The 72089-nt window shown below is 40.5% G+C and overlaps 1 protein-coding gene across 3 annotated transcripts; it reads right to left on the reverse strand.

The window, feature by feature from the left end:
- Positions 1–5004: 5004 nt before the first annotated feature.
- On the reverse strand, positions 5005–29432 carry zgc:136493 (uncharacterized protein LOC692276 homolog). Of its 3 annotated transcripts, none has more exons than XM_039736914.1 (6): positions 29268–29432; positions 27314–27689; positions 20165–20336; positions 13107–13285; positions 8446–8542; positions 5005–5257 (listed from the first exon to the last, which is right to left on the reverse strand). In XM_039736914.1, the coding sequence occupies exons 1-6, from the start codon at positions 29415–29417 to the stop codon at positions 5098–5100; spliced, it is 1134 nt and encodes a 377-aa protein (XP_039592848.1). In that variant the 5' UTR covers positions 29418–29432; the 3' UTR covers positions 5005–5097. The 3 variants fall into 3 exon arrangements, with proteins under 3 accessions (XP_039592848.1, XP_039592850.1, XP_039592851.1); XM_039736916.1 differs by lacking the exon at positions 29268–29432 and adding an exon at positions 28155–28371; XM_039736917.1 differs by lacking the exon at positions 20165–20336 and having other exon boundaries at positions 13107–13280.
- Positions 29433–72089: the final 42657 nt, after the last annotated feature.

The following is a 72089-nucleotide window of genomic DNA, read 5'->3' on the forward strand; positions in this document are numbered from 1 at the left end:
TCTGTTTTGTGTATTGTTTTGTGTTGACCCCTTTTTTTTTTGACACTCACTGAATGCCCAACCTACCTCTCTTTGAACTGCCTCTCCCAAGGTTTCTTCCATTTTTTGGGGGGAGTTTTTCCTTGTCTTCTTAGAGAGGCTGGGGGCTATCAAAAGGCAGGGCCTGTTAAAGCCCATTGCGGCACTCCTTGTGTGATTTTTGGGCTCTACAAAAATAAATTGTATTGTATGCTGCCATCCAGTGGATTGGGAACAAACATATTCTAGAAAAGGAGCCATCCAGCATTACTCCTTTGTTTTGTCCTCCCATCTGGGTAAGGGTCCCATACCCATCTCAGACAGGATGCCAGCCTGTTCATGTCCTTCTCAACAAGGAGGTAAGTAGGACCTTTAAACTACTGGACTGATGGAAAAGATGTGTCCAAAGACATTGAGATTTTGTAGAAAAGCAAATCAAGTTTTGTACTGTACATTAAGATATTATACTTGCTTTTTCAAGCATTAAAACTCACACTTTTTTTTAAATTGGTTGCTCATTAATTTCAGTATGATCCTTGAACCTCAGCGTTGGCTGCTTGTGTACTTATTAACTGGTAACAGCTTAAATAACCTGAACATTAAAAATGAAGAAAAATTAAACAGCAAGATAAAATCAAAGAAATCGTGCTCATCTATCGCACATAAATGTTTGCTTCATTCAGTACTCCATTAGCAAAACCGGTTAAGTAAGGAGATGGCAAGATGGTGCAGCTTTAGGGCACATTCAGGGACTAAGTTAGCAAATTGCTATTGAGGCCCCTGCAGGTGTCTGTAGCCCTTTTGGTTGAAGTGGACCAATAAAGTGTAATTGCTGATGCAGTACCTATGAGGTCAGTTATGTAACACCCCAACATCATGAAATGCCCACGTCAGTCACAAAATGCCCATTGCACCACCCTAATTTTAACCATACTGCAACTTGGCATACGATGGCTGTTTCATGATTGATATTGTGGGCATAATGTGACATACGTCATAGGTATTGCAGCTTCAGTTTGACCCATCTCAGCTGGAGTAGCAGTCTGGTATGCAGAAATGGGGCCACCAGAGGGAGCTCTAGGGAGACCACCCCGGGGTTTCTGCAGGACTACGTCCCAGAAGTGCTTGAAAAGAGACCTGAAGTGACCTCAGAGGTACTGTGGGCATCAGAGTTAACAGAGGCCAGTGGTCATTGCTCCAGCAGCTGGTAGAGCGTGGGCAACAGTTCAGCTGGCAGGAAGAGGACAAGTGCTGTGAGGAGGAGAAGGAATGTTAGGAGTAGTAGTTAAGAAGAGGAGCAAAGCATTTTTAGATTTATTCTCCCATTTTTGCACTTTGTGTCTGCAAAACTCTGGAGCCTTCTATATTAACATTTTTAGAAGTAATACATCCTTTCTATTCCTTATAATTTTGGCTTCATTAGTGTTATTTTGGGTTCAGGGACAAAGAAAATGCCCCTGAGGCCACAATAGATAGATAGATATGGAAGACACTATAAACAATTACAAGATATAATTAGCACCATTTGATTGATGGATTGATAGATATACTGCAGAAGGCTCTAAAGGATTAATATATATAAAAAAAGGTACCAAATGATAGATTGATATACTATTAGCTCTTAGGTGGTGAAGTGGTTGAGAGACAGTTAGCCAATTAGGGAACAGAGGATGATTAGGGGCCAGAATGACTAGGCCTTGGCGGGCCATTTAGTTAGGATACTGGGGTACTGTACATCCTACTCTTTACACAAGATGCCCAGGGTCTTTTATGGCCACAGAACGGCTGGACAAGATTTGACATCTTATTCAAAGGATGGCACCATTTCTACAGCACAGTGCGCACTGGGGTGCTGGCATCCACATTCAGACAACAGGGTAAGTACCCAGTGCTGGCCTCGCCAACACATCTTCCAGCAGCAAACCAAGCTTTTTGTTGGATGTTCTCCCATCCAAGTACTGGCCAGGCCCAAACATACTTAGTTTCTGAAGTGCATGTGGTGTGGCCGTTGGCTAGATATAGAAGGTTCTACCTGTATATGATTAATAAATATGAAAGGCACCATACGATAAGAGTAATAGTGTCAAACATGTGGGCTTAGGGCGTGCCTTACTGGTATAGGAATGGTCAAAAATATGGGGAAGAACTGAACTGTAATGCCTGCTCAATTCTCATTTCTGATTGCTCTAGAGTGGAGGACGACTGATCCAACGAACACTGACGTCACTTCTGCCGATCTTCCTGCCTCTGCCTCCTCCACTTTTGTAAAAAAACACTAGCGTTTTATTTCTTAAGGGTTTTCTTCTAGTATTGTATTTAGTATTTTACTGTGGTGTATTGTCTTTAATTCTGTTTAATGTGCCATATGTCCTGTATGTCTCTGTTCTTAGTGTTCTATACAGATATTATTTTTATTCAATGTTGCATATATCCTGCTGTTCTTTCTGAGACTCTGTGAAGCACATTGAGCATGGGAAAGGCACTATATAAATACAATTTTAGTATTATTACTATTATTGAACGTAAAAAATACTGAATTTATCCTTTAAGGACCAATGGAATAACTTATTAATTTTGTTTTTTTGATAGATGTATCAAATCCAACTTTTTTGAATAGATGCATAAAACAAACCAAACCCAGTCTGTAAACTTAAAAGTACAAAAAAGACCTGGCAGTAGGGAAAGCTGCCCAAAATGTAGGATTTGCTCTTGGCCATGGGAGGTATGATTGACTATCATATTACCGCCATCTAGTGGTTATCAAACTGTAAGACAGCTAAACTTGGTGCACTTTTTCTGGTTGCCAGCTGCAGTCCCCAAATTCCTGTGCTGTGTTTACACGCTATGGGAGGTTTTACCATCTGGTTGAATTTTTAGGAGAAAAGAGAGACCAATGATGATTTGGTAGCTGGTGTGCACTAAAAGCATTTCCTTTTGCTGTCAGTGTTGAAGGCCAGACCTTGGGCCATCTTCAATGGAATACTTCAGCCCATCTCGTAGCTGTGGCACATGGAGAGGACCGACCCTGGTACGCCTTTACCAAGTGAGAAAAAAATTTGTAAAGAGGCACACTGTTCTCTAGCGCTAGTAATTCAATAGTCACACAATACTTGATGTTGTGGTTTTAAACATCCATGTTGACTGATTACTGAAACAATGCTAGAGATTTGTGATTGGCATGTTTTAGTTAACGGGGGCTTATCTTTAGCCACTTGCAAAATCTGCTCCAAAGAGTGCATCCTCATACATGTAAGACTTCTGAAACTGTACGCTTCCTAGTTATTTAGTATTCAGCTCGCCGTTAGCGTGTGAAACGTCACGCACACTTGGGGATGCAGCAGCCTATCCAGCTTATTGAGCAGTAAGACAACTGTGTTATCAGCTTTCTAACGTCCTCCTCTTTCTCTCAGCTTCTGCTGTGTTTGACTTTTCCATTGCACTCGTACCCACTAAGTGAATCTACACTCACCTAAAGGATTATTAGGAACACCTGTTCAATTTCTCATTAATGCGATTATCTAATCAACCAATCACATGGCAGTTGCTTCAATGCATTTAGCGGTGTGGTCCTGGTCAAGACAATCTCCTGAACTCCAAACTGAATGTCAGAATGGCAAAGAAAGGTGATTTCAGCAATTTTGAGCGTGGCATGGTTGTTGGTGCCAGACGGGCCGGTCTGAGTATTTCACAATCTGCTCAGTTACTGGGATTTTCACAACGCACAACCATTTCTAGGGTTTACAAAGAATGGTGTGAAAAGGGAAAAACATCCAGTATGCGGCAGTCCTGTGGGCGAAAATGCCTTGTTGATGCTAGAGGTCAGAGGAGAATGGGCCGACTGATTCAAGCTGATAGAAGAGCAACTTTGACTGAAATAACCACTCATTACAACCGAGGTATGCAGCAAAGCATTTGTGAAGCCACAACACACACAACCTTGAGGCGGATGGGCTACAACAGCAGAAGACCCCACCGGGTACCACTCATCTCCACTACAAATAGGAAAAAGAGGCTACAATTTGCATGAGCTCACCAAAATTGGACAGTTGAAGACTGGAAAAATGTTACCTGGTCTGATGAGTCTCGATTTCTGTTGAGACATTCAAATGGTAGAGTCAGAATTTGGAGTAAACAGAATGAGAACATGGATCCATCATGCCTTGTTACCACTGTGCAGGCTGGTGGTGGTGGTGTAATGGTGTGGGGGATGTTTTCTTGGCACACTTTAGGCCCCTTAGTACCAATTGGGCATCGTTTAAATGCCACAGGCTACCTGAGCATTGTTTTTGACCATGTCCATCCCTTCATGACCACCATGTACCCATCCTCTGATGGCAACTTCCAGCAGGATAATGCACCATGTCACAAAGCTTGAATCATTTCAAATTCGTTTCTTGAACATGACAATGAGTTCACTGTACTAAAATGGCCCCCACAGTCACCAGATCTCAACCCAATAGAGCATCTTTGGGATGTGGTGGAACGGGAGCTTCGTGCCCTGGATGTGCATCCCACAAATCTCCATCAACTGCAAGATGCTATCCTATCAGTATGGGCCAACATTTGTAAAGAATGCTTTCAGCACCTTGTTGAATCAATGCCACGTAGAATTAAGGCAGTTCTGAAGGCGAAAGGGGGTCAAACACCGTATTAGTATGGTGGTCCTAATAATCCTTTAGGTGAGTGTAGGTTATGGCAACATTTATCTCTCCCCAGCAGTTTTCTCAGGGTGATACCCACCAAGCCACTCATGCTCCCCAAGAGGGAAGCTACAGCAGGGCATTAACTCAAGACCTTTGGATTACAGAATTGCCTTCCCAACCAGCAGTGAAAAACAAAAAGTCAGTTTGCCCAACAGACACATACAGTAGGTGAGGGGATCTCTCTGCCTCACCCCTTCCTGCCACAAGCGATTCCACACTAGTCCCAAACATTACTCAGAGAGCGAGGCTGTAGTGGGGCCAAAAAATGACTCATCACAACTTGTAACTTCAAAATGATTTATTGAAAATTTCAAAAATAATTACTAATTATCGAGTCACTGATGAAACATCATCAGACTTTTTTCCTCTTTTTGTTTTATTTTGATGCTTTCACCTCATCAAGTGGTGGCTGGCCATTCAATATCGCAAGGGCATTGGCGACCATTCTTTCCACCAAGGCTTGAGTTGTCTGGTAAGTATGGGTTCCCATATGAGGCACTATAAGGACATTGTCAAGCTTGAGCAGTGGGTGGTCTCTGTAATAAATAACACAGGGATTTTACAGCCATTAAGACAAGTAAGACTGTGTTTATGACGTCAAATATTTAAACCTTCTCAATCCAATCTAGGGTCATGGGACTGCTCAGCCCATCACAGCAGCACTGAACTACAAGAAACAAATGTCAAGCAAAATTTAGAAAAACACAGAAATGAAACCCTACCACTAATCTATATCCCTTTCCCTGATTTCATAAAAAAGTGCAAATGGAGAGCAGAGCAGCCATGTTTACTTGTAGAAAACAACAAGAAAAACTGACTGATCAAGGGGAAAGCCGTAAAATCAACCAAAAGTGGCTCAGCGGAGTGGTGGCTCTGAGGTTAGGGATCTGCACTGGCAATCGGAAAGGTTGCCGGTTTGAATCCCGTAAAATGCCAAAAAGGGGCTCTGATCTGTTGGACCCTTGAGTAAAGCCCTTAACCTGCAATTGCTGATCGCTTCGAGTAGTGAGAAAAGCGCCATATAAATGCAAAGAGTTATTATTATTATTAAAAGAAAATGATCTGAAACATCTGTACATATTATTACCCAACCTTCATATGTGTCGTTTGGAACTTTGGATTGAAAATGAAATAAGTATTCTTTTAAAGTGAGTGCTGTCTCCAACAAGGCTGATTAATTATTTTCTGTGCCATAATATCTGCAGGCTAAGACTTTCTGAGCTGGAGCCGCTGCTGTCAGTAACTGGTTAATTGCAGCAGAAGAAAAATATCTGTTCATGTATCTGAATGAATTAACCAGCATCCCCAATGGACGAATATAAAGGTGTCTGCACAAAAGTATAAACCCATGACAGGCTTCATGAGTGTGTCGGGGCAGCTTTATTAGCATTTCTGTGTGTGTCTGTACTGCAGGCAGATCTTTTCACAATTAGTTAATTAAGTATGATTTCTTCACATACCCCTTACAAACCATCCCTTTCCAACGCGTCTATTTAGCTCTTCTGAGAGCTTCTCTTTCAGTCATGTCTCATCTGTGCGACTTCCTCATGTGAAGATTTGCTTTGTTTTCAGTGTAGGCTGCTGCTTCTTGTCAGGCTGATGAGAAGAAAATGTCAAAGACTCTCAAAACACAATGTCATTTATAGTTTTCTAGGGTGATGGCTGTTGGTTTGTGATCATGCATAGAACATTATTTATTATTACCTCACTTATTTTAACTTCACCTGTTTGTTCTCTGGTACAAATCTTGTAATCGATATTTAACCCACTTCCTGTTGTCCAAATGACTTGAAATTTTGCACACTTACTCACTTCCGATGACGATATATGAATCAATAATCGGTTTCACTAACTGATCAATTAATCCATGTTAATTAAGAATTGCTTAATTAACATGGATTAATTGATCAATTAGTGAAACCGATTATTGATTTATGTATTGTCATCGGAAGTAACGGATAGAAATATTAAAGGAAGTGTTAAAATATTGATTACAAAATTATACTAAAACAAACCCAAGACTAAAAAGTCGAAAATAATATACATATATAAAAAAATACTTTTTAAAAACCACGCTTATATTATTTTACGAGTGATGTATGAGAGACTTATTTTTTACTTTTTAGTACACTTTTTAATTTAATATAAGCATGGTTTTTAAAAAGTATTTTTTATATATATGTATATATTATTAAACTATTCTTTTCAATTCCTCAAACACTAAGTGACTTCCCACTGCTCTTCTGAACCATTCAAAAAAATGTGCCTAACGGACCTTGCAGTCAAAATTTTTGACATAGTACAGGGGTGGGCCGCGGTGGTCCGGGAGGGCCGCAGTGGCTGCAGGTTTTTGTTCCAGCACCAGTTTCTTACTGAGAAGTCAATTATTGCTGATGACGCCCTTATTGCTCAAGTGACATTTTGATGCTTCATTTTAGTGGTCTCGCTTGTTAAGGTTTCCCACCCTTACTTGCTTATTTCAGTCTTAAGCTGCTGCCTTCACTGTTTTAATGGCTCCTTATTAGCAATAAGATGTAAAAGACAAAGCAGCCGGAAGTTCTCCAGTAACTTTTTTCCAAATACATCTGCGTGTGTTCATCATGGACTGTCTGATTTAATAAATCACGTAACAGAAAAATGTGACAGACTGAAAATGATCCTTCTTAAGCTTCAAATCATTTAGAAGACCTTACATTGCAGAGCAGCAAGCCATAAAATTAAATAAGGTCTGAGATTGGCAAGGATTGGTTTCTAATTAAGCAATTGGTTTGGAATGAAAACCTGTAGCCACTGCGGCTCTCCAGACCGACATTGCCCACCCCTGACATTGAACATTTAAAAAAAGGCTTTTCAAACTTTGACATACAGGAGTTGCACAAAAATGTGGCAGCACTTTGTATACTTAAACTGAAATTACCAGACAATGTCTGTGACTTTTTGTGGCTAGTTTGAAATGTGCTCCTGGCTAGTTCAGCTCCATGGAGGAAACCGTTACCTCGCACATGGCATCTGTTAATAATGTAATATTGGAAGTTAATAACGTAAGTTTTAGACCATACATTGTTGAACTTGCTTCGGCGCTCAAGAATTCAGTAATATGTATTCACACGTGTTTAAAAAAATGTATATGGCGGCAGTGCTCTTGTTAAAATCTCTGCCAGTGCATGCTAAACATTTGACGTGCAGGATTTCCTCTGGCACTCGCTGTTTCTCACTGGCATGGAACTGCTGATGTTAATGTGGAACTGGTTTAAAAATGAGGAATGCAGGAAATACAGTGAGTTAACCCTATGGTGATGTTAAAACATCCATCCATTATATAACCCGCTATGTCCTAACTACAGGGTCATGGGGGTCTGCTGGAGCCAAGCCCAGCCAACACAGGGCACAAGGCAGGAAACAAACCCTGGGCAGGGCGCCAGCCCACCACAGGGTGCACACACACATACATACTAGGGACAATGTAGGATCACCACTGCACCGAACCTGCATGTCTTTGGACTGTGGGAGGAAACCCACGCAGACACAGGGAGAACATGCAGACTCCATGCAGGGAGGACCTGGGAAACGAACCCTTAAGGGTCTCCTAACTGCGAGGCAGCAGCGCTAACACTGTGCCACCGTGCCACCTGATGTTTTCTATGCTAAATTACTGGTTCTAGAAACTGTGATGCACAACATTTTGGGTAACCCTTTCTCTTTTATAAGCAATGAAAGCACAAACCTTGGCAGGCGTTCGGGATATGTCACATCCAGAGCTGCTGCATGGATCAATCCTGTACCCAGAGCTTCAACAAGAGCATCCTGGTCTACCACGAGACCTTTATTAAAAAAAGCAATATATCAAAGCAGTTCATAAAGCACACACATTATATACACAATACACCGTAGATATTAGTACATACAGTATGTGCTTACTGTCGAAGTAAATGGTTCTGGGGACCGCTTGTGGCTCCAGGTTTTTAGTCCAGCCATCTTCTGTTTTTAATCTGATTGCTTGCCTCATTATGTAGGCTGTTATTTGTCACTTTCTATTTTGAGGTCAATGTACAGGTAAATATATAAATTACAAAACTCTTCAGTCTTAGCCACTGTAGCTTGTAACAACTTGAGTTCCCTCAGAGTTTGTTCTTCTTGCATGATCGCTCAGCCTTGTGGACAGCCTGCTCTAGCTGTACCGTACTCTTTCTGTTTCTTAATGACTGATTTGACTGCATATTCAGTGACTTGGATATTTTCTTGTCTTCTTCTCCGGACTCCTGGCTTTTAATCTCATTTTCATGGAGTTGCCTGGAGTGTTTGTTTGTCTTCATTGTGTCGGTTAGACCACCACACTGACTCACAACAAGACGGACCTTCTTCAGTAGATACAATCAACTGAAACCCCAGACAGGTGCTCTCCAGTGAACTAAATATGTGCTTTCCAAAGCCAATGGACTCCGCCAGTGTTGACTGCAGTGTGTCACAATAAAGACTGTGAATACTTATGTGGTTAATTATTTAGTGGTTTTTTTTTTATCTGTTATAAAAAAAAAATCTTGTGACACGATATGATCTTTGGAAGAGAGACAGAGAGACACTTTCACGTCCTGCGAGACGGACAAGTCACGTCATATTTACAACCTTTGGAAGCAAGTCCCGTGATACACATGCAGCGCAGGTCAGAGATAACAGAAGTAGGAAAATTTGAAAGTCTCAAAAAAATGAGAGTAAAGATCGCATTAGTGCAAACAAACAGAAAATATTACCTGGTGAAATAACGGAACAGCGAAAAAGAGGTCGCATAGTGTTTGAGGCTGTCTGGGGGACAAGAGGACAGCTGCTGTACAGGCTTTTAAACGTTCGAAGCGTTGCACGAAGTACAGATCACATGACACGGCAGCAGCAGCAGCAAGGCGATCGAGCAAAGAGGAGGTAAAAAACAAACCAACTGTTACTTGTTCCCCACTGTATCACCGTTTAAGAGGGGTTTCGGAGGAGCGGCCACATCTCCTTGGGGTGCGTTCAGCCCCCCACTTCACAACGGCACATAGCGCTGGCTAAAGGCGAGTGAAGCAAGCAGGGGGCAAAGCCCCTTAGTCTGCAATTAATTTAGTCCACTTTGTGGATATCTGTTTTCACTTTGATATTAAAGAGTCTTTTATCAGTTGGCAAAAGTTAAAAACTCCCAGGGGGGGAATTCTTTTTATTGGCACTGTGAACCACTCATGAATTTTTGTATTACCAGTGGAAAGATTTATTCTCTGTGAAGATATTATTTTCTATAAAAATAACAGAACAATGTGGCAAAAACAAATCTAAAAACATTTTCAGGTGCAGGTCAACGGTTTTGTTAATTTTACAGCGTCCACTGAATTAAATTCCTGCACTTTTTTCCACTGCGACTATCTAAGACTTAAACAAACAACCCACTAGTAGTGCTGTGTGGAAGATGGTTTTAAAGTGTGGAGGCCTGGCAGACATGTCAAGGTGATACTCTCTGCTCAGCAGACTCCTGTGAGTGAGGCCTGAGGGCCGCGTCTGTGATGCGAATGTGAGCAACGCCGGATCACCGCAAGGAACTCGCCCGTCACCAGTCTTTGTTCACACTGCACATCTCAGGCTGTTAATATAACATCAGATCATGTCACAGATGATTCTGCAGTAATGGAGTGTGCTGATGAAGGGGATGAGAAAGTATAGCAACCAGGTGGTAAACTTTGAGAATTGTACAAAACTCAACATCAGCAAAACTAAGGAACTGCTTATTGACACTTGCTGCACCAAGGAGCCTCTACACCCTTCACCATTCAGTGGAAATGTGGAGGTGGTGCACTGCTAGAAGTACTTGGGGGTCCAGGTCAATGATGAGATAGACTAGTCTAGTAACACAGAGGAACTCTAGAAGGAGCAGCAGAGCAGACTTTTATTTTTAATGTGGGTTGACACATCTTTCACATTGTGAAAGGCACTATATAGCGCCTGACCCGACACAGACAGGACACGAGAGCTACGTGTAAACTAAAAGGACTTTTATTTCTCTTCAGCTGGAGGGCACGTCTTCCCCGTAATCCCCCCAGCCACAACACAGTCCCAAGCACCAGTAACCACCAGTACAGCACAATCACTTTTCTCTTCCTTGGCACCACCACTCCTCCCTCGCAACCTTGTCCTCCTCCACCCGACTCTGGCCGATGAGTGGTGGTTGCTGGCTCCCTTTTATAGGTCACATGGAAGTGCTCCAGGTGTTTGATCACCAAGATCCGGCGGCACTTCCAGGTGTGATGAATCTGTTGCCCACCTGGGCTCAGGAGTCCCAAACACAGCACCCCCTGGTGGTACCTGTTGGGCTACCCCAAACTTCAATTCCCAGGGAGCCCTGTGGGAAACCGAGGCACTACACCAGCCCGGGGGGGGGCGGCCATCTAGCGTCCAGGGGGAGGTATTGCACTGTCCAGGGCTGCTCCCCCTGAATACAGTGTGCAGGGGCGTCCTGGCTGGGCATGGACACCAGGCGCCTGTCACAGCATCTTCTACGACTGTGTGATGGCCAGCACAATGTTCTACACAGTGACATACTGGGCCAGTAATATCACTTCAAGAGAGGCCCACTGAAATAAAAAGCTGATGAAGAAGGCACATTCCGCTATGGGACACCATCTGGACCCGCTGGAGGCAGTAGTGGAGGTGAGAATTAAGGCAAAACTGACAGCCATTATGAACAATGCTGCACATCCCCTCTATGACACACTAGCACTGAGGATGTTTAGCCAATGGATCTTTCAGCAGAAGTGTGTTATGAAACACTACTATGGCTGCCATTATAAGTAAATACCTGACTGTGACTGCTCTGTTATCACGAGCCAAGTCAGATGTTCTTTACTGTATGCTGTGGAGCCAACCTGGACACAGACAGGCGGACATGTTGTTTCTTCCCACCATACGTTTATTATTTACAATATTTACACAAATATCGTCACTCAGACCCAGTTCATTAGTGCACAAACCCCAACTCTCAGTCCTGGCCACACAAATGCCTTTCTTTGGGCCGCCTCCACTCTCCTCTCCTGCTTTGTCCTGCTTCCACCCGACTCTAGCCTCGAATGAAGGAAGACGGCCCCTTTTATTTACTCCCGGACGAGCTCCAGGTGGTTCCCGGCATTCCCCTCTTGGCCACGTCCCAGCGTGGCGGAAGTGCCGGCTGTTCTCCCGGCAGCTCTCCGGGTGTCCTCCTAAATCTTCCCCCCAGCACTTCCTGGTGTGGCGGAAGTGCTGAGGTCACTGGGGTGCCTCCTGGCAGTGACCACGGGCCCCTACAGGGTGGGGCTACCATGCCCTGAACCCGTGGCCCCCAAAGCAACCAGGAAGGCGGCCCCCACGTGATCCCAGATGGGCACACGCCCACTTCCGGTCCTCCAAGGCGTCCCGGTCGGGTCGTCGCCCCGGCATCCACGACAATGCATATGAGGGGGACTGTTTTGTGATAATATTTCTTGAGCTTTACTAAAAGCTATATTTCCTTTTTGGGACAAAAAGCTATCTATACCTATTTGTTCCACCATTTATATTTTACAAATACAGTATCTGTTTTAAAGAAGCATTGTAGAGGTCTCACCAGGCAAATTCATCTCTTATTCCCAGCAAAGGATATAAATAACTGACCAAATATATCCAAGATCTTTAGAGTTTGAATATTAAAATTCAGTTCATTAGTCCATTTGTGTTGTAAAACTGTTTTACTGAGCATAAAGGTTAACTTGAGAGCACCTGGGCTTAAAGAAGGAACCCTAGAAATGACAACTCACATCCACACTCAATCATGTAAGGCACCATTAACCTAAATTTGTGTTAGTTCTGCAACAGCATCTGGGTAGGAGAGAGGGACTGCAAGCTGTACTTGAAGTAGACATCAAAAGTGGCCTCAGAATTTTGGTAATAACGTAATAAAATTGTTCAGAGGAAAAACTTTCTCATACTTGATAGTTTCACTTACCTGTTGCAGGGCCGTTCTTAGCAGTTTGGGGGGCCTACGCGGTTCAGAAATGTACAGGCCCCAGATGGGGGCCTAATAAAACATCCGGAAAAGAACGATAAAATTTAGGATGAGGACGGTATCGTGACACACAATGTGAGGGACTGGCACAGACGGCTGCAGTGCCAGTGGCATGACAGGGGCCCCCAGGCACACAGCCCGACAACAAAAAAAAACAATTGTACGTCGGGGCCGGGCCAGGGGCCCCCTTATAGTCTGCGCAGTTCACGTATGCCTAAGATCATCCCTGCCTGTTGTAATCGAAGTTAGTGGCCAGATTTCTCACCAGATTCGCTCTTACTACTTAACTGTTATTTTAAACATAATTAACGCTGGTCATTATACTCCTTACCCAAAACGCTCTCAGTCCATACCTCTACTTATGTTGATGAGAGTGGCCGTTCTTTTCATTAAGCTTAGCTCTCGTTTTCCAATTAGACGGTGAGTCTGTGGAGACAAGTCCACAACCAGCATCACAAAGTCAGATTCACGCAGCAGGTCATCCATTGTTTCACAGTAATGGGCGCCCACGGCTTTTTCTTCTTCTTCTTTCCTGCCAAAATGAAGTATGCAGTAAATTATTTAAATATTTGCAGAGCTAGAATTTAAGATTTTTTTTTTTTTCCCAGATGATAAATGGACAGTGTGGTCATGAATCCAAAATAACGCAGAGTAAACCAAGAACTAGACAAAAAATGTTTATTATTAAAATAAAAGTTTTCTCTCATTAGGAAATCTGCCGTCAAGACGCTAGTCCTGGGTGGCAGGGGTTCGTTTGATGTGTGGCATCATTGGCGTAAAGTCTTATTCTGGCAAGACGTGTATTTGGTTACCCGCATTGGATATAAAAACCCTTGGAAAGTATCGTGATATTACAGTATACTGATATTCTGGTTACAATTTTTGTGGATGTCTTTTTCTACTACAAGTATGCTTAACAGTTTTCAGCTTTGTTATTTTTTATCTTTCTGCCATTCTGGTAATGACGCTTGCTTTGGATTCATTTCCTGGTCTGAAAACTCTCTTGATTTTGGCTCTGCTATGACAATGGGCACCATGTTGCTATATGTATAACCGCCGACTCCATTCTCACACATTCAATATCTAACCCTGGGTTGGCCTGCCCTTCTGCACTTTGGCCGTGTGTTGTCTGTATGGCTTTGTACCCATTAAGGGGTAAGGTGTGTGTACAGTTTTCATTAGTTTCTGCAATTCTGTGTGCCCTTTATTTTCCCTGTGTTCTGCTCACAAGCATTTGCAATTTATTTTCTTTACAGACGTCACTGTGTTCTAATTAGGGTGGTCACCGTATTCACTAAAAAGCTTTAATGGTGGGATAGGAGCTACAATGAAGGCTGGAGAAAAAATGACCAGGCTGTTGGCTGAACTCTATAAAAAGAAAGGACTGAAACCTTGGCGCTGTAAGTAAGGAAATCATTCTACCTTGAAGATGAGGACCAGGACACACACACACACACACACACACACACACGCACACACACACACACACACACACACACGCGTACAGCATTTAAAGTTTAGTTACATTCTTGCAATATTTGGTGTTCTCTGTGTACAGCCAAAAAGAAAAATTAAAATAGCATACTTTCCCATAATTCTGAAAGCAAGCGGAAGTGTGATTCGATCATAAAACTCACTTGTTCAAAATTTATGCTGTGAAGTATGCACTCGTACTTCTTATTAATAAATAATAAAAAAAAAACAACTGGAATATTTTACAATGGCCTGTTTTTCGGGAACACTTTTGAACTTCACGGCGATGCTGTTATACTGTATATCCATCCATCCATCCATTATCCAACACACTATATCCTAACTACAGGGTCACGGGGGTCTGCTGGAGCCAATAAGGCAGGAAACATACCCCAGGCAGGGCACCAGTCCACCACAGGACACACACACACACACTAAGGACAATTTAGAATCGCCTATGCATCTCACCTGCATGTCTTTGGACTGTGGGAGGAAACCCACGCAGACACGGGGAGAACATGCAAAGTCCACCCAGGGAGGACCGGGAAGCGAACCTGGGTCTCCTAACTGTGAGGCAGCAGCGCCACCCACTGTGCCACCATGCTGCCCATTACAGTGTATATTTAAATTTGAAATCAGCATATGAAGTTAGGAAAGGCGGTAAAATCTAATACAGTACTCAGTGGCCAACTCATTAGGTCCATTTGTTTCATATCGCGAGTAGTGTGCTCCTTCAGACAGACAGACAGACAATTCAGAGAGGGTTATTTGCTTTAGTTGTTGTTTAACCAAAATTTCAGAACAACCAGGACACAGCATACAAGGGACTTTGACCAAAGTATGATTATTCCTGGAAGAAATACTGGTTTCAGCATCTTGGAAACGTGTCCTACAGCAATTTTCACGCACTACAGTCTTCTGCACAAGAAACATCCACTAAGCAGTAGATTTCCTAATGAGAGGGGTCAGGTGAGAATGTCCAAACTCATTGAAGCCAAAATACTCCAAGAACAGCACTTTTGAAAACTGGGCATCTTGGACTGTACAACGCATTGGACCTTGAAACACAGAGCAGAAGACCACACTGAATTAGCTATGAACAGGGAAATGAAGCTGAAAGTGGGCACATGATTTGCTAGTAAAGTCCAGTTTTTAGCAACTGGGGCAAATTTCCAAACTAAAATCACAGAGGGTCTTAGAAACAGTTGTTCATGCCTTATTACATCTCGCCTAGACTGTTGTAGTTCCTTATTCAGGGGGTCCTCGGGTTACGACACAGCTCCGTTCCTACGACGGTGATGTAACCCGAATTTTGGTGGAAGTCGAAACACACCGTAGCCTAAGTCACTTACTTATCCTAACACATTTGTAAAATCATAGTCTAGAACAGGGGTCCTCAATCCCAGTCCTGGAGAGCCGCAGTGGCTGCAGGTTTTTGCTCCAACCCAGTTGCTTAATAAAAAGCACTTATTGCTAAAGTAACACTTCTGCTTCACTTTAGCGATTTTGAGCCCTTATTGCTTAATTTTGTCTTAAACAGCCATTTTAATTGCTCCTTATTATCAATAACATGCAAATGACAAGAGAGAGCAGCATTTCTCCATTTAGCTTATTTACATTTACACCTCTGTGTATTTATCTGCACTATTGGGTTTAATTAAATACTTGGAAGAAAAATGAAGAGAAAAAAGTGAAGGACTGAGAATTACTCGTCCATTTTAGCCTTCAAATCATTTGCATGATAGAAAGGGAAAGAAAATCTAGGATAGGAGAATGACCTGACATAGCAGAGTGAATTTAATTTCATAGCTTGTTAGTGCTTTATTGGCAAGAATTGCTTTCTAATTAAGCAACCAGGTCAGAACAAAAACCTGCAGCCACTGCGGCTCTCCAGGACTGGGATTGAGGACCCCTGATCTAGAACATAAAAACACAACTAAAAAAAGGAAAAGGACGTAAATATACTGTACTGTACACTGTACTATAGTAACAGAAAAAATGAGTGTAAAAGTAAATCCTTACCTTTATTCTTTCTCGTGTCTCGATTTTTTAAAGGTTTTTATGGGAGTGAGCGTTGTAAGCTCGAAACGCTGTATGTTGAGATGTTGTAACCCGAGGACCCCCTGTATGTGGGTCTGCCCAAATCTGCTCTGTCGCGCCTTCAGCTGCCTCAGAACGCTGCAGCGAGATTCTTAATTGGGTCGAGAAACAAAGGATCACATCATCTCCCCCATTTTAGCCCATCTCCCCACTGGCTACCGGTGAGGGTGTTGCATTGACTTTAAAATCTTGTGGTTTGTTTTGAAAGCCTCGCATGGTCTCGGCTCCAAAATATATCTGTGACCTCCGACACCCTTATGGGGCACCAAGAGCACTGAGGTCATCTGGACAGCCACTCCTTGTAGTCCCCAAGATCTCGGCTGAAGTCGAGGGGAGACCGAGCTTTCTCAGTTGTTGCTCCACGGCTTTGGAATGACTTGCCTTGCCACATCAGGTCTTCATCCTCTGTCGAGGTTTTTAAAAGTCGGCTTAACCCCTTGTTGCCTAAATACATTTACAATTATATAAAAAAAGAAATTGTGTTTTTGCTGTCAAGCAGATGCTAAATGAAGTGGAGATTGTTAATCTGAATATAGCACACAAGCAAACAATAAGCTTAGCGCAACTTACCTCAAATTTGGACAATTTCTCAAAATTAGCAGCCAAAATCCATGGGGGTGGCCACGCCAACACTCCGCTTCCATCAGGTGGATGTAGTTTCCATTAGGACTGCTAGACGGCATGACCAGTGCTTCCAATACGATCCTTGGTATGTATCGAATACGCATCGACTGGCATTGGCAGGATACATACGCCACCTCGCCCGCATTCAGGCTAGTAGTGGTTTGAGGCGATTTCATGACAATCATCTACAAGGGGTTAAGACCTGCTTGTTTTCTTCCGCCTTTCACTAATATATAAAGGGATTGTGGTGGATGTTATAATTGGGTGTCTCATTAATCTGCTTCTGCATGATTGTGTTTATTTTAATGCTTCTTTGTACAGCACTTAAGACGCAACCTGTACTGTTTTAAATGTGCTTTTACAAGTAAATAATCCAAAATCTAAATCTAAGACTGGAAAATGTTCTTTTGTAGCAAGCAGTGGGGTGACATCAAAATGTCCCATAAATAACAAGAATCGATGCCACCGTCCTGCATTATGTCGAAGGTCCAAGCGATTGACTGTAACATAACAGTGCAGGAACGTTCTCTTGATACACAATATACAGTGGAACCTCGGTTCACGAACGTCTCGGTACACGTACAACTCGGTTTACGGCCAAAAAGTTCGCCAAACGTTTGCCTCCGTTCACGACCACACACTCGGTATACGAACAAGCAAGTTTCCCTTTCGGTTTGTACATGTTCAGTCTCTCCCTGTGCAGTGAGCGAGCGAGAGAGACACACGCAGGCAGCGCGAGAGAGACAGCGACACACACACACACACAGGCAGCGCGAGAGAGACAGCGCACACACACACACACACACACAGGCAGCGCGAGAGAAACAGCGCGACACACACACACACACAGGCAGTGCGAGAGAGACAGCGCGACACACACAGGCAGCGCGAGAGAGAGCTGGACGCATTAAGGTAGGAAGGCAATTACAGAATGCACTGGGCTTGATTTTGTTTTCACTTCTGTTTCCTGCGATCGGTTTGTAGCGTGCGTTGTTGCAATGTTATTTTTCTTGGTGGTTTATTAAATTACGGATTTTTTCAAATGTTCATTTTTTTCTTTGTGCTTAAAACTCATTAAAAAAAGTGCTTTTAGCCTGCGGTTGGTAGCAAGAACTCTTGCAGTGTTAGTTTTCTCTGTTGTTCAAGGTTTTCTCAGTGTTATTCAATGTTTTTACATTTAGTTTACTATTACGCTCTGCATTCTATGGTTTAATTAACTATATTTGTGCTTAAAAACTAAAAAAAATATATATTTACATACAGTTCGTATGGTCTGGAACGGATTAATTGTATTTATATACAATCCTATGGGGGGAAATTACTTCGGTTCACAACCAAATCGGTTTACGACCAGAGTTTTGGAATGAATTATGGTCGTGAACCGAGGCTCTACTGTACCGAGATCTCAGTCCAATAGAGCAAATCTGTAATAAGGAGGAACGGAGAGCTTGCAGCTTGAATTTGTGGCCAAAAAAAATCAAGAGTCTTTTGGAGGAAAAACAGAGACCCACCAGGTACTGCAGAGGGGTACGTAAGAAATTAGACATTGACGGCAAAACTGAACGTTGCATGCAGCAAAATATCCGTTGTCATTTTGTTGTATGGGCGCTGTGGGATGCTTATCGGGGAAAGGCTTGTAGATCAATGCCAGCCTTTGGCTACATCCACACTACTACATTTTCTTTTAAAATGTAGACACTAGTCTCAGTTTTTGTCTTTCGTCCACATTTTTAACCCGTGAAAATGGAGACTTTTGATGAACGCTCTTCAAGGCCACATTTTTCTGAACAGTGCAGATGGGTTAAAATGGAAAGCTTTTAAAATGCAGACTCTAATCGCGCTCTGGTTGGTTTGTACTTAATATGTGGCCCTTCTCCAATTGGGATACCGGTCATTAGATTTTCTCAGCCACTTTGCTCGCCTCATACTTGTGCCTTACTCTCGGTAACAATTCCACCTCAATGCCAGGCGGCACAAAACAAACTTATTTTTGCTTTTCAACACGTGCAAACACAAGCTGAAGCTGCAAGTGAACATCTTGCATGGTGGACACTTCTTCCCGTTTCCGCTGATGTGCACATGTAGGCAAACGGCCCCCGTCAGACGAATTTTGGGTTGTTTTAGTGTGGAAGGTGAGACTTGCAGAAATATTGTGAAATGCTAATGCAAGCACATACCGTATTAGTTTAAAAATGAAAACACAGTGGTGTGGACGTAGCCTTATTTGATACTCCAAATGAGTCAGGCATAGACAAACGCCCCACTTCCCGGACACCCATTCGGTGCTAAATATGCTTAAGCGATTGACTCCGAGTGTGCTTTCATTTTTTTACTTTGAGTTCAACCTCCTTTAATAAATGGTACTCTCTACGACATTTTTAACGTGGATTTGCAATGCTGTTGAAAATTTGTACCATAACTTCTATTTATTGTGAAATTGATATAATTGGAGTATAATTTAAAATTATACAATACAATGCATTTTTATTTAGTATTGTAACCTTATTATTTGCTTTGTGTCATACCAGTAGCATTCAATTAATAAAGCAAACCCTGAGGGGTTTGGGGCGATATTATACTTTAAATTGGCATGAAATAAGAGAGTGTGCACACAATGGACTTGGCATCTTCTGTGGGGCAGTCTTGGAGAACTCCATCTTCCATTACCAGGTGTGAAGAACCGACAGACGCACAATGTCCAAAAAGCACACAAAGTGCACAAAGCACCACAGTAATGCTCACAGTCGATTCCTTTTCTCTCTCTCTGTTCTTCTCTGCCACCTCTACTCCTCTCCCACAAGCTCTGTCCTCGGCCTCCCGAATCCGGCTCCCCTCTTTTATACTGCACCAGGAAGTGCCTCCGGGTGCTCCTTGATGCTTTTCCGGTAGCATTTCTGGGTGCTGCATGGGAATCCCGCTCCTCCTCTGGCAGCAGAAAGTGCTGCAGACAAAGGCTCCGGAGCCGTCCAGGTGCCCCCTGTTTGTGGCCACCGGCCCTCTTACAGGGTTGAGCCTTTAAGCTCCATGCCTGTGGCCCCGATGCAGACCGTGCGGGGGGCGGTGGGGGGTAGGGCTGCCCTCTTGTGTCCCGGGGAGGTACTGCTTTTAGCATGTCCTCTTCTCAGGAGGGCATCCTGACCAGGCAAAGACCCCAGCTGGGAAAAAAAGTAAATAAAAAAAATGGACGGCTAGATTGAAAGATAAAATATCCTACCTCCGGTTTCGATTGTGATAAAGAATTTTCATGTCAAATCCTTTAGCTCTTTTGGCAACCTGGTAGCCAATTCTACCCATTCCGATGATACCAAGGGTCGCACCACTGATATCATATCCAATTTCACTCTGCAAATATTCTGTAATGTCTGGAGAAATTACAGTCTTGTAACCTGCAATGGAGATAAATGCGAATTTGACAGAGAATAGGACTTTCACTTTGTCACGGGAGTAGAAAAAATAAATAAAACAGCAATCTTCAAACATTTCCAGTCCCAGAAAGAACACATCACCTGGAAAGTTTTCAAAATTTTGCCTTTTTTTATTAAGAAACTAAAAATATTCTGTTCTGGATTTATTTTGATATTATATATAAAAAATGAAAACATAAAAACAAAAAACACTGATCAAGGCTGTTTGTGCTAATAAGCAAAGACTATTTTTTGTGAATTTGAGTATGCAATAAAGTTTAAAAAAAGAAAAAAAAAAACAAAACACATGTCAAATGCAGTTTAAAAAATAAGTAAAATAATCATCTCGAATACAGGTTCGCTTCCCGGGCCCTCCCTGCGTGGAGTTTGCATGTTCTCCCCGTATCTGCGTGGGTTTCCTCCCACAGTCCAAAGACATGAAGGTGAGGTGCATTGGCGATCCTTAATTGTCCCTGGTGTGTGCTTGGTGTGTGTGTGCCATGCGGTGGGCTGGCGCCCTGCCTGGGGTTTGTTTCCTGCCTTGCGCCCTGTGTTGGCTGAGATTGGCTCCAGCAGACCCCTGTGACCCTGTAGTTAGGATATAGCGGGTTGGATAATGGATGGATGGATCTCTAAAACAAATAATCTGCTGCAAAATTCAAAGCATATGCACACAAGCAGTAGACCGTTTCAGACTTCATAGTCCACACTGACTTACGTATTAAAATTATACATGGTAAAAAAGTTAAAAAACCTAGTGTTTTGTCAAAATAAGTTATCAAGAAGTGAACACGACAAAATGAATTATATAACCAAATGAATGAATGAAAAACAAGAAGGGTGGGACTTGCTTTCTGGAGGGCTACAATGCATGTTTGCTTTGTTTCATCCAACCTATAAATAAAAGCTGCCAGTTTTCCTTTTATATGGATATAAACAATTATGGTTGATAGTCCCCCATTTCTCTGTCCCTAATACATTAATAAGAAGCGAGTATTGTGTTAGGGGGGCACTGTGGCGCAGAGGTAGAGCTGCTCCCTCACAGTAAGGAGACCATGCCGGGTCCTTCCCGTGTCTGCGTGGGTTCCCTCCGGGTGCTCCGATTTCCTCCCACAGTCCAAAGACATGCATGTTTGGTTGAATCGGTGATCCTAAATTGTAGTGTGTGTGTGTGTGTGTGTGTGTGTATTCACCCTCTGATGGACTGGCGCCCTGTGCGGTTTTTGCTGCTGCCTTGTGCCCTGTGCTAGCTGGGATTGGCTCCAGCAGACCTCCACAACCCTGTTTGGGGCTAAGCAGGTTAGAAAATGGCTGACTGACTGACAGAACTGTATTTAGTGTTTTCAAAACACTTGATCAGAGTTCTTAAGTTTAAGGTAAGTAAGTTCCTTCTGACTAGTCGTAAATGCAAATAGTAATATACTGTACAGCCCCTTTGAACCATTTGATGTAAGAGACAGACATAGCCAAGTGTGTAAGCATATGTAGATAAAGTCATATAAATTATACTGTAAGTATATTCATATAAATATGTACAGTTAGGTCCATAAATATTTGGACAACATTTTTCTCATTTTGGTTCTGTACATCACCACAATGAATTTTAAATGAAACAACTCAGATGACGTTGAAGTGCAGACTTTCAGCTTTAATTCAGTGGGTTGAACAAAACGACTGCATAAAAATGTGAGGCAACTAAAGTATTTTTGAACACAATCCCTTCATTTCAGGGGCTCAAAAGTAATTGGACAAATTAAATAACTGGAAATCAAATGTTCATTTCTAATACTTGGTTGAAAACCCTTTGCTGGCAATGCCAGCCTGAAGTCTTGAACTCATAGACATCACCAGATGCTGGTTTCCTCCTTTTTAATGCTCTGCCAGGCCTTTACTTTCAGTTGCTGTTTGTGAGTTTGTGGGCCTTTCTGTCTGAAGTTTAGTCTTCAACAAGTGAAACGCCTGCTCAGTTGGGTGAAGATCAGCTGACTGACTTGGCCAGTCAAGAATTTTCCACTTCTTTGCTTTAATAAACTCCTGGGTTGCTTTGGCTGTATGTTTTGGGTCATTGTCCATCTGTATCATGAAACGCCGCCCAATCAGTTTGACGTCATTTAGCTGGATTTGAGCAGACAGTATGTCTCTGAACACCTCAGAATTCATTCGGCTGCTTCTGTCCTGTGTCACATCATCAATAAACACGAGTGTCCCAGTGCCACTGGCAGCCATCACACTGCCTGACTCCACCGTGTTTTACAGATGATGTGCTATGCTTTGGATAATGAGCTGTTCCATGTCTTCTCCATACTTTTTTCTTGCCTTCATCATTCTGGTAGAGGTTGATCTTGGTTTCATCTGTCCAAGGAATGTTTGTCCAGAACTCTGCTGGCTTTTTTAGATGTTCTTTAGCAAAGTCCAATCTAGCCTTTCTATTCTTGAGGCTTATGAGTGGCTGGCACCTTGCAGTGCACCCTCTGTATTTACTTTCATGCAGTCTTCTCTTTATGGTAGACTTGGATATCGATACGCCGACCAAGCCCTGGAGAGTGTTGGTCACTTGGTGGGCTGTTGTGAAGGGTTTCTCTTCACCATGGAAATGATTCTGCGATCATCCACCACTGTTGTCTTCCGTGGACGTCCAGGTCTTTTTGCGTTGCTGAGTTCACCAGTGCTTGCTTTCTTTCTCACGATGTACCAAACTGTAGATTTTGCCACTCGTAATATTGTAGCAATTTCTCTGTTTTCGCAGCTTAAGGATGGCTTCTGTCACCTGCATGGAGAGCTCCTTTGACCGCATGTTGTCTGTTAACAGCAAAATCTTCAACATGCAAGCACCACACCTCAAATCAACTCCAGGCCTTTTATCTGCTTAATTGATAAGACATAACGACGGACTTGAACACACCTGCCCATGAAATAGCCTTTGAGTCAATTGTCCAATTACTTTTGAGCCCCTGAAATGAAGGGATTGTGTTAAAAAATGCTTTAGTTGCCTCACATTTTTATGCAATCGTTTTGTTCAACCCACTGAATTAAAGCTGAAAGTCTGCACTTCAACTGCATCTGAGTTGTTTCATTTAAAATTCATTGTGGTGATGTACAGAACCAAAATTAGAAAAAAGTTGTCTCTGTCCAAGTATTTATGGACCTAACTGTGTATATGATGATATATATTATAATCTCAAGGACACTTTATATGCATATTTATACACTGCATATTCTGGTAAGTTCTAAAACTGTTCAGAAAATGATGATACAGCAAATAGGTTTAGCAAAACTAAAAATATTATCACATTGAGGCACCGGATCTGACAGAGAGCCATGTTGGGGTGATTAGGACAGAACTCACCGGCTAGGACACTCTCTTTTTTGCAAAAAATCTGTGGTTCTTAGCGAGTTGTCAGCTCCATGAGACGGGAAGTGAGACGGAGTTGTGACCTTGGACTCCACGAGCATGACTTGGCACAGAATAGGAGAGGTTCAGGTGAGCGAGACTCAATGCCGGAGCACCGTGAGACGGGGTGGGCTGAACTGAAACGAAGCCTGGCATGACACGGAGACTCGGGTTCGGCCGCTGTGTAACGAACAGTCCTTTTTAAGGCCCCTGCCCTGCTCTCCTCTTTTTTTGTGTTTCCTCACAAATCACCAGACAGTTGACAAGGAGAAATTCTTTTTTTTTTTTTTTATTTATTAATTTTATTATAATCAATACATAGTAATCAAGTTTTTACAAAAAAAAAGAATTATGCTAAGAACAGATCGATCCCCACCCTTGAGAGAGAGAGCAAGCCAAATGGTGTAAAATTTAAGGCTTTTAAAAATACCTAAATCAACAAATTCTCTGTGCTTTATAAACTCATTTCAAAATATTACTGATTAGATCCTGCCATGTTTTGAAAAAAGTCTGCACAGATCCTCTAACTGAGTATTTGATTTTTCCAATTTTAAATAATATAACACATCAGTTTCCCACTGACTTAAAAGAGGAGAGTTTGGGTTCTTCCAGTTTATCAGAATAAGTCTGCGTGCCAACAGTGTAGTGAATGCCATCACAGTTTGTTTGTCCTTCTCCACTTTAAGACCCTCTGGAAGAACCCCAAACACAGCTGTTAATGGGTTAGGAGGGATTGTGAGTCCAAGGCTGTCTGAGAGGTAATTAAAATTTTTTGTCCAGAATAATGTTAATTTGGTGCAGGCCCAGAACATGTGACCCAGTGAGGCTGGGGCTTGGTTGCAACGTTCGCAGGTTGGATCATGTCCTGGAAACATTTTGGAGAGTTTTAGTCGAGACAGATGTGCTCGATATATAATTTTGAGTTGTATAATTGTATGCTTTGCGCATATGGAGCTTGAGTGAATTCTCTGCATTGCTACTTTCCACTCCTTTTCTGATATATTAATTGAGAGGTCATTTTCCCAGTGTCCTCTTGGATCTTTGAAAAGAAGGGATTGTAAAAGGATTTTGCTGCTTTTCCACCTTGGAGTGACTTTATAGCATCCAGTAATTCTGATAATGACAGAGGTTTATCGAGTTCCTCCACACTAAAAGCGTCAATTTGTGGTATCTGTAATTTATCCAGAAATGCATTAGATTGTATATTGTCTTCTTTAAACTCAGTAGTATATAGGGATTTATAGTAGTCTCTAAAAGAGCACATTATATTTTTGTGTTCGATGATTTTATCTCCATTCGTGTTAGTAATTACCGAGATTGCGTTGCGCACTTCTTGCTTGTGAATTTGTTGCGCTAAAAGCTTATTAGCTTTCTCTCCATGTTCATAATAATGATGTCTGGATTTGTAAATTAGTTGTTCGGTTTCTTTAGTTGTCAAGAGGTTTAATTCTGAATGTAGAGCCTGCCTCCTCTTATGTAGAGTCTCGCTTGGTAGTCTGGCATGTTCTTCATCTATTTTAGTAATTTCACTTTTTATCTCTGCTACTTTCTTCGGATTTATTTCTGTGGGAAAGATATGAGATAATCTGTCCTCTTAAGAAGGCCTTAAGAGTTTCCCAGAGTATTCCTGCAGAGATCTCAGGGGATGTATTTGTCTCTAGAAAGAATTCGATTTGTTTGGATATAAATTCAGTACAATTCTCGTCAGCTAATAGAAGCGGATTGAGGCGCCATCTGCGGGGTGAGTGTATGGGGCTTAGTAATTTCAGCTCCAAGAGAAAGGAGAAATTCTTGCTCCCGGTTCACTTTGTAGATAGAAAATAAAGGCTATCAGGGCTCCAGAAAGTACGTAAGAAATATATTTAACTGAGACACCCCTGGAGCACGCCAAGCAATATGTGTTTTCTCGTCCTGTAATTGCAGATGTGCTAACAATTCTTTGTTTGGACAAAACATTTACAGATGTAAATATACAAAAGGCATATTTGGCATGTCACTAATAATGTGCAAGTTGTAAATAAGAATGTTTACTTAAAAAGATGAAGGAAATGAACTAAACATGAATATGGAAAGCATTCTTGCTGTTGAGACGCAAGGCCAGAGGCTGCTCATGAGAGAAGCATCAGCATAGAAAAAAGTGTCTGTGAGAAACACCTTTGTTATCTGGTGCTCATATGGCATCCCGTCAAGGGTAAGTTCAACACAGCAGCATCTTTTAAAATAATATTAATTTATTTAAGAGAGTTCTTGTGAGCCTAAGAGTCAAAAGCTGCCATTCATTAAACATTTTCTACAACACTGTTAGGATGCGTACCACACCAGCCAGAAACTGCGGCACTAGTCTAACTACGCTGACACAGCACGGCTTTCATGCAACAACTGCTGAACAGTTTATGTTATATTAACTTGAAAACGACGTGAAACACTTTAAAGACAATTCTCAAAATCTGGGATGGATTTAACGTCGTCAACCTCGTTAGGAGTGTACTGAAAAAAAAATGTGAAGGTTTCACACTTAATAAAAAATTTAATAAAAGGTGTCAATTTCCCCTTGGGATTAATAAAGTATTTATCTATCTATCTATCTAATATTTTCAATTTGAACTAATATAATTCTTTTTAGCTTATTGATCCCACAATTTTTAAGTTGAGGCAAATCATTTAGAGTTATTGGATGCTGCAGTGGGTTGGCACCCTGCCCAGGATTGTTTCCTGCCTCGTGCCCTGTGTTGGTTGGGATTGGCTCCAGCAGACCCCCGTGACCCTGTGTTCGGATTCAGCGGGTTAGAAAATGGATGGGTGGATGGATGGATGCAATTCAATTGTTTTTTTTACTGAAGTAAATCTATTTTTTAAGTTGTTCTTCTGTTTTTGTTAGTTGGAAAGCCATCAAACTGGAAAGTTCGACCGAAAGAAAATACAAACGGCCCCCAAACACAGCACATGAACAACCTAAAATATTAAGTTAAATGAAATAGGATTTTTACGTTTATTCCCTCCACCGTAACTTAATTTGGTACAAACATTTTTTTTTACTTTGATTGAGATCTGAAACCAAATATTTCAAGCTGCAACACTAAATGACTAATTTTAAGTTGCTTGAAAGAGAAAATTTACGTTGAATGAACACCATCAATGTTAGACTTTTTTCAGTGTAGCTGCGGCTCCTCAAGCGCAATCTGACAGACCCTCAGTGGGACTGCGGCCCCCAGTTTGAAAACCACTGCACTAGAGCACACTTTTTAAGTTTGTTATATAAATAGTTACCATAATATTGACAACGATATGAATGGTAACATCATGAATATGATTATGTTGTAGAATCCTGTTGAAGGTTTCCCTAAAACGCTGGAGAATTACAGCTAACGTCAGCTGTTCCTGGTAAAACTTCCAATATTTTTGCCTGCAGGTAAAACCTTTCAGTGTTTCATTTTCAACGTATCAAGGTTGTCAAAACAGAAACACCACTAGAAATAAAAACTGCATTAGTTGTGGTGCATTACATGTGATTTCTAGATATGTTGCTAATTCAAAACTACCCATAAACAGATACAGTAGATTTTGGTACCTTGTATGACCTTCCGTGCAGATGCCTGTAGCAAGGTCATGCCTAAGTCAGCTGTTGCATTGTTGACCACATTTGGGGTGTTGGTTACTTTTACCCCAAAACTGGATATCAACGGGATATCGAGATGATCCACTCCAACACCTCCATTTATTACAGCCTTCAAGTTGGGCAGGGCCTGCAGGAGGTCCCTGTTAACTTCAGGGACAGCGCACCACACAAACACAGCTTGCACTTTGTCTGCCCAGCGTTGCTTGTCTTTTATGAACTCATCATTAGAGATGATTGTGAAATGCTTCTCAATAATCGGTGCAAAGGCTGAGTGGATGCCAGACTTGTCCCCGGGCTTCAAAGCTAAAATGTGAGGTTTTTCCATTACCTGTAAACAAAAATGACACACAAATTACTACAACACACGTTAGTGAACACTATACAGTATGTGCAATATCAATCAGAAGGCATCTTCACTTTAGGCTTCAGTCTTCTCAAGATTCCCCAGTGCTGCCGCTATAGATACCTGACCTGAATTTGATTTAGCAGAGGTCTGACTTGTTCTGATGTCTGTTACCGCTGTACATCTCGAACAAAGCCGCTAGCACTGCGATCTACTTAAAAATATGCAAAGTTAGTCGTTACGCCTCCTCGACGCCCCCAGTGCAGGATTTACGTATAAGCTACACAAGCTATAGCTTAGGGCCCCCGCCTTCTTGGGGGCCCACAAAACAAATTGTCGGAGTGAGCAATTGTCATATATACTTATAAAGTGCCCCATGTCTCAAATAGCTTAGGGCCTTATCAAGTCTAAATCCGGCACTGGCACGCCCCCGCCTCTTTTGCTACTTACAGAGTATGGACGAGCTGCCGTCGCTAACCAGCGCTGGGATCTTCGTAGTAACGTGAAAGGAACTCGAATTAGGAGAGTCATGTGTTTTTCCCCTTTATATCGCCAAACTTTTAAAACGTCTCATTTGCAACGTGCTTGCTAAAGTCGAATTTTGATTGACAGTTATCCCGCCTCTTGATCCACCCATAACTTCTCCGCAAATCTGGCTGCCCGCTTGGCTGTCTCCGCCCACGTGATTCCAGAAACACTCCGTGCGCGTCTCCGACGCCTCGTACTGGAATACATTGCTACGTAATTTGATTCCCCTCAACTAGTGAGGGTTTACGCAAATTGAGCAGCCCCTAACCTTTACTTTTTCCCAACACAACTTTCTCTCACGGTTTTTCTCAGTTACTTATGCACATTTCTTGAAACACTTATCATTCGTTTTCATAGCTCCAGGTACATTTATTAAAACAGTGTATATGGTATGACACACCATGATAGTCCACCTGCCAAACCAACCACTGCCGGCGCGTGGAATAAATCCATCTGGGGTAAAGAGCATTTGTGCTCACCTTTAACCGTCATACCCCCGCATCCGAGATTTCCCCTTACTGGGCACGAGACGATACTCATAAATTCTCATATATCAATCATTTGCTATGCAGGAACAACGGATAATATACAGTATATAATAAATACATTCCGAAAAATATAAAACAATAAAAGATTAGCTTTAAAGCAATAAAATGCTAAATAAACAATTGAAATGTTTTAATTTAATTTGCTTGCCAAAACACCTTCGTTCGTTTCAGACTCCGTCCTGCAGGCTAAAAGGCGCAGTGTAAACTCAGGAGAATGTTAACAGACACCTTTAACTGATTTTAGAAATGAACATTTTACAGAATGGTACAATCAGAATATATACAATGTGATATACATGTGAACCGATCTGCCATGAACATGGGTTACAAATTATAGACTTCAACATGTAGAAAATAATCAAGCAATTATAATAAAATAATAATCCTCAGACTGACATAGAACAGGAGTCTAATTAAACAGGACTTCAACTGTATACTTTAAATGCACTACTAATTCAAAGTATACGCATCTCAGAAATGCACTTACGTTACAATTTGCCAAATCCCGTGCACAGTTTTTCAGCACCATCGATGACTTGTCGATTGTGCTCTTCACATTCTCTCTTGCGCCCAAGTACATTTCTCTGCAGCCCGGAGCTTCCACACTGGAGCTCCAAGTAGGTGGAGTTGATGCCATTGGGTGGTCCAGGGAGGTGGAGTTGACTCTAATGGGCACCAATAGAGTCTAGCTGAAGACCCGCCGGTTTACACTCCGGTTAAGCGGAGGCAGCGTTATCTAAATCAAATGCCAAGATCTCTCAAGTAAGTTTAACCGCACGTACTTGGAGCTCCAGGGTGGAAGCTCCGGGCAGCAGAGATACCCGGCTTCCTCAGTGCACCTAAGCATGCTAAAACAAGCTCTCCAAAACTAGAAAAACTGGCATCAGACATTCATAATATATAATAATAATAATAAATAATAACATTTCATTATTTGCAAGGGTAAATGTAAGAAATAATAGTTACGCTTTGATATCCTTGAATTGTTCATAATATTACACGGGTCAGTTTAGTTCAAAAGCCTACATATAATTTACATGGTTACAGTTTATAGGTCTGCAACGCTAAATATATGCATACAGCAGTGCTATCAGCATTATTGTAACCTACCTGGCATTTTGGTGCATTAATCTAAGAAACAGGAAACGAGCTAAATTAAGCTGGAGCTATAGCACCATCTGGATTTTGCACAGGTACATCTTAGCACCTCCAAAGATCTTCCCATTGTCATGTAATGTTGCCCTGTATCTGTGCAATTATTTTGAAAGGTTCCTTAGTGAAATATTTTGTGATATTTTTCAGAGAAATAAATAAAATTGGAAGCCATCATAAAAAAATCCCCTCCATTCCCACCAGGAGGCGCACTCTTGGAGTACAGTACTGTACTTTTAGCCACAGGCTCATTCCACCACGGTATGCTAAATTGGCAATTCAATGTTTCTACCCGATGTACTCATTAAATTTATTTTAAATTATTAATTTAATTATCCATTAATCGATTACCTCGCTGTCTTATTAGTTCTGTGAGTCTATCTTTGTTTTTTTTATAATTCTGCTACTGTATGAGTCTGAATTTTCTCCTTGTTGGGATGAATAAAGTTTTTCTAATATTTAAAAACAAACTCTCGTGAGATGATAGCGCTATCAATGCTTACTGGTGCTAGGATCTCGCGAGAGGATTTTTAGCGGGCTAGTGCCCCTTCCTTGAAGAGCGCGAGTCAGTCAATTTAACGTGAGGATGGAACGCCTTCGCGGCGAACGATCACAGCGCGGAATCGTGCTAAATCCTCCGAGGACGTTGGTAACACCAACCAATATCCACCACTTGAAGCCAAGCTGCAAAACCAAGACGGGGAATCGTTATCCGTTGCCTTCGGATCGAATTGTTATAGCTAGTTATGCTAACATTGTAGTGGTAACTGATGCTCCGTCCGGACCCGCCAGCTGTAGTTTGACCTCCATTAGCACAGGCACCTGTCCAGCTGACCCACGTCTGTCACCAGGGGAAGGACCTCGGCGCCCCTTAAAAAAACCCTGGACGAAAAACTGATCTCCAGGTACGTTTTTTTTTAGTCGCAAATCGAACAAAGACTACAACTGGACTGAGTATTTTAAGGAGAGCGTCTTTTTGTTTTGCTTGCCGACACTTTATTTTTACGACTGCATTTACATAGGATGGATTTCAGAACAGCAGGAAAGCGGCCGTCTCATTTTAAACAAAGAATGCTAATGCAGGGCATACGTATTTAATGGGTGGATGGGCCGAATTAAGGAAAGAAGAAGGTTCTGAAATGTAAAAGAGATTCGGGAATATACGTATGCGAGCAGTTGGGGTCGGTAACAAGCTCAGTCCAGTGTCGTCTTGTCAGTTGCAACGAAGGACGTTTTCTTAACCTTAATACACAATAATGTGGAAAGGCGTCTTTTAAAAGTTAATACATCACAGTCCGAACCTTCACTTATGCAAAACTGCATTGTGTGAATGAAATAAAGCAACATTAGTTAGGTGTTACCCTCGTTCAAAGCCTACGAGCTACAATCATTTAACGAGTTTGCCAGTATGTGTACATCTCTATAGACAACAGCAGAAAGACGTGCCTCGAACAATTATTTAATAACTTAATTGACGCATGAGCAACTTCTATTTTGATACGACTATTTTAGAGCTTATGCCGCACTTTATGAAGCGATTCTTTCGTGAGGATAACGAAGAAATCTTTTGTCGGCTCCTGTTATGCGCATGAGCAGGAAGGGATGAGGCGGAGACAAACTCGGAACCGCCCACTTTTGCCAACGCAAACGAGATTAAAGTTACACGGGCAGGGATGAAATCCTTTTTTTTTTTTTTAATCAAACTAATCATTAATTACAATAAAACAAATACAATACAGGCAAGAGCACACGTCACTGGTCATCTTCAGATAAAAATTTGCCAAGGGTACAGACTAGAATTAGGGACAGATTATTATAAGTAATTCAATGATTTAAATCGGGCTAAAGTCCATATTGCTTTCAAATTTTTACAATCTGAAATAGTTTGTAGATATTCCCCAACATCCATTTTAAAATGTTCAAATGTTGGAATTATTCCAGAGCACTTCATTTTCAGTATATATTAGCCTGCCAATATATTTACATTAAATCACAAATGACATTTTTTTGTTTTCAGTGGGGATGTAGTTTAACATAATATCTATTTCTTGAAAAGTAATATCCACATTAGGTAGTTTCTTTTTTTTTTAATGTGAGTTTGTAACTTTTTTTTTTTTTTACAACCGGACATAACCAAAACAAATGCTGAATATTGTTACAAAAAGTGCATTTATCATTAGTGTTAATTTTAAAGTGAAGTCTTTACAGGATAAATTCGGTGAATTATCTTGTATGTGGCCTCTTTAACTTTATTAGTTATACAGTACTTACTGGGTTTTGTCCATAGCTTTTCTCAAATCAATGTCCTTTCCAAATAAAGAATTTCAGTACAGTGGAACCTCGGGTCACGACCGTAATTTGTTCCAAAACTCTGGTCATAACCCGATTTGGTTGTGACCTGAAGTAATTTCCCTCATAGGATTGTATGTAAATACAATTAATCCGTTCTAGACCGTACAAACTGTATGTAAATATATTTTCTTTAAAGATTTTTAAGCACAAAAATAGTTAATTATATCATAGAATGCACAATGTAATAGTAAACTAAATGTAAAAACATTGAATAACACTGAGACAAACACCCAGGTTCCCTGCACTCGCTCTCTCCTGCACCGGCTTTCTCCTCCTGCTTCCTGCCTCTCCTGCAACCTCCTGTTCTTTCCTGTTTTCTTCTTTTTCCCTTTAGCTGAATCACGCTTCTATTTATGAAGAGGACGTGGTAGTCGTGGAAATTACGGATGCGGACCGCTTCTCACCTGTGCACTTAGGTGAGAAACGCCCACATCACAAACTCCTCAGGAACCTCTTCGGCCACACACCACCTCGCCCCCTCGCTAAGCTGCGAGTGCAGTGACTATTTATTAAAACTGGCCTTGTTTGACAGGAGCTGTGGACCTGCTATACCACAGGAGGAAGCTGGGTTGAGAGGAGGTTACAGTTTTGAGATAGAGTCCCTCTGCGTGATGCACCGAGGACAATGGACAGTACAGGGAGAGACTGAACACGTGCGGAAATCATCGGCGCATACGAACTGGAAGGGAAACTGGCTTGTTTGTCACCCGAGTGTGTGGTTGTGAACAGATGCAAAAGTTTGGCAAACGTTTTGGTCGTAACCCGATTTGTACATGGTCCGAGACGTTCGTGACCCGAGGTTCCACTGTATGCTGTAATAGTAGGGGTGTGTTCATCTTGCAATAGAGATTTTAAATTTTAAATCGATTATTATGTGTATAACTCAAAATATCTTTTCCCTGCAGTTTAATACAAGCCGTAAATTCTTTAAACGTTTCTATTAGACTTTTACTACAACCTCTTAAAATAGTCGGTATTTCTCTAGGAGCAGCCTTTATTACAATTGGCTGGTATGAAATCCTAACCTTGACCACGTCTGTCTGTGTGTCTCCCCACCCCCCGAGCTCCATCTCTACCCCGTCCCACATCAAGGACTACTTGGGCAGTCAAGTTTGTCAAGCAGTTGCCCAAAAGAGGGCCCAGGGCAAATGAACAGTGATAATGTTATCAAACTTTTACAAGTTATTGGCAAGTTTGACAAAAGCGTTGATAATCCTAGAAATGCTAAATATACCCAACTATGATGTAAGGCAGGGGTGCCCACACTTTTTCGGCTTGTGAGCTACTTTTAAAATGACCAGGTCGAAATGATCTACCTACATTAAAAATTATATACACTGAGTATACTTTATACATAAAATATATGTTGCCGAACCTTGCATAACTGAATAACCTTTATGGCATAATAACAATTCAATACATTTATGGTCGGTACAGTATTTGGATTAAATAATCTTCATGTGGGAAAAGGCTGACTCGCATAAATAAGTAGAGCTGAATAATGCAGTCAAGGAGCTTTTGAATTCAGCCGAGTGAAAACTGACGGCTGTCCGATTAACTGCGATTTTAGTTCCCTCTCCTTTGTCTTTCTCAGATCGCTTTTTGGAAGGACGTCAGTTTTGTAGTTTTTATGAACAGTTCGAAAGGGCCTTTCCACATTTTCCTTCTTTGGAATAGCAATTATAGATTGACAGATCAGACAAATGCACGTCAATATATGATAGACTAACGTTTAAAAAAATTTTTTTTGAATGCAATGCGATCTACCTGCACTACCATTGCGATCTACCGGTTGATCACGATCGACACATTGGGCACCTTAAATGTAAGGAATGAGTTAATCGAAATCATGATAAATATACTATGGGAGCAAATAAGAGTGAAATAGAAGAAGCTGAGCTATTCATGTGATTAGTAGATGAAAGTAAAGACAGTCACAAAAAAGATCAGGTGTCTGTGGTGTCCACTCTTTGCAGTGATGCTCTATGGGAGGAATTTCTGCATTGCACTCCAACTAATAGATTAGACGCTGATTCACTTTTAAGAACAATCGGAAGTACTTTTGAGTAAATGCAGCATTGATGCCAACACTTGCATTGCCCAGTGCTACGATGGAGGAGCTGTTCTGTCACAATGGGGTAGCAGAGAAATTCAGAAAAAGAAGCTCCACAGGCACAGTACATTCCCTGTCATGCACGCCATTGAACTCTTGTTTTGGTGGACTGTGTTAAAAATGTCTAACCGGCAGTTGAATTCTTTCAAGCGGCACAAGTACTGTACAGTTTTTTTTGTTTTTTTTTTTAATTCTAAGCTCTGTTCCTCGCAGTCTTTTTTTTTTTTGCTTAAAAAACAGAAAGAAATCAAATCAACACTAAAGAAACTTTCAGAAGCAAGGTGGGCTATTTAGCATTTGTGTTTATGGACAATTCAGAAAACGGTCCATGCAATTTGTGCCACTTGAAAAGACACATAATTTGTCATTCAGACATTGCTAAATAAATGTATGCAGTCAGAGACAGCCAATTTACTCGGTAGCTTTCTTTATTTGAGAATCCGTTTCGGGTCACAACTGATCTTGTTCATTCAGTAACACAGACAACTGAAGAGAAGCACTGTGAGGAATCGTGGATGGACACATTGGAGAGAGCACAGGTCCAGGTCGCAAAGAAAGTGGCATTTCAACTTGGCTGCAGCAGGACAGGAGGTATGCCCAAGCCATCACATCACCAGCAGCACTTTGTGGTTGATACTCAGACCACATATTGTCCGCCCTCACCAAAAGCACAGAGGATTTCTGTAATTATGGTTTCCACCCTGTAATTGACAGACTTGTCAGTGAACTATAAAGGTGCTTTTTACTAACATCATGTGCTGTTTTGAGAAGGCCATCTGCTGTAATCCCTGAACAAGCAATCACTGTCACTGATGGCTCATCACTGTGGAATTTCAGGTGAGAACCTATCTGCAGAAATTCACCAAATACACCAACTTTTAGTTTGTTTAAATAAAAAATAATAATCAGGGTCAGACTGGTAATACCACATTGGAATTCCTGGATATCCTAAAGCCACACAAAGATGCATTTATGGATGATTTGCATACGTCTGTGACACGTTCTGTCAGCTCAGCATCTTGTGAGCACAGCTTTCTGTGTTAAGGAAAAAACAATTTGAGAAGCTACAGCAGAGAGGATCATAATGGCAACCTTGGCACTGAACACAGTCATCTCTAGGAGAGTGAAGGCCCGTGATGTGCAAAACGTCCTTGATTGAACAGCAGGTGCATTGTCCTCTTGTAATCATCTGCCGGTGAGTAGATCTGGTCCAGTCGCTATGTTTTTACTTTGGTTGCTGCAAAATAGGTCATGCTGACGACATTTGTTGTATATTGATTTGCAACTGATGTGTTAGTTTGTTTTTTAAAGGCTGAAAGGGATGTTGATCGTGTGGCACCGTTTTCCTGGGTTGTGGTTGTTATTTGCAAGTCCATTGTATTGCTGTATGAGATGGTGGTACATAACCTACTACAATACGTCCGTGTGCATCATTTCTTTTGAAAATAGTTCAAATATTTTGCAGATGTCATGGCCAACAATTGGCAGCATATGGTCTGCTACAAACACTTCCTTAGCACCACCGTAAAAAAAAATATTGTGCAGCATCTCCCTCGATATAAAGGTTGTGACTTTGTCATCTTCTGTTCTTAATAATGGTTTGGAAAACATGCTGTCCAAGTTTAGTTTTTATACATGTTTATAAACTTGTATATTATTGTAAGTGAAAATGGTAATATCTTTTAGCAAATATCAGTGCACTTTCCTTCAAGTTTTACTTTGACAAGATCACCACGTGTTTTGACTACCATGGTTTATCCAATGATTGACGGACTTTTCATTTTAGCGTGCTGGTGACAAAAAATATTACATAAGTGTTGTATGGGTGGCATTCATTTTGCTGCAGCTTAGGAAATGCTTTGTGAACTGTACAAGGAGTTGTGAGAAGTGCAAGTCTGCCTTGAGAAACTGAGCCAAAGCTATTGAGAAAAACTGTAAAAATGGTGAGAAATATTTAGATTTTCTAGTTTCAAATTTGGTGTAGCGTAGTTTGCAGCACCTTGTTCAGGGTTGACCTGAAGAGCAGTTGATCACTTTTAGGGGACATTACGATAACTCCATGCCACTGCAGTTAATGAAGCATACAATTGGTATATTTTTGATGATTGGATGGACTTTTATTCACGTGATGGTTTACACCATGAGTGAATCCTAACATGTTTTGAAGTGTAAAACTATTCAGTTGAGAAGCAACAATCTGTTTTGATCACAAAGACAAATACACTTGGAAATTATTCAAAGTTCAAGTCATTTATTCATACAGTATGTGCCAAAGCATTTTCAATTTGTAAAAAGTGATGAGAAATGTGATTCTGTGGTGCTCAGGTGACTACGTGTATAGAAAATTGTATTCTTAAAATTGGTAATCTCAATGTATTAGAAAAGGATTATAAGCACATAAGAAAAGTAGACACTACGTTTTATTAAGTATTAAGATGTGAGAGTTAGGAGTTAAAAAGCTTATGCCTATATATTTTTATTACCCTGTATAAGCCACAGACCACTATTATCTCTCAAGTTAGTCTGAACGTGCAGGAGAGTTGAGTTGGGCCCCTCGATAAGGAGGGGAGTGTAAATAATGGGGGAGTGCTGGGAAAGAAGTGGGGTGCAGGTAGGGGCTGTCAGACTAATATGATGGACAGCGAAGAGTTTGACACCCACCCAGCCGAGAGATAATAGTAGATTAATTAGGGGCAATAAGAAGGCTAGAAGTCAGATGAGGAAGAGCAATGGCTTGAATGAGAAGAATTGTAATCAAAGAAAAAGGTACCCATTGTTGGAGGCTCATTGTTCCATCTTAAGTGAGTCTGTATGTCCACCATACAATAAAGCTTAATTCTGCTGTCTGCTGTGAAGTCTTTGAGTCCCTTCTTGGGGGCCGAGGGCACCCCTGCTGTGTCAGCCTGCCTCAAGATGTGCTGTTTTGACAATTTAAAGTGTCATTAGAGTATTAGTCCAAAGGAACTGAGAAAACCACCAGTAGTCCGTTGCACTGGAATATAAAGTATAAAAATCAGCAGTGATTACTATGTGGTATAGCCATAAAAGTTATATGAGAGTCTCATACTTTAACATTACAGCAACATCAGTACATATTAGAATTGTAAATTAAGCAAGGTTTCTCCCATTGACAATTAAATGTTACTGGAGTCTTTCTCATGGTTTCCTCACAAGGTTTCAGGTACTGAGATCATAGAAACAGGAGACACAAGTACATCAGGTGAGCTGATTTGTGTTGTCTACTGATAATGAAATTAGATTAGATCAGGTAAACTATTCATCCAGATGGGAAATTCAGATCCATTCAAAAACATAAAAAACAAGAATTCAGACTCGCAGGACAAATAATACAATCAACCAACCAACAAATAGATAGATGTATATTGTGTATTTATTTCAAAATAAACTTAGAAAAGATTGTCAAAGGTGCATCTTAGCACACGTGGTGGAATGACCCTGTGGCTGAAAGTGCCCCCAAGAGAGTGTCCCCTGGATGGGATTTTTCTTGCTGGCATCCCGTTTCACCACCATCCTTTTTTTCGACAGCAGGTTCCAGTGTATCCAGGGTTAAGCCTGTGATGGAGCAGGCTTTTCTGAGAAATTTGTTCAGGTCTTTGTGCTCATGTTGCTTCCCCAGGAGACCAGAGTGTAGAACGCCACACCGGCTACTATGGACTGGTAGAACATTCCCAGCAGCTTGCTGCATACATCAAAAGACTGGAGTTTCCTTTGGATGTCCAGTTTTCTCTGGCCCTTCTTGTTCAGCATCATATTGTGGTCAGACCAGTCCAGTTTGCTGTTCATGTGAACCCCCAAGTACTCCCTGGAAGGTGACTGCTCTCAGTGGCTCTTTTTCATGCAGGAAGTCCACCGCCATCTCTCTTGTCTTTCTGATGTTGAGTTGCAGGTTGATGTCCCGGCACCACAAGACAAAGTCCTCCACCACCTTCCTGAACTCTGACTCGTCTACATTATTAATATTGCCTGTAATGGAGGAGTCATTAGAAAATTTCTGTAGATTGGCAACGCTGGTGTTGTGCTGGAAATATGTTGTGTAGAGGGTCAACAGAAAGGGAGACAGGACAGTTCACTGAGGTGCTCCAGTATTACACACAACCATTTCTTGACGCACAGTCCCTCAGCCTCACATCAATATTGAGCTTTTTACCCAGTATATGAGGCAGGATGGTCTTAAAGGCACTGGAATAGTCAAAAAATGTGATCGTGACTGTGATGCCAGCTTTGTCAAAGTGGGAGCTGATCAGAACATCTACCATAGCTATGTGTGTCTGATAGGCAAACTGCAGAGGATCCAGATGTTTGAACTGCAGGGGATGTAGCTATTTTAGGACCAGCATCTCGGAGGTCCACCTGATGTACGTATGAAGTAAGACTAACTGGTGTTCTTTATATTAATACCTTTTTATTTATCACAGCCCTGGAGAATGGTGATGTGTTACATATTGGCTGGACATGCAGATAAGTACAGACATAGCCAAAAATATTAGTACTCTTGCATTTTATTTAAAGTAATGCATCATTCTTCCTGGAAAGTTGTCTTCTTCTTCTTTTGGCTGCTCCCATTAGGGGTTGCCACAGCGGATCATCATCTTCCATCTCTTTCTGCCCTCTGCATCTTATTCTGTGAACCCAGCCACAGGGGGTGCACAAACCAGTGTGTTTCTTTGTGCCGGTCCCAAGCCCGGATAAATGGGGAGGGTTACGTCAGGAAGGGCATCCGGTGTAAAATTTTGCCAAATCAATATGCGGACAACAATACAAATTACCATTTTTCCTGGAAAGTATTGAAATAAAAAGTTATTTTGTGGTCCATACATGCAAGTCTTTTGGATTGCAGTGGAACAAAGCAAAAACAGAGCTGTGGAAAGGACTTGATTCTTGTTCAGTTTTCAAAGACATTTCAGGGTGACAGAAATTCCAGAATATAAGAAGGTGAAAAAATGTTCAGAGCCTTGCATACAATTGGGAGTTTTTTAAAATCAATCATAAACGAACACGGACAGCCGGTGTAGCAATGCTAGAACTGTTGTGACGTGTTCAGATTTTCTTTTTATAGTTAGTAAACAAAGCTTGAAAATGTGGTTGATAATAAATGCAATGATTATGTCTCTGTTATATATGCTTCACTGACAGACTGAGGACATTGTTCCTCCCCCACACTATGCGACTCTTCAATTACACCCGGGGGGGTAAACGCGAACATTATTCAAAGTTATTGTCTGTTTTTACCTGCATTTTTATTACTCTTTAATTTAGTATTGTCTTTTTGTATCAGTATACTGCTGCTGGATTATGTGAATTTCCCCTTGGGATTAATAAAGTATCTATCTATCTATCTATCTATCTATCTATCTATCTATCTATCTATCTATCTATCTATCTATCTATCTATCTATCTATCTATCTATCTATCTATCTATCTGCTGTATGTTGTCTGGTATGGCAGTCATAAAACAGTGCTAATGTTTTTGATGCACCATCTGTTGGAATGACAAATGCAACGTGTATGTCTTTATTATATGCCGTTTGGTATGGGATTCGTTAAAGCAATAGTAATGTCTGCGATGTGCCATCTGTTGGAATGGTAAATGCGCCACATTTTATGACTACAAATGTTTGCAATGCACCATCTGTTGGAATGACAAATACAATGTATTATTTGGACTAAGGATGTTTTTAGTGCACCATTGTTTGGAAAGACAGAGACCTATCATCCAGACACAGAGGCACATATCCTATTATTAAGATGGATAAATGTGTTTTAATTAAGAAACTAAAAAGTGGGGGCATCACTATCTTCAGCACTTATTATGGGCTTAGCCCCACCCAACCCCCATTCCCCGCCATGTGGTTGACAAGCAGTAAGGACTTGTGAACATTGTGGTCTAGAAGCTTCAATGCATTGGGCAGGTGATGAGGAGAGCTCTCGTTGATCAGGGGATGGACACCTCTCGCCTAGCTGGTCTGGAATTCAAGTATGTAGCGGGCCCAGATGTGTTTAGCTTCAGGTGCATCTTATAAAAAATGTTTGTGATGCGCCATGTATTGGCATGACAGTGACATAACAACTGGACCAACATACTGCCAGACACACAGATAACACACAAACACTTATCCTTTAACTAAAGTGGATTATATAGCATACGGTTCTTAAATTTGGATCTTTTTATATATGTGGGTTTAGTGTTTACAGGTAATGATATATTAAGAATGACTTTCATGTTTAAGGTGCAACATGACCGCTATGAAGCAGCAAAAGAAAGGAATGGCATACAAAGGCACACAAGACATCTCAATACCAGATGAGAATGTGATAAATAGGGTCTGTTCTTGTTCGTTTGGTTTCTGTACAATTTTAATGATGTTAAAAAAACAAGCAAGTTCACTCTAGCTTACGTTTGTCAATGTTTCAAAATGTCTTTGTTTCAGTGGTCACAACACTGTATAGATTTTTGTGTGCTTTCATTCTCTGCTGTTCTTTTTTCTTTTCTCCCATTATGATCCAAAAACTTCTATTTGGTTTATGGGAGTACATTGCAAATCATCTTGAAAAGGGCTATTTATTTTTTGAACCTAATCCAACCGAGTTGCCCCTACTGGGTTCTAATCCAAAAAGAAGAATAATTATTGTGGCCATCTGGGATTCCACAGCTTGCCAAATGCTGATTAATAAAACAGGTCACGATCTGAAAGCCATTTTCTAATTCAGTTATTTCAAGCTTTCAATAAACTCAATAGAAATTCTGACACTATAACTGGCAGAGTGTCTGAACATTTTTTTACTTGACCTTCTCAGCAAAAAACTCTAAAAGTAACGTCTGTTTTTTGAAGTTTTAATTAGCAAGCTATAGTCAGTTTGAAAATGTTATTTTATATGGAAACTGGCTGTGCTACCTGTCTAGGAGTGGTTGAAATGTAAATAGTCAGTGCAGACCTCAGCATTAATGTTTGCAGTGCATACATCTCTGTTATATGCTACGAGCAAAATACCTGCGCTTCGCAGTGGCGAAGTACTGCCTGAAAATTTTTATTAAGAAGAAAATTAAACCTTTTTAAACTGAGAAAAAATATACCGATAATTATTTGTTAAGGATCTCTTTGTAAGTTGTCAGTTCGGCCCTCCAGTTGTAATCTGACCAAGCTGTGTGCTGAGCTTAATCTTGATCATGTAACGTACAGTTGGCCATGTGAACAGTAATCTTGTCTGAAATCTCACAGCTTGGATTACTGCTGTCGTAATCAGTTTGAGTTTCATGGTTTGTTTCAATGACGACAGTATTTGTAGGACTTGTGTTGAAGTGACATTCGGCATCTGTCAAGCGCTGTAAGTATACAACCGGTCTCATCGATAACTTCACATCCAGCTTTTGAGAGTTGAAACATTCATAAACATTAAAGTGTCCACTACTGAAATCGTCACCTGTCAATCTAAGATTTAAGAGGCATTGGCGGTTGTCCAAAGGTGTAAAATATTTAGCCATTTCGGTACACTTGAAAGCGGCAACCGAACAATTCAGCGGCAGCCATCAACTCGCATGCAGAACCATAGGTGAAGGGCTTAAGCATTTCACTCTTCTAGTGCTTCTGTGTAGTCTAATTATCTCCTGTACCGTCATCAGTCCACACCTTGAACCTGTCCCAGTCATTCAATACATAAGACACAATGTTCCTCCAGATATCAAGAGTGAGCCTGATATGGCCATGCAATATGTAACACAGAGAATGGAAAAGATAGGTGCCATCTCCGGGCATGGAAACCACTCGGCAAGTGACAGTTCTTTGATCGATGGTGATCACCTCGATAGACATGTTAACGGGGGTACGGTTGGAATGATAAAGGAAATGGGTACCTGAACAATGTAAAGTAAGTCCAAAATATCTACACAATAACTATAATTGTAATAAACGAACAATAAAACAGCGGAGAAGCTGTGGATTAAATAAAAAGGCTGTAGTTATCAGCGGGGAGACGTGAATCCCGTGGCGAAGCAAGGAAGGGAATGTAGAGACCGGAGCGACGGACGGCCTTATATAGGCAGGCAGCCAACAACGTGGGAGGCGTTGGGATGGGGGAACCAACGCCACCTGACACGGTGACCGAGCTGCAGGCTATGAACGTATATATGTACGTAAGTAGGATTCAGTTAGCGTTGGGAACCCACGTACCAAGTTTCTTGAAGATGGGCCCATAAGTAACAAAGACCGTTGAAAATTTCAATATGGCGGCCGACAGTGGCGTCATACCACCGAAATAAGTACGTACATTGGTTTTGGTTAGTGCAGGGAAGCTGCCTACTAAATTTCGTGAAGATGGGGCCATAAATAAGAAAGTTCAACATGGCGGACGTTGTCGACCATTATGACCATTACGTGTAGAATTTCTAAATGAAACCTGCTTAACTTTTGTAAGTAAGCTGTAAGGAATAAGCTTGCCAAATTTCAGCCTTCTACCTACACAGGAAGTTGGAGAATTAGTGATGACTGAGTGAGTGATGAGTCAGTCAGTCAGTCAGTGAGGGCTTTGCCTTTTATTAGTATACAGTAGATTTGATATGGGATTCATATGAGCAGTGTTAATGTTTGAGATGTGCCATCTCCTGGAGTGACAAATGCAATGCATATTATCACTATAAATGTATGTGATATGCTATCTGTTGGGATGACAAAGGCAGTGTGTATGTCTCTGTTATATGCCATTTAGTATGGGATTTGTAAAAGCAGTTTTAATGTTTGTGATGTGCCATATGTTGGAATGATGTACAATGCAGTTTTTGATTACAATTTGTAAGATTTTAATTTCACCAAGAGACGAATAAAGTATAATCTATCTATCTAAATGTGTGATGCACCATCTGCTGGAATGAAAGAGACACAGCAACCAGTTGGACATGTAGACAGACACACAGACACTTATCCTTTTATTAGGGTGGATTACCATCCTCAACTAGGTTGGTTTTTGTCTTGCACCAGATGTTGCTTGGGTATGCTCTGGACCCCATAAATGCCCTAAATTGGATTAAGCGTTGATGTTTGATGGATGAGGCAGACTTGACTGATGCTTCTTTAAGTTGGTTAAAAAATGAACATGTAAATGGATGAGCAGGTGGACTTTAGCACAACTGCTATGGTTTGTTTAAAAAAGTTCTCCTTTTCTCTTGATGTACGCGTTATTCATTTTGTTTACTGTTTTTACTTGTGTTCTGTTTTGTGTGTTGTATTTAGTCCATTTTTGACACTCCCTGCACACCCTACCTACCTGGAAGGGAGCCACTCTCTGAATCGCCTTTCATAAGATTTCATCCATTTTTCATTTTCCCCACAAGAGTCTTTGACAACTTTTTTTTCTGACAGCTGCGGGGCTGTCGAAAAACAAACAAAACTTTTAAAGTCCATTGGGGCATTCCTTATGTGATTTTGGGCTATTCAAGAAATACATTGTTGTTTTAGACAATGCAACCCATTTCTACCATTCATTTTAATTTCTTGTTTTTCTTTTAAGCAGTCAGAATTATTTGTTTTATGTGAATACTGTCTTTGTGTGTTATTTATTACCCCATTGCTATGCAGATTGGAGAAATGACAGGGGGAAATGGTGAGTTAACAGAAAACAGGTCAACAACGAGAAATCAGAAACACAATTGTCTGGCCAGAAACAAGGAACAAGAATTATGGTCAAAAATTGAGAGCAAAAAATGAGAACCAGGACTGACAAAGGACTTGAGTGACACTCCTAAGGACAGACATGTCCATGAGACACTCCCTAGGCTCTTGTGTCTGTGACCATATGTAATTATATAAAAAAAATAACGTTATTAAAACTTAACACAAACAGCCAAAACAACAACAAAATCAGGTTCCTTACAATAAAAAGGTAAAACAAAATAAATAACCAAAAAAAAAGAATAAACCATAATCATAATCAGAGTATAGATAGATATAGATGAATATGTAGCTCTCCCCCCTGCTCGCTTCGCTTGCCAACCCCCATTACGGGGCCTACATGCTCGTCATTTCTCTGATCTGCTGCTTATGACCAATCGTGTTGTGCTTTTGGAAAAACAGGATTATCAACTCTGTCTTTGATATCTCCGTCTTTCAAAAATATTATCGCTGACAGTTCGTCACATGTTGTTTTATTATATATGCGAGCGTGATCTTTCGGATTCATATAGAAATCCATGAAAACTTCTTTGTCCTTGTTTTTTAGATACATTTCGTGTACAGTGTGATACTTTTGGATGTATGGATTCGTATCCATTATTGGCAGTTAATACTCTTTCGATTCTAAGTTGCATCATTTCTTCGTGATCATAAATATAAACCTGACCGAATTGTGGTTTCTTTGAAATTAACTTTGTAGTCATATCACCTATGTCCATATATTCCATCACTTTTCTCTGTTCTGTTATTTCACCGAGTAATAATTTCCATTTGTTAGTGATCTTTACTAACAGTTTTTTGAGACTTTCAAATTTTCCTACTTTCATAATCTGTAACCTGCTCTGCATGTGTATTGTGCCAACATTTTTGAACCTCTTTAAGACGTTCTATATTGTCTTCTACTCTGTGTTTTCTTCTTCTACTGTTTGTCTTTTATTTCTGCCCCCGCTTGGACCTGTTAGGTTTTTAGTTCATCTCTTGGCACAGATTCTCCTCTTGCAGGACATGAAATTATCTCTCTGAAAATGTCTCATCTCATCCCAAGATTTTTTATATAATAGGGAGATACTATAGATAGATTATTATGAGTGTGGTTGTTATTATCTGTGTTACAACCAATGCATCAGATGTTTCTGACAAGGTGGTTGGGTCCTGTGATGGGCCGGCACCTCATCCAAAGTGGGTTCTTTCCTTGCTCCTGATGTTGCCACAGTTGTTAATGACAGAGTTTGAATTTCTGGATTTGGGTGCATTGTTAGCATTTTTTCCCTGTTTCTTCTTTAATATACGATACAAAACAGAACAATGTGATTAAAATATGTAAGAACATTTAATTAAACAATAAAACAGACACACACACACAGTGCTTTAATGTAATTTAACATGGTTGGCAGCTCTCTTCTAATTGAAAAGGAATCTCTAAGGCATTTCCCCATAATTGAAATCGTTATACCAAATAATATCCTACATTATGGTGCACCATTGTAACCCTTGAAACATTTACAATAATTAGATTATACTAAATTAAAATGTAGTTAAAATGACAAAAACAACACTATTATGAGCTATAGAACATTTCCTTTTCTTTTATTGTGTACCAGTCAACATATCTGCTCGTAATGATACTTTGCTAAAACAGATTAAGACTAGATAGTGTAAATTATACAACGACAAGCAGCAGTTAAAAATAGCATAATAGAAATTGTTAGCTGTCCTCTGAGGATTACTGACAATAGTTTTCACGGCACTCTCAATTTTTATTCATTTGGTTTTGTTTTCTTCCACAGCTGAGCCACTTTACTTGGCGAAAGCTGTCATCTTGAGGCTAGTATGGCAAACTAAAATGACCTGCCGTATTATTTACTGTGATGTGGCAGCGCCAAGCAAGAATTTGGCTGTAACTGCCGGTGGATAAACAGCATACCGTGACTCCGTCTGGCCATTTTAATAAATTACTAATCCAGAACAGCGTCACAGGGAGCCAATGTCTACCCTAGCGGCATGGGGGGCAGATTGAGAACAAACCCCTGGATGGGTCACCCCTGCATGCTGTAACTGAAAGTTCAAAACACAGATTTAGCAACTGGGTTATTATTCTACATTCTAGTCATATCAAAATCTTGTAATAAATACAGTTCTGTGGTTAATTAATATTAATGTTGAACTGCTTATCATTAAAATTAGCTACGACATGGTGGTATAGTGGGCATTGGTTATGAATCACGGATCCAGAAGCCCCCTGCTTGTTTGCTTACTGTGTGGAGTTTTCACATTCTGCCCATGTCTATGCAGATTTTTCCCTTGGAAATCCTTTTTCCTTCTGCACCCTCAAACACAGATAGGTCAGTTTAGTTGGCAACTCCACAGCAGAACCATGTGTTTGTGGTTGTGTGCGCCCTGCAGTGGAGCAGTGCCCGTTGCTGCCATGATAGGCTCTGTCCACTCTATGACCTACAATTAGAAAAAGAATAACTTTTGTATTTTTTCTGGTTAAAGTTGTTTTTTCCCAATCATGGTATAAACCGTAGATTCAGAAAGTATTCATACCCTTTCATTTTCTGCACACTTTATTTATTAATTAATAATAACAATATTAACTAATTACCTTTATATGGCACTTTTCTCACTACTCAAAGCACTTTACACTGTCAGAGGGGAGCCACTTCAACCATCACCAATGTGTAGCACCCATCTGGATGATGAGATGGCAGACATTATTGAGACAGTCCACATCTTAATGTGTTGTAGATTTTATTTTAAATGGATATATTTGACATTTTTGGCCATCAATCTACACTCAGAAATCCATAATGACAAAGTGAAAACATTTTTACAGAAAGGTTTGCATATTAATGAAGATTAAAAAACTGAAATCCTGCATTCTCATATACTTATTGTGGCCACTAGGGGGCATCCCAAAGTCTCATATACCAGGCACAACTCAGACAAATACAGTTTGAGGTAAAATAAAACAATGTTTAATGTACAATAATTGTCATATGAGGTTAAATCAGTCCAAGACAATAATAACATCTTTTCCACTGACTCTGACTCCCTGGTGTGGATGACATGGTGTCTTTTATACCTGACCTTGGAGTACTTTCAGGTTCGTACATTGGAAGCACTTCCGGGCCAAGCAGAAGTCCCTCAAAAGCAGGACCAGCAATCCCCTGCATCTCCCCCTGGTGGCACCCAAGTGCCCCAAAAGAGCTGGCTGTCAAGACTACATATCCTTCTAACATGCCCTGTGTGGTTACAAATGGGAGTTCCACTAGAGGGATGCTGCCACATAGTGCACAGTGAGAACACTTGGCCCTGGGAAGCAGCCTTCCTCTGTCCTTCCAATATGAACCAACCCTGCCAGGATGTCTGTCCATCTGCATCTTTCGTTACAGCTATCCAGTTGGGTAGGGAATTAACTTTGATTAATTACAAATATTTTTATATATATATATATATATATATATATATATATATATATATATATATATATATATATATATATATATATATATATATATATATATATATATATATATATATAAATATAAAAACATAAAAAGATTATTCCTGTTTCTTTTACTATTTGCTTATGTATCCCTGTATTTTCTGCACTCTCTTTTTCTGCATGCAACACAGGAGCCTCTGTGGATTATCTTTTAAGAGTATATTTTTCTTTGAAACATTTTTGTTTCAAAGTAAAGCTCTTCTGTGGTAGAACTCTCTTCCAAAAGCTCCAGACCCCTCTGACACCAGAGGGCAGTGTGGTCATGTCTTTGTAGCATTACTTTCTGGGTGGAAACTCTCCTGCCTACTGAGACGTAGAATCTGGCAGAGCGGAGTCTAATAACTCAGAGTAAGATTTTGTGATTCTAGTTACCAGGTAATTAAGTAAGCAAATCTCAATGATAAGACAGCAATGTAAACAAGTGTAAATGTGAAGCGCAGTTAACAAATGGGGCAGATTACTAAGTAGATGTGAGGATGCCAGCTTGAGCTCTCATCCATTTATTACTAGCAATTTTGTATTTTATTTGCCATTATAAATAATGAAGAATGTACTGTATGAATGTTATAGAGCACTTTAGTCTTAATTAAGACAAAGTGGCATGCAATGAATTCAATTCCTTTCAAGCACTCCAACAAATGATAGTTGCTTTAGTACTGTTTTGATGTAGTAAGCTTCGGTGCCATCTACCTAGGAGTGAATGTACAGGTTGATGGGAAACTTGCAAGGCCTCTAATGGGCCGATATTATCCCAGTCAGGGTGGAAAATTAATGGATGGACTCGGGGGAGATTGTCTGTCAAGAGTGGCTCCTTCCCCAGTGTAATAGATGGCAGTGCTCCTCTGGCAAAGCTACAGTATGGACACCTGCAGGAATCTATGGGATTTTTATTGCTAAAGGACAACCCTATCTGCATTCTTGGGTACTTACTGCCAGAGGGCGCTGCAGGGAGAAGAGTTCCCTGTTTTATGGGGCTTCTGCCATTCAGTGTTATGGCACTAGAAATATTGCAGTGTGACTGGCATTTGGCACCACTCAAGACTTTGTCTGGCCAGAATGTGAAGGGAATCCTGTGTGGAGTATTGTGGAGAGACTGAAAATTGGCATTAAGTTAGACTATCTCTGAATTGGGGCTATGTGTATGTGTCTGTGTGTGTGCTGATCTTAACATTAAGATGTGGGTGTAGACCCAACCAAAAAAAACTAACCTGGTAAGTCTCATAAATCACATAATACATCATCATATAATAAAAAAAATGTGGTTTTCAAAATTGTTAAATTGCTGGGTTATAGTGCCAGAATGCTGGGGAGGGCAGAGCTCAAAGGTTATGAGGTTAAATTTTTTCTTGGCTATCATTACATCAGCATGTGGTAAGTAATAGATAACAAATGTCATTTTGGGTAAATTACCCATGTCGTATATTTTTCTTTAGGATTCCTGTTGCTCATGCCTCATGTGACTGCACTGTGGCACTACTACCCATTGGCAGTACACCACCTGATCTGTGCCTTCAGTAGAGTTAGGCCGCTCAGCAAGCCTCTCCCACTGTGGAATCCATTCAGTAAGGAGGATTAGCAAGGTGATGCGCTGTAAAGCTCACCAGACAGTGTCTGCCAATATTTCAGTGCAGATTGTAAAAAAAATAGAGCAGCATTATTCCTTTTCCAACAGCCATACCACATTCACTTCAGAACAAGTAATCCCACTGAAGCGAAGCTTGTTCAGGCCCAGCCAGTTCACTGGTCAGTAGATCATCTAGGAACACTTGGGTGGTTGCTGGAAGAGGTGTTGGTGAGGCCAGCAGTAGGTGCTTACCCTGTGGTCTGTGTGTGGATCCCAATTCGCCAGTGCACTGATGGGGACACTGTGCTGTCAGAAATGGAGCCCCTGTGGTCCTGACTCTCTATAGTAATAAGAGATCCCTGGGCATCTTTCATAAAGTGTGTACCCATTGTTCATCACGGCCTGATTATTCTAACCATCTAATCATTCCTTGGCCCTTATTGGCTAACTATCTCTCCCACATCTTCTCCACATAATAACCAAGCTGTGTTAAGTGTACTGGTACATAATCGCTGTCATCTGTAGCAGAAATCGTTACCTTAAATATATGTATGTATAAATAATCAACTCGAAGAGCCAGGCAGAAAGTAACTTGTCCATTGCGTCTTTTATTTCTCATCAAGAAGTGGGATACGCTCTATCACAGCATCCTGCGATGGAATGGTCATAAAGTAAAGACCGGGAGCTGTATTTATATATAACTGAATGTACATAACAGTGCTGAATCAATGCTTACTCAGACTGGATCTCTAGCTTGTGTTCACTTTGATAGGTTAGAAGATGTAAGGTGTTTAAGCAGAGACCATTAACCAGCTTACATACCCCAAAATAAAAGTCCAATTTCTGCAATATTCTTGGTACTTACAGTTCTTGTCCATGCCTCTTGAGTTTCTGTGTGCACACATCTGTCAAGTCTTACTGGGTTCATGATAGTCAGCCAACTTCTTGAACCATCAGCTAGATCCGTCTTGTTCTTTGTTGTTCACTTGATCTTTATCTGATTTCTTGATATGTTTGAACAAGTTTCTGACATTTATTAACCATTTTATACTGCTTCCAAAACACATTATGTGCAATAACTACATTACCTCTAAATGACTACATGACCCCTAAGTCTTTTTTTCCGTACGTCACATCATCCAGGCAAATGCTGCACATTGGTGGTGGTTGTAGTGGATCCCCACTCATTATGTAAAGTGCTCTGAGGGTCTTGAAAAACACTATATAAGGGCAGAGTATGACTGCCGGGTACTTTATAGCAGTGTTTCTTTCTGGTGCCACCACCCACTTTTTTCTATATAATTGTGATAGTCAGAACCAGCCTCCCCCTTCTAGGTGAATCAATGGTGTATGGTGTTGGTTTGAATACAATAGTCAGAGTGACCCCCTCATGACCCACAATCATTATAAACAATAGCAACTCCTGTGACGCAAAAGTGTGCGGTAACCCAGTGGCTTCTTCTCTTCTGTCCTTTTATTGGCACACTGTTGTCATGTTTAGACTGATCTTTACACATAATACTGTGCAAATGAAGCACAGTTATGTCTTCTGTACCTTTCATTTATTGGTGCACTATTCTAGTGATGCCTTATGTTATACCCATCTCACTATTTGGGTATCACTGCATGAAATAATGACATAATCTATGTGTCTCCACATTTAGAGGTTGCAGAGTGGGTTTTTTTTTTTTTTCTGCGATAGTTAAGAAGAAAGGTACATTAAACTGCTGAAAAGGCTGTGGAATACAGATGTTTACCTCTGTGACTCGGCTCACATGCAAGCGTCTTTAACACATTTGTCTTGCTGCAGGCTAGACACCTGCTTAGTGTGAGCAGTGCCCCATAGCTTGAAATACAGAGTGAAATTCTTGTAAAAGGTGCATTTTTAAAATATTCATAGATTCAGTGCTGGTTAAAAACTTGTAATTAGGTTGCAGAATGTTTTTTTTTTTTGGTTATTTACAGAGAAATGAATATGCATTACACTGATTGAGCCCAGGAAGCTTTTCAGATGTGCCCTTCTTTTTCAGTGCTTCATAAATAGTGCATCCATAAGTTGAGCAGCATTTTTATCTGGGCTCACTGTAGTCTTCCATTTCAAAAAGACATATGCCCCAACATCAGGAGATAAGCCAGGCTGGCACCAGACATCACTGTTCTGCTGCAGTATATTGCCAGCTTCCTCTTTTATGCACTTTGTTTAATTTCAAGTCAGTGGTTTTCAACCTGGGGGCCTCCGAGGGGAACTTGGCGGTCCACAGCAGTACTGGTAAGCTTGAAGTTCGTAAACAAATCATTTTCAGTTTTAGAGACTCTTTATGAGATAATTTAAATCTTAGGATGGGGGTCCTTTTTCTACTTTTGGTCTTATATATTCTGCTAGTCTGGCACTTGTTTTGTTTTTTTTTTTTTTGCTTTTTTTTCCAATTGACTAAGTCTCATTCTTGCATCAATTTAAGGTGATTATCCTACATTATGAAAGCAAGCAATTTATTGGACATTTTTGCAACCATCGTTAACTGCATGTCGTCAGAGGGCCTTACAGGTCAAAAGGCCCTCCAGGAAGTCATTTCTTGATTGGAGTTGTGGATTCCAAACCCTTTTTCAAAGTCTTTACAGTCTTTTGTAATGACTTCTTCACTTTAGTTATTTGACCATGATGTTTGTCCCTCCTTTTGGCCTGGACACGTCTTTTGTTTGATCTCTCGGTATACACACTTTTTGGGCTTTCGCCTTTTCTTCTGGCACACTCTCAAACTTAGCCTGCATGCAGACATTACAATAAATAAACATAGCATGATTGTGTTTTGGAGTCTCAATATTCTGCCTTAAAATATTCTGCCTTTAAATAGCAGAGGCAGTTTTTATGAAATAAGACATGGTCAAAATGTGGCAAAAAGTACAAGAAACGGGAGATTGTAAGCACAGGCAACTGAAGCAGAGACATGAGGCAAAAATCAATATTAAAAAGTTCAGAAAGCAAGATTGATACTGAGAATTTTAAAAGGACTTTTAATATGGCAAAATTGCACACAAAGATAAGGTTTGTCTGCAACTCGGATAAGAAGTAGAGAAAGGATGACCTTTTCACCCATCGTGAATCAGTGCATAGGTTTGGAATTTGATAATCACGCAATCAGCAACTGAGATTGACATCCCAGACGATGTATACACAAAATGGCAGCTCCTGCAAAGGATAAAATTGGTGGAAACAGTACAAAATAAAAGAAATGTCATATCAAAACAAAATATTGAAGCATCATTTTGATTGGAGATTGCATGGACAAAATGAAACCATAAGGCAGTTTAATTAGGTACTAGTTTCAATAAACAGATGAGCAAAAAATAAATTAACATGTTACCTTATAATAGTCAAATATGGTGAAAGAGGTGTGAAGCCTCCAAAATGAAGACCTTCACCTCCATGTCAGCCAGTCTCCAACTGCTATTATGTTTAGCCAGGGTTCTTCCTCTAGCTTATGTTTAAATTCCTTTCTTATTATGCCTTTGCGTGATTACTATCGCTTATGTTAATATTAGCCACAGTACATGTTGGAGACAGATGATAGAATAATTCAAGTGTTTCCTATCTCTTGCCCTATGTGTCTTTTGTATTTGCATATATGAACCTCTCTTCACTAGCGCTCTCCTTCTCTTGACTGTGTTCCCCTAAAGCCCACTCATCAGACTCTTGTCATTAATTTAAAGGCAACTTTCTCACCTCCTCTCCGTTTTTATACTTTCCATCTTTGACTCTCTCATCATGCCTCATTTGCCTTTACACCTCCTCGTGCGTCTCATACTGGTACTTCCTCTTTCATCGTGTCACTGAAGCCAAATCGACCAATCAGATTGCTCAGGAGGACTGGACACACAGACCTTAGCTTTTTATTATATATTTGATTCATACTTTTTGTATCTAATTATGTATTCCATGTCATTTTTATGTATTATTTAGTTTCTGTGTGTAATCATGTTCTCCTTTGTTACTTGTATTTTATGGGTGAACCAGGAGATCAGTATTTATTAGTCAAAGAAAGAGCTGAGGTCAGAATGGTGAGTCAAGCCGATCTTTCTCAAAACGGGAAAACAAAATTCAGGAGTCAGAAACTACAGCACGAAATTCATTACCAAGAAGTCAATAAATAAAAGGCAATCGGTAAATTGCTAAGGGAAGGCTGTATCTCCAAAACTCGGATAGGAAATTGCTGCCAGGGGTGGCGTTTTCACTCCATGTAACGGAAGTCCAGTGTCATGACCAGGGCCTGCATCCTGATAATGGCATTGTTATGGATCGTTTTTTTTCTCATGCTTTTCTGAAGCTATAAAAATCATCAAGGTGTCGTTTCTGGTGTTTATGCACTCTGGGGATTTTAATTCTGTGATTATTCTGTTGATTGGAGTCCTTGTTTAGAAATTGACTTTAATTTAATTTCAGACACAGTTTTGTTTAGACTGTGGTGAGGCCATTTTGTGTTTTCAGTCATCACGATGCAGGACCTGGTTGCTGGGGTTGAGGCCTCTATAGTCATGATGTCTCAGTAGTTTGTGAGCGGTTAAAATGTTGTCACAGTGCCATTTTATATCCAAGTTTGGGCCAAACGTTGCATTTCAGTTTACTTGTTAATTTGATTATTGAAACAAAGCTCCGAATTTTGACTCTGATTTTTAGTTTATAATTTGGCTCTGATGTTCACTCATTTTTGACTTTTTCTTTTGAGTCTTTTTCCTGTGCCTCACTCCTGTCTTCTGAATTGACAGACCTTTTTGCAGACAGTACACAGATCCCAAAATAGCGAGTTGGCATCGCAGGAAGACATTAAAAATATTCAGTCTACTCAATTTACTTTAAATGCAAAAACTAACATCAGATTCATAATCCTCAAGCTCCAAAACCCCTAAATTGACAAGCTGCAATAAATGTATAAAACCTACTGATCATGATACTGATTTTGTTATCAGTAATATGCCTCATTTCCTTCTGTAAAAACAGAAAATAGGATCTTCACAGTGTGGAACCCTGAGATGGAAAGTTTGTTTTTAAGATTTGATTTATTAGAATCTGAGCAGGACAGAGAGACTGTCATTTGACTTTGGGGCTAGGCTGTCTGTGGGGAGGCCTGCTTCAGGGGCCAAGACCTACTGAATTCTTGTTCTGGCTTTCATTTAATTTGAGACTTGCTCACCCTTTTTGCTATTGTTCATTTGGCTGAAATGCAACAGAAATCTGCCGTTAACAAATTTCATACTGTGTCCCTATGTTCTTGTTGAAGTATTTGTTTTAAAGATCCACTGTACTAATTCCTTTCATAATTTTAAACACTTCATTCATGTCTTCTCTTAATCTCTGTTTGCTTAAACTGAAAAGGCTGAGCTCCTTCAATCTCTTCTCATACACTAGCTCATGTAATCGGCCTAGTTGCTCTCTTAACATTCTCTAGGATTGCTATGTCTTTTATGTAATGTTGGGACCAAAACTGCATGCAGTTTTCTAGTGCCGTAGTTACCTTTAGTTATAGTTATAAAAGTGCTTAAGGATATTTTTTTTTGCTCCTTTGAATGGCTTGGACTTTTACTGAATACTGTATCATGAGAAAACTGATCCAAATAACAGCTTTAAATGTGAATAGCTTTTATTTGATATGTTTGTTAGACTTTAAAAAAGTTGTAAAAGCTACCCTCAACAAGATACCAAGGGAAGACCGCTGGAGCGATTTTGTTTTTTTAACCTAATTCTTGTGAATTGACTGCCAATTAGGTACTCATTAAATGAAAATGGATCCTTATTCTGTTGACATCTGGGAATGGTTAATGAAATAATAAAGCAAAATTCTTGTCTATACTTGGAGTTCATTGTTTTTATTAGTAAACAATTTTACAATTGGTTATTAAGGGCTTATTAAAATATTACAAGTACAGTGCTTATAAAAATGACCTCTCCTCTGACTTTACCAACATTTTCTTGTATTACACAATGGGATTCTTCATCCAGTTTTTAACTAGTGGTATGTGTGAGTGGTCTCTGCCTCACCTTCTAGCCGAGACACCAGAACTATGAAGACATCAACACAATTTAGTTAATAAATTGGTGAAAGTTCACATTAAATAACATTCACTTTCTCTATTGTGGTTCAAATCTGACTATTTTGCAACAAATAACTTAAGACATGCTTGATACACTAAAACAAATAGTACAATTTATTCATAAAAGAAGAGGGCTGTGTACAATAAAGGATGGTAACAGTCAACACAAAACATACTTTTATGCTAACTTAGTTTGACCTTTCACTCTCCTATAGAAAAAGGCTCATTGACTGAACAGAAAACAGGAAGTTAAAGAGAGTATTGGGGCACCAGCTGGGCAACCCCATTTAACTGACACAAACAAAACAACAGAAAAGGTACCTGGGCATGAAACAAAGTTTGCTCTAGTTAACCTGGTAATTGACGAAGAAGGATTCCATCAGCGAGTGCTCTGTCTTTGCTGAAAACACAGTCAAAAATTAAATGCCACCTTCTGGAGACCATCTGCTTTTATGGCTTCAGAAGCGGAAGGGGTGGAGCCAGAAATGGGTGCTGTGGGTGTAGCTAGGCATCCTCTTTGGGCATGTTCTCAGATCTGTGAGTAAAAAAAGGGAAATACAGTTTGTGAGCAGCCCCAGTGATGCAATATAAACATGTATTGCTGTTGGCATGAAGCATCATTTCTTGACACACTTCTGCTAAAAATTCATTGGCTGAAAGTGTTAGTGTGTCAGAGAGGGGATGTGCAACATTGTTCATAATGGTATTCAGTTCTGTCTTCATTAATCTGCTTCACTATTATCTTTATCGGGTCCAGAGAGCATCCCATAACTCAATCTGTTGTCTTATTTACCTTGCTTCTTCAGTTTGCCTCCCTTGAAGTGATGTGACCAGCTCCTAATATGACACACCTTAAGAAGATGAAAGCAAATAAACGATTTCCATTGTACTTACATGAAGTATGAAATAGATCTTAACAACAATTTTTATAATCACAGCATGTCAAATCAAAGATTTTTTTCCCCTGTATAAAGTGCATTTTGTGGTCAAAAGTTCAGGAAGGCACTAAAACTGAACATATGGTATTTTCATTTTTTTTGTGCATTGGATTTTCAGCAAAAAAACATAAAATTATTATGATCCAGAAACCTGACATTAGAACCCTGGTGTTCTATATTTTCATGCATGCACATCAGAGGGTTGCCTTCTTAAGCTTTGCTTTATAGTGAGACATTTAATACCAATGGGGTATGTTAGTATTAATCTGAAACGTGGGTAACTGTCACCTGTTTGCATCTCCACGGCTCTAAGATGATGCCCAGTAAGAACAACTGTCTCCGGGCCAGGTCCTACAGTATATAGCCAGGCATCTCACTTTTATTCGAACCAGACCGAAGAATGGAGCCCCACAAAATGACGAGATCCACTCAACCTTAGCAGCATTATTGAGTTAAGAGAAGGCTACAGCCTATGTTACAGTTTGGTAATGCCATTGTGCATTTTGTTTTGTTTACTTTTGTTTAAAGAATTCACTCCTGTTTGGCCACAATATACTAAATGTACCAAGATCTCAAAAAAAATGCAAAAATAAACCTACTCTTTTGCTTTGTAGGTATTGTAATTTTTTGGGGTAGAGCAAAGTTTTCCTGTTGGATGCTATGTTTTGACAGATTTCAATGACTTCATCTTTGTTAAAAGTGTCATGTCTTGGCAGAAGCAGAAGATCAGAGTACTGTTCTTGTTGACACAGATTTCTGAGTTTGGACTTAATTTGTTGGGTTTTTTTTTTCTTAATAATTTGTTGTGTCTTTTCTGGTGAGTTTTGGGGAAACCCAAAAAGAAAACCGATTCTGGGGCTTATTTTTTGCTATCTGTTGTCTTAAGAGACATGTAAGTTTTTAATGTTATCTCATAACGCCATTTTGTCTGTTTACAGATGCTGCTGTGCTGTAGCAGTCACATCAGTGGTTGCTTGACTCACTCGAGTTTGGATGAAAATGGATATATTGATTTTCATTAAATTTGCAAAAATTTCTTAAATCCTGTTTTCGCTTTTTCTTTCTGGGGTATTGAGTGTTGCTTATTGAGGGAATTTAAATGATTTTGGCAACAAAAGAAAATTTGTAAAAAGTAAAGGGGTCTGAAGACTTTTAGAACTCAAATGCCTTCCTTTTTTAATGGGGCTGGTGTGAGTGAGGGTGGCCATGTACGCGAAATTGGCCTGTGATGGACTGGCATGCTGTCCAAGGTTACTTTCTGATTTGTGCCTGATGTGCTTCCCACATCCATGAACAGGATAAGCAAATAAAATAAACTGGTGGATGAATAATTACTTCTAAAATAAAGAGTACAATTAAAAAGATTGACACCAAATTATTTTAACAGCTTTTCAATAAAGCAAAATATCCAACAGACAGAATGTCAATATTTGCTGAACGCTTTTATGGCTGTCATCATCTCTGTATTGTAAACAGGATAATCCCTGCTTAGATCCACATAAATTAAAAGGCATACTTGCACCTGAGGAAATGATTTTCAAAATGGGCTCCTTAGCAACAAAGGATCTGCTTATTTCTTTGTGTTCCAGTTTTGTCCAACCCAATTGCCAGTCATTGTAGGGATGCTAATTCCCCCCACTGAGTCTGTCCTCCACTCCCACTCTTTGCTAACGACCATGTCAGTAGTGGCTAAAGCAAAGTATGTAGCCTCCATAGAAACAGCCTTGGCTCTCCAACTGTTTGCAAGAATGTGGATGGATGGGCAGATTGGAATTGTCCAAGCAAATTCCTGACTGCCAATGACCAATCAATAAAGCTGCTTAGCCCCAGGTCTGGCTGATTTAAGTAGTGTTTCATTGAATCCCACACCCAATGATTGTGCTAATACCCTATTGCTACACTTCAGGCTGAGAAGGATTTCAGAGTTTGTTCCATGTCCCGGTTTTCCAGAAAGTATTCAGACCCCTTCACTTCCTACACACTTTATTGTGGATTTAATCTTAAATTGATAAACTTAAACTGTCAATCTACACTCCTTAACCAAAAAATGATGAACTGAAACAAGCTTTTTTTTCAGAGAGAGAGATGGGGGAAGGTTGGGAGCCGGCGCTGCCGCTCCCACCACACGATGAACCACCCGGATTGGGAAAGGTCTGAAAATTAATTAAACATGTAAATCTTTAATTCACACACTGTTACAGATGTTATGATTCAAATGTGCCAAGCAAGATTCAGCAAAAGAGAACACAGGAGACGGTGGTAGAACATGCCAAGGAACCTATATATCTGTTTGTTTAATTTACAACTTTGAAGTTGCTGACCCGTCTAACATTCATGGCCCCTGGCTATCTCCGTCCACCTCTCTGCTAACTACTAAGTCAGTTCTCCTTTCAAAGGACCCCACCACTCCACTTGTCTTTTTCATGACCACAAGTAAAAATGTACTTACTTATACTGTGTCTTTGACAATGCCAGAGGTGTCCTAGTATAGCTTTAATGCATGAATACTCAAACCAAAAATGATCTTTTTTAATCAGTTACTTACCCTGTGATCCTTCTCCTCTTCATTCATTGGTTAAGATAATTTTGTAAATATGGAGGATACTGAGAAATTAATTCTAGTAGTGTTGACTACTACAATGCCACAGGCTGTTCAAATTTTTCTTTGTGCAGCTTTCAGTTAATTCAAAATCCTGCTGCAAGAATCATTATAAGAACTAGAAAGTACAAACACAACCCCTGTGCTTAAGTTGTTACACTGGCTGTCAGTTAAACTTAGAGCTGATTTTGAAATCCTCCTTCTTAAATGTTTAACCTCAAGGGGCCAATGCTGTGCTTACTTATGTGTACTTCTAATTAGTTACAAACCAGAGCACACATTGTGATCACAAGATGCCGGCCTACCAAAGATTCCAACGATTAATAAAATAATAGTGGGAGATTGAGTTTTTAGTTACATGCCCCCAAAGCTGTGTCATGATCTGCCTGCTTATATAAGAGACTAGCAAAATACCCGCGCTTCGCAGCGGAGAAGTAGTGTGTTAAAGAAGTTATGAAAAAGAAAAGGAAACATTTTAAAAATAACGTAACATGATTGTCAATGTAATTGTTTTGTGACTGTTATGAGTGTTGCTGTCATCAAGGATTTGATTATCATTATTTCATTCAATCAGGTTCGTATTTGGAGGATGTGTTGTGTTCAAGTTATATTCCGTGTTTGTCAACCGTTGTAAAGATAACAGGTTTCATTCATCGAAGTATTCACTACCCAAATCGGTACTCGTGGATGTAAGATGTTTAACAGGCATTCCCGGTATTAAGTTGTGGATTTGCCTGCGAATATTTAGCGGCAGATTGTCTATGAACGTAATTTAAACTTAAGCTTTACACCTTGCTTTCCTATTGATATGTCTATAAAGGCTAGTTCAGTGTCAGAGGGTTGTTCCTTTCCTACTGCATCAATAAGCAGCTCGTCTTCCTCTTTATCTGAGACATCACACACTGCATGCACGGGTTTACCTTTCCCAGTCCTGCAAAGTCAGTTCACATGAGCCGCTCGGAGTACATGCATCGAAGGTTCTCAGCTGTGCTTGTGCTATCTCATGCGATCTTGCGATGTCCACGGCTTTATTTAATGTTAGCTCAGACCCGGCAACGCGTCTTCTCATTAAACTTGCATCAAGCAAATATCTTATTTGTCGTAGGCATGACAAATGCTAGCAGCAGCGAGTCTATGAACTTAATTTAAAAATTAAGGTTTACACTGTGCTTTGTTTCCGCAATAGCTGCACTTATGAATATGCTTGTATGCGTTACTCGCTTCATATTCTTTTGCTGCCTTCTCAATTGTGTAATGCGTTTTTTGTTCAGCGCTCTTTGGAGCTCTTGCTTGTTCTCTGCGTACTGCGTTTACAGTCAGTTCACGTGAGCCGCTCGGAGTACATGCATCGAAGGTTCTCAGCTGTGCTTGTGCTATGTCGTGCGATCTTGCTACTGTATGTCCACGGCTTTATTTAATGTTAGCTAAGACCCGGCACTTAAAAGTTTCTCTCGCACTTTTGCTGAGTTTGTGCCAAACACTAGTCTATCCCTGACCATCTCATCTTCATTTGCATAAGCACAGTCCTTCACCCGTGAATATTTAGCGGCAGCGTGTCTATTGGATTGCTGCTGACGGACGGCTTTATATGGGCAGGCACTCAATTACGTGGGAGGCGTGGCGATGAGGGACGCAACTCCGCCTCACACGGCGACCGAGCTGCAGTATATATGTACGTAAGTAGGTTCCAGTTATGACCGTTACGCGTAGAATTTCGAAATGAAACCTGCCTAATTTTTCTAAGTAAACTGTAAGGAATGAGCCTACCAAATTTCAGCCTTCTACCTACACGGGAAGTTGGAGAATTAGTAATGTGTGAGTGAGTGAGTGCTTTGCCTTTTATTAGTATAGATACCCCTTCTGTCTCAGCTTTTAAATCCAGATTGAAGGGTCACGACTTTAGTCTAGCATACCCTGACTAGAGCTGCTGATTAGCTGTGTTTGCTACATCTGTGTTCATTATTAAATCTGTTTTGTTGGTATCCCGCTGTGACACTTAGTGCCAGTTATTATTATATCTCAGCAAGGGTTCTTCCCCAGGTTGGAGTTCAAATGCTTGCTTTGTGTATTTGTTGTACATTTTTTATTTATTTGTGTGTGTTACTATTTCATTTATTTATGATTTACAATATTCTTTACGTTCTATATGTCTATACCTAACACTGTGTTATGTTCCATGTGTTTTGTGGACCCCAACAGGTCTTCCCAGCAAAACTACAACTCCCTCTTGCCCTCCCTCCTATAAATCTGGTGGGTTTCTCACAGTTCCCGCTGTGAGCCTACAATTGATATAAATAAGGCACAGAAACACATATAAAGAATTGGGGTACCAGCAGGCAAATTCCATGTATTGTGAGGTCAAAATGACACACACAAGTTAACATGTCATGTGGGCAACATTTTTCCAGTTGCGAGTCTCCAATCAGAGTGGTGCTGGTTGATGAATCAGTGAGGTGGAAGGGGTGGAAACCCAGAAGTGATGTTATATGCCAGTGAGATGGGGTCTCTTGACCTCCAAGGGTAAGGAGAGGAGAAGCATTACCAGACAGTGCCAACCCTTGGCTTAGAGTGGAATTACAAGTTGACAAACCCTGACTTGCGTAACACTGGATACTGACATGTGGATTTTCAAAATGAGTAACTTGTGACATTTTCCCAGAATGTTTTAATATGGCTTGCTGTTGTTTAACGTTGGGAACCTGCCGCTGCCAGGTGTTATGTGGGCGCCCCCTTCACCTGGTCCAGCCACTACAATGAGCCGGATCACCCTCTGAGAATCACACAACATGGCCGTAGTGCCGTAAGTGATGCTTCCTCACAATGCAGGTAATGTGCCTCATTTGGGACTCCGTGAGCAACACAAAGTCAAACCAGAAGTACCCAAGGATTCTTTGAAGAGACACAGTGCTGAAGGAGTCCAGTCTTCATCTATGGTCACTGAATAGCATCCTTGGCTCACAACCACATAGCAAGACAGGAAGCACCAGGACTCTAAAGACTATATCTGTACTCCAAAATTTCTTATTTCTATTCTGCATGAAAATATGAGATAAAATGATTATTGGCCATTGCTACAAACACATAATAAGTAACCGGTTGAAAAAATATGTCACTTTTAGAGTATTTCTTTAAACAAGGGCTCCTCAAGGATCCCCAGCTCTTATTTGGGTTTATTTTACGACTGGGAGTAGATTTCAGCATTCTGGAGCTGCAAAGCAGCAGCACAAGCCATGACATTATCCCAGTGTGAGAAAAAGTCGCATTGAAATAGACATTTCTGGACACAATGAATCTGAGTACAGGCCCCGATTATATTTAGTTCCAGTTTCATTCGGAAGGCCGATAATTATGATGCAGAGAGGACAAAACAAATAACCGTTATTTTGTAATGGAGTACTGTTTTGCCAAATTCTGTGTATTTTAATCAGTTACCATGAAAGAGATGAACAAAAAAGAAGTCTTCTAATCAGAGTCCTATACAAGATCTATTGGTTTCCAGTCAAGATGTCTTGGCAGTCTAATTAATCAGACTTTGAATAAGAATGAAGAAATTTAAATGTAATTTCAATAACAGTCTATGGAAGTTTGAAGTATGTTTCCATTAGCAACGGCTCAAGATTAATCATTTACTGGAGAGAGCAAATGATGACGCTGGTGTTTGATTAACAGACTAACTGTCTGCCTTCCCTAATGGTGGTCCCAGACAGCGAAACAGAGTACTGAAGCCGTCATGTTTTCCATTAAGATTACTTTGTAAAGAAGGGCAGTCAGTTTTTCGTATAGTGTCAATTAATGCAGTACTTCAGTGTAACAAGGCAGCCATTCCGCTCCACCGATGGACAGAGGTGCCATTAACTTTGTGTCATGGAGCCTTACCGCCCATTCATTCATTGCTGACCTCGCTTAAATCATTTCAGGGTCTGTACAGGCAGCATAGGATGCAAAGCAGGACTGAGCTGTGGGCCTGCCCATCAAATATTAATAAGAAATCTGTATTTGGAACTGCAATGTGGTGGCCACATATTGAAAGAAGTTAGAAAATGTACGCATGGCTTAACATTCAGGTGCACTTTGGAACTTAGTTGACTGATTTGAAGGTTGGTACATTTTACGTTTTACAGTTACTTTATCAAAGAATTAGATATCACATTTTTTTAATTGAATATTTTTAGTAACAATAAGTCATTCATATAATATATGCAGACAAATTAAGTTCTATCTGTCTACTTGAATTTTAGCTGGTTTCACTCCCTCTGCACAAAGAAATCTCACTACAGTGCGTGATTACATCATTGTTGAACAACGCACTGTAATGAGATCTCTTTGGGCAAAGGGAGTATACCTGTTTATACACAGGGGCATATCAAAAAGTAAAGGCAATTTGAAAATTACATGGAAACCACAATAAATAGAACACACCCGCAATGGCTTATGGGTAGCTTGAAAATGCAATGCAGTGCTTCGCTGTCAGTTTAGTTAAAGCCAAGGTGAAATGAACATGGATGCTCCACTGTGGATGTTCACCATTGTGGATGGATGTGCTGTAGTGAGATCTCTTTGACCATTAGGAGTTCATATACATGAGGGTAAATCAAAAAGTAAAAGCAATTTAAAAATTATAGGTAATTGTAATGGAAGCTGATGCAATAAAACATGTTCCTAATGGCCAGTGGGTACTTTGAACACACAGAGCGCAGTACTCTGCTGTTGGTCTAGTTGAAGCTGAGGTCAAATTAAAATGGATGCCTGCTGCAGGACTGCACCATTGTTGAACAACACACCATAATGAGATTTCTTTGGGTGGCGGGAGTGAAACCTGCTGAAATTCACAGAAAGATGTTGGCTCAGTACAGAAGTGAAAACAGCACGACTCAACAAAAAGTTTATGAATTTGTGGAAAGAACAAGTTTAACTGATGAAGCCTGATTTGGTCAACCATCAAAATTGGGTACCACAAGGCCACTTCAACATGGTGAATGACTTCATTAGAGAACACCAACAGTTTATGTTGTTCTCTGTTACTACACGTTTGGGTATCCGCTATGGATCTGCACATGCCATAGTGGTGCATGATGAGTTGGGGTGCCACAAAGTTTGTGCAAGATGGGTACCCAAACAGGTTACTGATCTCCACAAGCAACAGCATGCAGAGGTTGTGACCTAATTCCTGCAATATTATGAAGAAGATCCAAGTGTTTTGTAGTGAATTGTCACCAGAGATGAGACATGGGTCCATCATTGTGAGATGGAAAACTAGACAAAGCATGCAGTGGAAACAGCTGTCTTCTCCAGTAAAAAGAACATTCAGATGACTGCCATCAACCAAAAAAAATCATGACTGTCTTTTGAGACATGAAGGGTCCTATGCTTGTGCATTTTCAGGAACACGGACAAACCAGTGACCAGTGTAACATACTGTGTTACGCTTTGAGAGAAACTGAAACCTGCAGTTTGCAGAAAAAGAATAGGAATGCTGTCAAGAAGAGTCTTGCTGGTCCATGACAACACACGTTCACATGCAGCAGGCCACAGCTGTGGAGGCAGTGCAGTAGTTACGGTTTGAACTTCTTCCACATCCCCATTACAGCCCTAATCTAGCACCCTGTGACTATCACATCTTCGGTCCACTTAAAGAGACTCTGCTTGGTCGCAGGTTCAACTCTGATGATGAGATAAAGGAAGCAGTGCAGACCTTGATTTGGGAGCAGCCATAAAGCTTTTTATCCCAAGGAATGAAAAAGTTAGTGGAACGATACAAGAAGTTCATCGACCTGCAGTGAGACAATGTAGAGAACTGTTACGTACATCTGCTCACAACCACTGGTATTAATGGGTAAGATTGCTTTAGGTTTTGATTCTGACTAGTATATGTAATACATACCGTATATATATATATATATTTGTCATAGAACAGGTAATGAACCATTCACTGTAATAAAAGAAGGTATCCCGACTTGATTGGTTAGCAGTAACCTTTCCCAGTTGCAAGGCCATTGTAGTGACAGGACAGAGGGAGACTGCCTCCTGGGGCTTTGCGTTCCTCCAGTACACTGGGTGGCAGTATCCCTCTGGCATGACACCTGCACGGCAACACAGGAGTTGTAGTTTTGCTGGGCAGCCCTGTTCAGGACCTCAGGTGCCACTAAAGGTAGCTGCTCAGAACATGCATCCCTGTTTCTGACAGGTTTCGCTGAACCTGGAAGCGCTTCCTGGTATCCATTCTGTTGCATCAAAGTACTCCGGGTTGGAGTTGAAAAGCAGAGGCTGTGCCTCTCCCGTTGGGTCATAGTCAGGAGGAGGTGGACAAGGCTTGCTCATAGGAGACTGGAGGTGGATGGAGAAAGGAAAGGAATTATGATTGTGATTTACCTGATGATTAAAAAAAATCCATCAAAGGTATTTTGTTTAATTAAAATATCTTTTGTGGAGCCCATGACTGTGTGGTTTGGTTGTGACTAGGTGTTTGGGGTGCTGGTACTCCACCTACAGGTCACAAAAGATATTATGTACTATTATATGTATGCCTTTACGTTACTGTAGAAAGTGTGGTTGTTATCATAAAGGGTTCTACTGTTTTCAAGTGATTTTCAAAAGCAGAGTCCATATGTTTTAGCCATCTAAATTTTGTTGTCAAACACAAAAGCGAGGAAAACTGAAAATGAAGTCCAGCCCTACCATGACATCCCTTCTAATAAGTGGAGAAAAATCTCATTAATTCAGTGAGACCCTTCAGATCAACCGCTAAGTCCTTGTATTGTCACTTTATTTTCTGGTCCTTTCATGGCTTAACTAGCGAAGTCTCCATGGTGACTCGGCAGTAATGTGCTTCACGTCCCCACAACTTTTTTGTTCCTGACAAAGCCTGACAAATCACATGCAGCTTGTCGAATTTAGCATTGCCATCCAAAGCAAAAGGAGGCTCTTCCTTTCTTTTCAACATATGTGTGAACGACTGCTACAAGCAAACCAAATTGTATTGTTTCTGTATTTAGCATTGTGTTTGTGTATTTACCACTTTTTTGTAATTTGGACCTTGATGTTGTTAAAACTTTTTACAATCCTCATAAAACCAATAATAGAAAGGCCTAAAGTACTTTTTCGGTTAAAACTCTTTTTTACACTATTTTTGTAAATACCACCACTGTGAATTATATTATACATTATGTCTTATTATATAGGTCTAAAGTGATGGACTCTTTCATTTCTATAATTCAAATTAGAAATGTTCCACATTGTTTGGATAATAGAACAGTTTTCACAATAAGTGTCAGTGGTGTCAGCCTTGTAATTTAACTTACATTATCAGTTTTTGTTGTTTTTCTTGATGTATACGTTTTAAGAATGGGTGGGCACAGACGATTTATGACTTAACTATTGTAAAGTGAGGACGACACAGAGTGGGAGGGACACTATAAGTGCCATGGAAGACAGACAGGCATCCCGGCTGGACGAGAGAATGACTTCTTGCCCAACCAGAAGGATATAAGGGATGGACTAGTAAAAGCCGAGGGTTATTAGCAGTTCCATCCCCCATATGACTGGTGGCATTTGTTTCTCTCGAGGCATTCCAGTTTGGATGCCAGCGGGATGGGAGTTGGAGTTTGGAGTCAGAGGTGTAGCCCTTTCAGGGTCCCGGTGTGCCTTTAGTGGGTGCTGTCATGGAATGGCATTTCTGGTTCCTATGTAGCATCCCTGTGTCCTTATTAAAAGGGGCCTGCCACCCCACCTCGAAGAATCAAAGTCAGGAGGCAGCAGGGGACATTCACTTGGAAGGTGGAAGGAGAGAAAAGATTACAATTTTATTGTAATTGTGTAATTCTTGGTTGTGTCTGTTGCCTATGATACTGCAAATGATAAAAAGTCCTTTATTTGAACCCATGACTGTGTTGGGCATTACTGTGCCTGGTGTTTAGGGACTCAGTGGGCCTGGCATCCCCTATTGTTTACAACACCACACCAGCACAGAGATCCCTGCTTAATCAAAAGATAAACAGATTATGCCAAATAATTGGTGCCTATTTACTAAAGGAGTCTTCAACACTTTCAGCGTCTTTCCTCCTGAGTGTCTAAATAAAATCTACAGAGCTCTGTCTTGTCAGGTTGTATGGATCGAAAGATGACCTTCTTGATGTCTATCTTGCTTTACAACTCTTAGTTTGGACGTCGAGTTAGGAGTCTTCTGTTACGTGAACCCCAGAGCTGTGGCAGCACAGGGAGACATTGGCATCTGTGCCCCCTTCTGTCCTGGGGTGGAAGTGCTTATTTCTGAAGAGCCCTTCAAGTGTTCCCTAGGTGGACAAGTGTGACAAAATTTTGATTTCTTCATTGTATCCCCTAACATATATGAAGTTTCATATCCTTATTTTATTCTTTGTTATAATATGATTTAATTAAATGGATTCATTAAATGAATTATTGATTTAGTAACTTAATACATCATTATTAAATTCTTTAAGTTAGTTTGAGTACATCTATTCACTGTTTAACGCTGTTTGCTCATAGAGGTTTAAATTCCAGTCTGCCATGCTCTGTGCAAAATTGGTATGTTCTGTTGTTTCTGCTTTATTTTTTTCATGTGGTGTTCTGTTGGTTATATCTCAGCCAGGATTACTCCCCTAGCTGGGGTTCAAAATCTTGGCTATGTCTTTTATGTCTTTTCAATTGTTTATTGTTGAGCCCTTTATTTATGTTAATGTTACATTTTGTTAATTATGGGCAGTATTTTCTTTGCCTGTGTTAGGGTGTAGTTCACCACCAGGAACTTACCCTCCACCCTGGCGGTTCATTGCGAATGCCAATTTGCTTTTAGGTTTTTCTTCTTTTTGGCTGCTTTTTGTTACTGCCTTGTTTTTTTTTTCTTCCATTTTTAAAGCTTCTGAAGTAAATCTTTAAACATAAGAACTTGCCGGGATAGTCTCCTGCTTTACTGTGACCAAGCTCAGGATAAGTGGATTTGCAAAATGGATGTTTAGAAATAGACCTCATACCCAGACAGCCTGATCCCAAACTCCACAGATAGGCTCAGCCTGCACAGGCCCAGAAAGATGATTTAGGATCAAAAGTTAAGAGAATTCAAATATTCCAAAGTATATCAAAAAATGCCTCTCTAGGCAAAGAAAACTGTAAGTGTATGTCTAAAACAATCCAACAAGGTATCTTTATAAACAGAATTTATTTTATATTAAACAAAAAAATAAAAAGAGTAAAATAGGCAAAAAGGGATACCTAAAGAGGCAACACACAGCAAGCAAGACCAAGTCCACAATCTAGGAAACAGAAACCAAAAAAAAAATCCAGGATCAGAAAAAAATACAATGAAAAGCACTCCATGAATGTCAGTTAACCACTGTGTTTTATAAAGATTATTTAGATGTTTTTTCTTTTCTGGGGCAAATATCTGTGTTTATTTACTTTATTATTTTGAAGAATGGGTCCCATTCAGGGCCTCTCTAGGCCAGAAAGCCTTCATTTTAAGATTGGGGTGAGGCAGCCAGGTGGTGAGGCCCAGGGCAGAATTTAAGGGCAGGTCTGCTCCGTTTTTTGTGCCTCAAAATGGATAAATTTCATGGCAAAATAAAATGTAGGTTACTGAGAATGTTGCTTGGCTTTCTAAAGCCCTATTCGGGTGAGATTAGTTTTACATCAGGAGGTGGTGTAAAGTAATTATTAGGGGAGGACTTTTGTGACTTTAGTCCTTTCCGAATCTCTCATGTCAGTAATTGTTTATAGACTGCAAGTTCATATTTCACTAAAGATTACAGTTAAAAATTCTGTAAAAAATAATAACCCCATATTAAACTAGTCCCATGCATAAAATTTCATTATTTCTTGCAGAAACGACATTCCTCCGACATTTTAGAGGTTTTCACAGAGGAAATGGTGGCAGTTGAGGAACTTGTTCACACTTTTGGCGACCAACATCAAAGCACTTCAAACCGATTCACACAAGTGGTTGAGTTAGTGGACAAAGGAGCTGCAAACACAGAATTCTTATCAGAGGACTCATGCCATGATTCTTTTCTAGTTAAAGCGGGTGTGGCTGCAACTGTAGAAGGCAAACCCATGGTAAAAACTACCAGTGTTGCGTAGTAATGGTGACTTTACAGGCATATGTCCTGAAAGCTTATCCTGTCCAAACAGGGGTGAAGAAGGGAAACTGAGTGAAATGCCCCACCAGGGGTTGAAAGACTGTACCCTGTATTGGGGCAGCACTGTGAGGCTCCCAGTGTCCTGACAGTGAACTAATAGGTAAACCTTTTGAGTTGAAGCAGGAGTTGCCAATAATAAAATAAAAAAAGGATCAAGCCGGGAATTGACAATTAGAAAACAAAGCCAAGACATGAGACCAAATCGAGTTTGAAACAACAAGCAAAAGGTCAAAATTGAATGAAACATGTGAGAACATTTAAAGCGAGGCTTTCTGAGAGTTTTGGCATCTTGCAGATTGAATAAAGAAGTGAATGCCTGGCCATCCTTTTGTCACATTGTGTCAATTATGAACAGGTCATGACTTCTGACGCTATGCCCTTAGAAACATGGGGTAGCAGACATAGTGACGGGAACTCGAAAACGTTAGCAATAAGGACCTAAAATAGCATCCAAGATGCTGCAAAAACAAAACCCAACATCCATCCATCCATCCATTATCCATCCTGCTATATCCTAACTACAGGATCACAGGGGTCTGCTGGAGCCAATCCCAGCCAACACAGGGCACAAGACAGGAAACAAACCCCAGGCAGGGCGCCAGCCTACCACAGAAACTCAACATTTAAAACATAAAGAATTCATAAATAAATTGCTTGATAATGCAATCTAAAACCAAATCATGACATTTATTGTGCCCACTGTGGTAACTCAAAATTCATCCTGGTAAGTTATATAATGAATTCTTAGAGGGCCTGCAAATTATTCACATAGTTAGATATGTACAATTGTATTTCTCAAATTTAGTACATTTTTTTATTTTTCTTGCATATATTTTTTTTTTATTTTTTCAGAATAATGGATGTTAGGATATCTCCATGGCTTTCTGCCTGAGGTCAGGTCTTTGGGAGCTGAAAGGGAAGCGAAGGTACAATTCCTTAGAGCTTTGGCATTCTCTGTAGCAACAGGGATCCATAAATAAATAAAAACCACGGTTTCACACTATTTGCAGCACAAGTGTGAATAACATATCATGCAATTTGGTTAAGCTTCTCGAGTTTAAAAAAGACGGTGATCTCAGCCAGGTTGCTGAGCCTTGGCTGATTCATTTTCCTTTTGAATTTCCAATTCTCAACCCCTCTTTTTTCATTCTAAAGTCCTTTTAACAGATGCTGTGCTGTCACACGAAATGATATCCCCAGGATAAATATTGTCAGTCTCGCACCTTGGGAGAAGTGTTTTAAGAGATCAGACTCTCCAGAGACACGTGTGATAAAAACAACTCTCGGCTTACTGTATGTTGTGTAGTCCTGTAACTGAGATAAACCTTGAACTCCTTGGGTCAGAAAAAGAGAAAGAGTGGGATTCTGTAAAAAACAGAGAATATTCTCATTCTTACTGCCTATGTTTAAATCATAATTTCAATGTTTCAAATGATTTCCTGTTTCCAGATATTCCATATTATATAGTTTTGAATAATTTTACAAATCTGTTTATATTGTAAAGTCTTGAATGAGCTGATCAGTGAAAGGCTCCGATGTTGCATTTGTGTGCAGCTAATCAATTGCATGCTTAGCAGAGTGGCTTGATGTAAACGTGCTGCATGTACTCCATCATGATTGTGCAGCCAACCAATCGTTTAAGAGGGGAAGTGATGGGAGGCAGCTGTGCTGTATCTGACCTATCATGAGTGTGCAGCCAACCAATTATGTGGGCAGTGGAGTGGCCTTCGGCCTCCTGTGCTGCAGGTATCCAATCACAAGTGTGATTCCAACCAATCATTTGAGAGGGGGTGTGCTTAGAGACTTTTGTGCTGTACCTGACCACTCATGAGTGTGCAGCCAACCGAATATGTAGGCAGGGGAGTGGCCTTAAGGCCCCTGTGCTGCAAGTATCCAATCACAAATGTGATTCCAGCCCAATATTTGAGAGGTTCAGCTTGTGCTGAATTTGACCAATAATGAGTATGCAGCCAATATCATAAATACACTGCAAGCCCCATATAATGGAGAGATCATCACCCTGAAATGCAGCATCAAACACCCATGCTGTGACAAAAAGCAGAGAAGACCACCCCACAATTTTGAAGAGTTTGCGTGCTGTTGCAAGGAGTCACAAATGGCCACTGGGACAGCTGACCTCTTGAAGTGCAGGCTACGGGCTCCTAAATCAGCCAGAATTCCATCAGTTATAAGTCGGCAGCAGGAAGACTGGGCATTTCATATTAAATTGGGAGAGTTCAGTACCAACAATGGGGGAGCATGTCAGAGTCACAGGATTGTGAACTTCAGCATGGTGTTGGGCAAACTGTCCTTCTAAGGATTGCAAGCTACCAAGGGTCCAGTGCTACAATATACATTTATTTTAATTAACCTTAGAAAAGGGGAAAAATATGAAAATGATTAATTTTCTTCTTCTTTAGGAGACTCCAAACCAGACAAATAACTAGTTTCACACATTTGTGCTTGGGGCATTCCTGCAATGCAATAATTTCCACCCCAGCTTGAGAAGGGGTCGCTGTTGCTAACTACCTCCCCCTTTTCCTTTGGAGTACTGAGGGGGCAAAGCCCAAGAAGATGCTTTGACATAATTTTCCCTCCAGACCTTGGAGTCCTGGGGCCTCATGCGTAACGGCGTGCATAGAATTCACACTATAACATAGCGTATGCACAAAGGCCGAAATGTGCTTACGCACAAAAAAAATCCAGATGCATAAATCTGTGCGTACGCCAACTTCCACATTCTTCTGCTACATAAATCCTGGTCAGTGTGAAAAGTAATGCACATGCACATGCCTGCTGTCCCTCCCAGAATTACGCCTCTTTGAATATGCAAATCAATATAAATACGCTTAAGTTCAGCGTTCTGTGAAAACGTAATGGCAAAAGCACAGAGGGGAAATAGAAGTTCAGCGAATACCAAGTGGAGGCAAAGAAAAACGTACTATTTGTTGGTTTAAACAGCGGTATGAACAACAAAAGGAAGTTGATCGAGTGACATAGAGTGTCAGAGAAACTCGAAAGCTCACGTTCACAAAGTCACACAGTGCCCGAAATAAAAAAGAAGTTGTCAGATATCAAAGTCACCGTGAAAAGGCAAGTCGTAGCCCACCGTCTGAGTGTCATATGAAAGCTTATTAGGGTACAAAGAAAAAAACTAGGCACACAGTGGG

The sequence above is a fragment of the Polypterus senegalus genome, chromosome 15 (assembly GCF_016835505.1).
Source record: "Polypterus senegalus isolate Bchr_013 chromosome 15, ASM1683550v1, whole genome shotgun sequence".
Lineage (NCBI taxonomy): Eukaryota > Metazoa > Chordata > Cladistia > Polypteriformes > Polypteridae > Polypterus > Polypterus senegalus.

Coding starts and splice junctions, on each gene's coding strand:
- zgc:136493 (XM_039736914.1), bottom strand. CDS start 29,417: ATGGCATCAACTCCACCTACTTGGAGCTCCAGTGTGGAAGCTCCGGGC. Junction 13,286..20,164: donor TATCACAATCGAAACCGGAG/GTAGGATATTTT, acceptor TCATTTTGGCAG/GAAAGAAGAAGAAGAAAAAG. Junction 5,258..8,445: donor TATCCCGAACGCCTGCCAAG/GTTTGTGCTTTC, acceptor TATTTATTACAG/AGACCACCCACTGCTCAAGC.